Raw genomic sequence first — 72,089 nt, 5'->3', positions numbered from 1 at the left:
AATACAATATTTACAATACATATACTCAAAATAACATCCTAAAACCCTTCAGATTCTCTTATGCACTTGTATAATCATCTGATGGTGTACATAGTGTAGTCATTACAGTTCACAACATAACAAGAAAAGCAAAGGTAAGCTAGTGAAAATAAAATTTTATAATATATACAATTCAGTCAAAAGAGAAAACCAAATTACATTGATCAATTTCTCAATTATTCAATATTTTTCAAATCCCAACATAAATCAATCACGTAGATCCCACATGGATCTACACATCTAGGATATTCGACAAACAAAATAACAATTGACACCTTCCAGATGACATGTATCAAATAAGTTCTACTAGAAACTAACACATGATTCAATACCCAAGACTTAGATTACCAACGAATCCAAGAGAAAGGATTAGGGTAAGTTCAATACAACTCAGGTCGTGCATCTCATATGTCACGATGTGTATAAACTCTCCCACCAGTTTCTCACCACATAATATCTTAGTTTATGTGACTTAGATCATCAGTGAAGCTAGGTGATATTTGTTACCACATAGGCATCAATACTTAATACACAAACAAACATCAGTCCATACATTATCCTAAATGTATGACTTTAATCTCATACAATTTTTATCATATAGTATCATCCAAAATGCGATCCACAAAATTCAAAAGTCTATTTAACATAAAAAAACACTTAAATACTAAACCAGTGAAATCTAATGTTTCTATAAGTTTAAACAATATATAAATAAACAACACAATATATAAACAAACAACATCCTTGTAAGAGAAATTGAATATTGGGACCACGTCCCCTCCACATCCAGAACTTCTAGCCTAGGATACTATTGAAAGTTAAAGTTAGTTTCCCTTACCTTAATTGCTTACTTTCCAATCAAACTTTAGAATTTTAGCCTCTCAGTCTGATGGCAGAGCCCCCAACCACACACAACCACATGATAAGGAGGATGAAGACCTAAAGTCTGTTTATGGACTTATTTGCAAATATAGGTCTAATTGGGCTTTTGTTTATTTTTGTTGGTCCAATCAAGAGAACAAACCTAGAATGAAGGAATATACAAAGCATATCCAAGAAGACCTCCAACTCATCAAAACATAAACTAGAGCTTTGGTAAAAAGACACAAGAAGAATGAGTTTTCGACTAACTAGTCAACATTATTTTTTGGATCAAGTTTTAGCTTAAATAAATTGTATAAAGTTGTTTAGATTTCATGGGCCATGTATCGGGACTAGCAACATAAAATAATTGAACCAAATATTTGGACCAAGTAGTATAGGTTTTTAGGCTTGCATTTGGACCAATAGTAGAATAGGTCTAGTTAGGGTTAAAAGTGACTAGTTATAATAACAATTGGGCTTTTCTTTGAGTCCAATGTAACCCTATAACATTTAGGATATAAAATAGGATGAAAATTGTCTTGGGAAGGAACACTTGGACGTTCACATGGCAACATAGGAATGGAAATGATTTAGCATGGAAGGTGTGAGCAAACATGGAAAGCATGAATCCACATGACACCTCCTCATTGAAGAGTTTTATTTTTGAATTTTCAAATTTTGGCTCCAAATTTTTCAGCCATCTCTCCTATAAATTGAGGTGCCTTGGCTCATGAAAAGATAGATCAATATGAATGTTATGCTACCAAATTGCAAGCCTAAACATTCTCTTGTCTAAACCTCTCTAAGATAGACTTCTTTGATCTCTTCTTCCACCTCTCCAAGTGATATGACTGAACCAATCACTCTCCACACTTTCATGACAACTCCAAGGAATCCATAGCTCCAATGGAGCCATCCTTGACACATTTCTTCCATTAAGCTTTTGCTAACTCTCACTAAATTTCAAGAAAACCCCATTTGGATGAAGGAGATGCTATCAAAATTTGGATAAGCTTCAAAATACAAGAGCCTAATGCAAGTTATCCAAAAAATACAAAAATGTAGTATATAATGGAATAAGTTGAGAGGATTACTTTTGTCAACTGACCCCACCAAAGGAAAAAAAAAAGAGAATAAAGGATTTGTAGAGCAAATATGAACTTACTCTGTTTGAGAATCTATTTGGGTAGAAATGTTCTTTAACTCCTCAGTTACAATGTGGTGCAATCAGATTCTAAAATAGATGATGTATGGAGTGAGTGAGAAATGAAGAAAGAGAAAAAAAAGTTGTGAGGGGGGTTGTTCTCTATTTTTTTTATGTTGTTACATCAAGTCCATTTAGAAAACATCACTAGAATCAATCATCACATCTGAGGTATTGTTCTTTGTAGCTCAAAATTTTTATCTTTAAAAGATGTATAAGAGAATTAAGGAAGGAAGATGTATATAAAATGTCATTGTCTTCAACTTTTAATAAGTGGTGTGAGACTATATTGAACTTACCAGAACAAGTTATATTAAAATTTAAATAATGATATTTTAATTTATATAATTTAAATTATCATGAAATAAGATATATTTTTTAATAATTAATTTAATATTTAATATTTTGAATTAACGAGTATATAGTTAAATCATTTTAGACATGTGAAATCAAACTGTTCAAATTAACTTATTGTTCTTAATTTGAAGTATAATTATTGTATCAAATAACAATATTTATGTCTAACACATGCATGATTATTTTTAAACATGTGGATGCAAACATGTCTAGGCGAGCACAATACACTTTTTCTAAGCATATATTAAATTGTAATTTTTTTTAATTACTATGAGATTAAAAATCTACTTAGTGAATTTAGTAAGTTTGTTGAGTACATATCTATAGTCCAACACGAAAACAACCGAACACAATTTAAAATGAGAAGTATGGAGAGAATCAAAATTCTGAAGCAGTTGAACAAACAAAATTAAATTGATTACAAATAAAGTTAGATTATAAAGAATTAAAATATCACACTAAAGATAACATCGTATCATAATATAATTTCAAGTACAATATAATTTATATAATAAAATAATTTTTATGGTTAGTTAATAAAATTACGACTTTTCAGTGTATTTAATAGACTAAAACATTAGTTATCAATAGTAAAAAATAACCCTATATCACATTATAAAATATTTATTCCCGACCTAAAATAAATTTATTGGCAAAAACATTTATTTATTATAAATGTTAGCTTTGGAAAATAAATATTTTCCTATGAATTACAAGTATAAAATAATTAGTTACGTATATATTCCACTCACAATGCGTTACAAAAACATCTATTTTCATAACCTACACTACAAGAAAAAATAGTTTTAACGAGTTTATTTTTACATTATTTAGGGTTAAAACTCAAATTAAGTCATTTACTTAGGGTTGCAGTTTTCCCTGCTAAACCATATTTGGGGAACGTGTTTTTCCAAGATCTTTTTAAACCTCAGGAAAAGCCTTTCAGAACCTCTGTTAAATACCATGGGTTTAAAAACCTCCGTAAAATATCATGGGTTTCAAAACCTCTGTAAAATATCATGGTTTCAGAACCTTCATAAAATACCATGGGTTTCAAAAGCTCCGTAAAATACCATAGGTTTTAAAATCTCGGTAAAATATCATGAGTTTATGAACCTCCGTAAAATACCATGGGTTTCAAAACCTCCGTAAAATATCATAGGTTTCAAACACTCTGTAAAATATCATGGTTTCAAAACCTCCGTAAAATACCATAGGTTCCAGAACCTCTGTAAAAAATACTATAGGTTTAAAAAGTATGAAAATTTGGTTTTTATATTCATTTATCATTTAGGCATTCATGTGTTTTTTAAACCACAATTATTTACATCTATTGTATTTATTTATCTATGTTTGTTAAAATATTCTTTCAATAAATAAAACAAATAAATGGATATAACATTCATCAATTCACAAGATATATCAAAATATTTATAAAAATATACCAAAATATATCAAGTAAACACATTGAGATTCAAATTAAACACAAAATATGAGTTAAAAAATTACGAGGAAACAATATAAGACGAATAGTATTATGAAGTACTACAAATTAAAACATAACATATTGCTTACAAAGCACAAAATATATCAAAAATCATTTCCATTTTATACTAAATTCTTCAACAATCACATATGCTCCTCTTGATGTCCAGAATTTGTTGGCACACTTCCTTGATCAGAAACCTACAATATAAACATAAACATGTATCACAATTAAAAATGTAAATCTTAAATATAAAACAAGTTATTTAATTTTTTTAAACATTACCGATGAAGGATTGAACATAGTCAACTCAAGAGACAATTGGCCTTGATAATTTTGAAAGAAAAAAATTCATCATTTTCTCAAATCTTTTTTCAAGTTCTTCATATCTTTTATTTTGTTCATGCAATTGTGACTTTAATGCAATAACCTATATTAAAACACAATTTATCACGAAAAAGAGTGAGAAAACCATACACATTAAAAATAACCAATTTATCAACAAAAGCTATACTACATTTGCTACATTTTTTAATATTGTGCCAATAATATTCAACACAACATTTCCAATATTGGCATGATAATCTAAAGTAAACAACACCAAATTGCCAAATTGCTACATAAGAAAATGCATGTTCAATAACCTGATTCTCCAATTTACTATAAGAAGTAGATGAAGATATCCCAATGCGAGAATTCATAGTATATCCAAACACATGAGAATGGCAAGGTCTCAATCCCATCCCTCGAACACGATCACAATTTTCTTGACTTCCGAAGGCATGAGCTAGTGAATCTTCAATTGATGTATCTTGTGACAGAGAAGATGTATTTGACTCATATGCTTGAATTTTTTCCTACAAACAATGAAAAAAGTTATAAATAAAGCTCACATCCAATTTAGTTGAATTTTCATCTTTACAATTATTATGCTTACCCCAATCTCTCTTGTCCCATCATTCACAAATTCTCCGTTAGCATGTTTATGTGTTGCTACCCATACTTCTTCCCTACTAACTTTGCGACCAAGCTCTTGCTCCTATAAAATGCAACAAAAGTATACAAATCATGATATATGATATAACAAAAATGATTGAAGAATCAAGTTATCATCTCATCTTTCTTCCGTGCAATGCTCTTAGATCCACCAGTATGAGGAACTGTTTGCTTCTTTCTATTATTCTTGTTTTTGTTTTTTGGCAATTTCCTAAGCATACATGTAGTAAAACAACTAAATATAAATAAATCAACACTTTAAAGAATAAAGTAGTTTTTATTACCTTTGTCCTTGAATTTAAACGGTAGTAAACAAAAGAAGCCCAATGGTGTTTGTTCATTACTTCTGGACACATTGCAATAATTTCATCTCTATTGTGTGTTCCATCATCTCTTTGTTGCCATAATTGTTGCCTATACTCAGTCCATTTTGTGTTAAGTGATTTGAATATATATCTTACATGAGCATCAGATTCAACTTCAAACTTAGCCTTCAAAATTATTACACAAGTAAATTTAATAATTGCATTATAATAGCAATTAAAACATAGGAAAATCCAAAAATCATATTACTTGAATGATTTTCTTAAGTATATCTCCTTTTAATCTTTGGGAATCTTCCTCCAACATTGATAACTAATAGGAAATGAATTAACATTTATTGCAACACGACCTAAAAACCTATTCAACAATGCTCCTCTATCATCAATTGGTTGGTTCTCGTTATTCTAGTTCACAAGAATCCTCTCATCAGATAAAAACCAGACATCATTCTAATTGTTATCTTACTTTTTTTCCTTCACTATCTGTCAAAATTATTGTTAGTTTAAGAAGACGAACATAAAAAACAAATACAATGTGAGTTTGCAGTGCTTTTGATTTAAGCTTACCAATGACATCAACAAGCCATGATCTTTTACCTGATACATGCTTTGATTGTTCAATTTGCATCTCAATACCCACATTTTCTTCCCCTTCTTCATGAGATTGTAACCTTGGAGTAGGTTCAGATATAGATCATGGAAAATTCATTTGTATTATCAAATAGAAATTCAGGTGCATAATTGATCTTAGTAATAGAAATTAACTTATGAGGTGCACAAGGGGATGGGGCTTCTTATTATTATTCTCTATAGGATGAGAATTCACGTGAGGTGTTGCATAATAATTAAATGAATATATGTGAAAAATAATATATTTTTTAAAGAGAATGCCAAATTAAAATAGAAGTACAAACATCTTACTAAATTCATATGCAAATTGAGGTGTTATGCTAGATTATGGTGCAAATGGAAGTTGAGTATGAACTTGAGGTGGATTATTAAGCCTAAGAGGATGAGTATGTACTTGAGGTGCTTCTAATAATAAACATATGATATACATTAGTAATGTAAGTATCCTGTTCAACATTAGCAAGTGAGCTAAACATTTTTAATTCAACTTACTTGAGTTATTAAAGGCTAAAAGTTGGTCAAAAGTATTATTGAGAGTCTCATGTTCTATTTCTCTAGTCTTCTTGATGGATATTTTCTTCATCTTCAGGTATTATTGAAATAATAACATTAATACATGTCAAATTAGAAATTAAATAAACCATAATTACCTAATATAATGCATGTATATGTAATAAGGATGATAAATTTAAACAAAAATAATATACAAGTTTTCAATTAAAAATAGGACCTTGTTAACGATATACTCCCTTCTCCATTTACAAATAAAGTTTCCAAATTGTTTTGTACAAATGATTCACATTCATGAAAAGTGACATCATTATGTTCTCCCATGTCATACAATTCTTGTCGCTTTAAATGCACAGGAATGCTCCAATCTTTAGCTAATTCATCCACTACATAATAAACCATATGGAATAGTGATGTTCTTTAGTGTTTTTAGAAATGTATGCTTATTTTCTTTTGCCAATGTATATATAGTAGGAAGATATCTATTATTTTCATAAGGTCAGAGATCAGGTCTAACACCCCAATCTTTTAAGTCCTTTTGTGCCTTTAGGTTGTCCTTTGATTTTTTACCTTGGTTCAATAATGTATACAACACATGATCACATACATTTTTTTTTTCAATGTGCATAACATCTAGATTGTGGTGCAATAAACTGTTTACCCAATAAAGAAGTTTAAAAAATATACTCTTTTTTTCACCATTGTAGAGGGCCATCAATAAGTTGGTGATTTTCGTGTTGTCTTTTTCCCAATTCCTCAACTTCTGGTTCTTTCCCAAATATGATATTGTCATTCTCAACTTGTCTTAAGACATTTGTTCCTGATATTGTCAAAGGAGAATTTATATTTTCCACATTTCCATCAAAATGACTGCGGGCTAATCTAAATGTGTATCTTACATTTAACCAACAATGATTCTTGAAACAAAATCTATCCTGAATCTTCTTAGAAGTAGTGTCAAAATTACACCTAGGGCAAGCCAACCCAGTATGTGTATTCCACCCAGATAAGGTTCCAAGACCAGGAAAATCACTAATGGTCCACAATATGACTGCATGCATATTAAACACTTCATTGCAATATGAATCAAAAGTTTTAAGTCCATTGTTCCATAGCTCTTTTAATTCTTCAATTAATGGCCTTAAATATACATCCATATCATTTCCTGATGCTCTTTTACTGGGAATGATCATGAAAAGAATGAATCAACTCTGCTTCATACACATCCAAGGAGGAAGATTGTAGGGTATGAGTACAATAGGCCAAGTACTGTGACTGGTACTCAAATCACCAAATGGATTGAATCCATCAGCAGCCAAACCAAATCTGACATTTCGAGCATTTGAAGCAAATTGAGGATTCATTAAATCAAAGTTCTTCCATGCTTCAGAATCCCTCAGATGCCTTAATATGCCTTCATTTGTACTTCTTGATGCATGCCATTGCATGTGCTCGACTATTTTAGAAGACAAACATTCGTTGTAAGCGTGGCTTCAATGGAAAATATCTTAAAACTTTAGTAGGAACTTTCTTTTGCTTTTTTGTAGTACCATCAACAGTCTTGTTCTTCTTTCTTCTTTTCCATCTAGATTCATTGCATTTCTTACAAACTTCTTTGTCTTTGTCTTCTCCATAGTACAATATGCAATCATTTGGGCAAGCATCAATTTTGGTGTAATGAAGACCAAGCTTATTAATGATTTTCTTAGCTTCATAGAATGAACATGGAATTTTAGCATAATCAAAAGCATCTGCTAACAACTCCAATATCATTGACATTTCCTTGTCAGTCATTCTACAAAGACATTTGATGTGGTAAAATTTGAGCAAGAAAGAAAGTTTAGAATATGTGTCACATCCTTCATACAAACTTTGTTGTCCATTATGCATAAAATTCAGATACTCAACAATTTCATCAGGCATCATTTGACTTGATATAGGACGCATATCCTCATCATCCTCCACGTTATCATCATAGAAAAAAAAATCTTGAATGCGTCATTAACCACGACACGAATGGAATTATTACAAAAAACTTTATGCTCATTTTTTATTAGAAAATTGGAGGTGTTTCAGTCGTATTTTGTACAAAACTTGTCTCGCCATGTAGAAGTCAAAATGTATAACCTTTTGGAAAAGGATGAAGAATTAAGTGCTCATATGTTGTTTCTCGAGTTTGCCATTTTTTAAGATTGCATTTTGGACATGGGAAAATTATCTTACCCTCAATGGTTTTATTAGCAAATGCAAAGTCCAAAAATTTATTCAATCCATCCATGTACTGACATGTATTTCGAGGCATGTTAATCCAAGACTTATCCATATCTAAATGGAAATGTTTGATAAAAATAAAGCAAACCTAGCATGAAAGTTTTAAAAAAAAAACATGTGTCAACAAGAGTGGAAAAAATGTATTAATAAGTTGTGCAAAGTGTATGAAGAAGATATGAAAGTGGTAAAAGAAATAGCTCTCACTATTAGTAGTTGAAAGAGCAATAGTATATGAGGGTATATGGTATCAAGAACCTATCAAGTGTATATCATTAATAAACAACAAAAAGTTCATGTACCTTATGCCTCTAACAACCACTAGGATTTCCTTTGACTTAGCTCCTTGGAAGCAAGTGCCTTTGGTTCATCAAAAGAACTGAAAAAGAAGAGAGAATGACCCATTTGAATTCTCCCTACTCATAAACTTCTTTTATTATAATGATTTTACAATTATATATCCTATCATTGTAAGCAGTTTTGATGTTTCAAAGGCCATGCCTCCTCAATGAAAAATGATTGGGATTACTAACATTTAGCAGCTATTGATATTCACTACTTTTGGTTTAATGATACTATACAATGACACTTGTATGTTTAATTGGATGTCACACATGCATGTCACTTACAAATCCAGTATTTATTTCTATAAATAATTATCATTAACAATTTCTTTAATTTGATTTAAAATAGAAAACTATTAAAAAAATTAATTGAAAAAAATATTAAACAAAATAAATTATGATAATTTAATAGGTAATTTTATATTTCAAGGAAAGGTATACATAAAAGGTGCAGGTGTGGATGCGTCTTGGGCTATTAATACATTCTCTAGATGCAGGTTTTTCATGTGGTGGTGCAAGGGAGTTAGTCTGGGTGGTTAGCAATGTTGGGTTTAACACCTATTGCTATCGCACACAATAATCATGCCATAATCAAATGAAATTTTGAGAGAAAGAAAACTATTTGTTGGAACTTGCATAAAATAGAAAAAATGTCTTTCTTATACGATAAATAAGGTATATTTATACTACATCTCTATAATTACAGTTAAAAGCCTCATCATTTAAAAAAATAAAGTTAAAATAAGATAACACTAAATAGTTTTTCAACCACCCCAATTATAGATATGAGATAAACATGAATGATATTGAAAAAATGGGATTAATAGATAAATGGCAAAAAATAAAGGACATTTCCATAATTAATAGTATAAGAACACATGAATGAAATAGAATAAATAAAATTAATAGATAAAAACGGAATACACTAGATTTTTTGGGCGAGCACGTGACATACCTTGACATAACACATCAAAGAGACCAAAGTAGAGAGCAGTAAAGTTAAGAAAATACACAAATTTCATTAACAGTGAAATGAGAAAGGTAGCATAAAATTAAATAAAACAAAGACCAACAAGCAATGGATGCAAACATATGAAAAACTAATAGAAGTGTGTTGTGGTGTAAAGAACAAAGATCTATGCTAGAGAGGCAAAGAACACAAAAAGTCAAGGTAGTTTCAACAATGATGCAGGGAGCTAGGTTAGTAGTTAGAAACAAAATAGAAGTCACATGGTGTTTTTTGGATCCTACCATAAACCACTAATTGTTTGGAAAAACAAAACCACCCCAAATTACAAAAGTATTAAAAACTGAACAACAAACGAATGAATTATATAACTCAGAAAACAAGTGAGTAAAGAGGAAATTTTTCCCACCAAGGTAAGAGCGGCTATATTGATAACTTGCCAAGAAAACAACTTCTACCAACAAAGCTTAAAAACAGTACACCACAAAAGTCTCGTAGCATTGTAAGGTCACTCCACACTTATTTCACACTATTTATTAATAACTAAGAGTCTTTCTTATTATATACTATCATACCCCATAAATATATCTACATTTCATGTTTGCAAACATTAGACATGTTGATACACATTTGGAGTATCCTAAACAAGCATCCATAGTATTGAAGAAAACAAAGAGATTAGTCTTCAAATTTACAAATTATTATGCTTATAAATGAAGTTAATATGTTTAACCTTAAGCTAATAAAAACATGGCAGCCAACCAGCTATTTATGAAAACAACACTTGAAGTCCTTTCTACTTACTAATTGTGCTTCTTCCTGAGGTGTCAGTGCTCTATTTGGCTGTATGTGTTGTTTTGATGCTTTGCTCACAACCAAAAACATTGATACTGAGTGGGTATACCAAATTCTTTGACAACTTTTTCCTGATAAATTTGTTGTCAGAAAGATTCAAAGTAAATTCAAAATCATAATTAGTCTGTGCTATAACAGAAGCTAAATAGGACAATCATGAATTTCAAATAGATGAGAAAAAAAACACAATGAACATGATGCTACCTCACTAAAGCACTTATTCAACAAGGAACTATATGACACTAAAACAACGGAATTAACAGCCATAACATGTAAGCAACATCAACAATTTAAATCTAACCATGTGGCTAAATAAGCTGATCAAACAAACACACCAGTTCCTAATTTCGATAAACTTTAATCACAAATTAAATCTGTCGTCTATGCAATGTGTCAACATGATATTATCATTGTTATACTTTTGGCTCCACAATGAAAAATCTGAGAAAAGATTGTTTGCATAAAGGTATCCACTCACAAAACCTGTCTTTCAACCAGATGTGTTCTTCCTTGCAAAATATACCGTGTAAGTTGCCAGCCCAACTACGACCACTACAATTTTAAAATTGTGACTAGAACCAAACAACTCTTCACAGTTTTAAAATGAATTATTTCTCATTAATACATGAAGGCAGATGTTATATATTTAGGATATACCAAAACATATCAATTTCCAATTATTCAGTAGTATGTTTTCCTTTCCTCCTTCCCTACCTAAAAATCTCTACAATTTCAACAGAAGATTCTATTAGTGTCTCTAGAATATGAGAAAATGAGCTCTCATAATTAGGAGATAAGACAATACACTATTAATAATCTGGATTTGAAAAAAATAGGTACATAAAACAACAACCTGTACATGGTCAATAACAATAGCAATAGCAATTGTTCAAATCCGAACACGACACGAGCATATCAGAAATTCAACGCCCACAGTAGAAATAAAAAATGGAAACAGAGAAAGGATAATGAAAAAAGAGAGCAAAATAATGGTGATGACGGTGGTGTTGCGTTCGCCAGAGAGAACGATGGTGGTGGAGCGTATCTTGGAGCATGTGTGAGAGAGAGAATGTCAGCGTGTGTGTTTCCTCCCTGAATAATTAAAATATGTACTGAGAAGAGGAAGAAGAAACCGATTACCTTTGTAGAAAAGCGATTTCATGGTGGAGTAACAGAAGCAAGTCTGTGGTTGAGCAGTAGAAGCAGGTCCGTGGCAGAGCAGCAGAAGCAACTCTGTGGAGGAGGAGGAAAACCAGAAATTGATTTTGTGGAAGAGAAAACGGGAAAGTAACGAAAAAGACAAAGAAAAAACATCAAAAGACTTACAATTATGTTTTTTGTCACTCCAATTTGCAAAAGTGTAGAGTGTTTTCCTAAGGTTTCAAAATAAATATTTGAAAAAGTTAAAAAAAAAACAGTTTTTCTTATAGTGAATTTATAATGAAAATATTTTTATAAAAAAAATTAATTAATTATAATTTAATAAATATTTAAGATTAAGAATATTTAAAAAAATTACATGTTTAAACTTACACTTTCAAAAATTAAGAAATTAGTTATCAAATATATTAAAATTATATTTTTAATTATTTGTTTATAAAAAAATTAATTATATTTATTTATTGATATTTGAGAAAATTTAAAATATTTTATTGATGTTTTACAATAAACCTTTCAAACTTAACGAAAATTAAAAAAATCTTCATTATTTTGATGAAGTTTAAGAATAAACCTTTGGAACTTAACCAAGGTTAAAAAAACCTATGCTATTTTGCAGAGATTTTAAAATAAACCTTTGAAAATTAACTAAGGTAAAAAAAACCTCTGCTATTTTGTGGAAGTTTTAAAATAAACCCTTGAAAATTAACTAAAATTAAAAAAATCTCTTTTATTTTTCGAATGTTTAAAAATAAACCTTTGGAAATTAACAAAGATTAAAAGAACTTCAGTTATTTTGCAGATGTTTTAAAATAAACCTTTGAAAATTAATGAAGGTTAAAAAACCTCTGTTATACTGAGGTTTAGAATAAACCTTTGAAAATTAACGAAGGTTAGAAAGACCTTCATTATTTTGCTGAAATTTTAAAATGAACATTTGAAATTTACCTAAAGTTAAAAAATCTTCGTTATTTTATTGAGGTTTAAAAAAAAATCTTCACTAATTAAATCAATTTTAATAGTTATATTAACTTCCGCTAAATAATCCACATTAATTTTTTTTTTCTTGTAATGATAATACCAACAATGAAAAGAAACCTTGTATGCAAATAATGAATAATTTGGTAGTACAATTTTTCTGTTTGGATTGGTTTTATTTTAATGGTTTAATAGTTTTCCCAAACTTAATTTTTTTTAATTTCTTAAAGTTAAAAATATATATTATTTTAATCCATAAACACTAAATTTAAAGGGCTCAAAATAGTTTTAATCTTTAAATCTTAAATTTTAAACCTTAAATATTAAAATACTTATTTTAACTTTTCAAATTTAATTTTTAAAACTAAATTAATATTTTTCAATTTTTTTAATTTTTTTTTTGGAAACTAAGACTCGAATTACTCTGAAAATCATGAACTAGTTAAAATAATATACTATAGTATAATTTAGGAAAATTCCATACTACATAAGAAAGAAAAAGTAAAGAGACTGAGAAAGAATAATCAATATTGTATGTGATTTTAAATATTCTATCATTTATAACAATATATTTTGTGTGTATATATTTTATATTTCTATGTTATCTTTTATTGTATTTTAAAATTAAAAATTCTATAACGAGATATACATTTAATATTCCTTTTAATCTGAATTATATATTAAAATTAAAAAAATATTTAAATACTAAAAATGAATGTCATGTAATCTCCATTATTTGTTTTATATAATCACCATTATTAATACTATAGTATCCGCATTTTTTATTTTTGTTTTTAATGTATATCTATATTTTATTTTTATTATTATATATCTAATATTTTATTTTTATAATTATTGTGTTTTTTATTTTTTTATTTTTGCTATTAATGTTATTATTATTATGTATCAATATTTTTTATTTTTACTGATTTGACTATTCATCAAATCTATAGTAGTTTGATTTTAATTAGTATTTCAAACTAAAAGAAACTTAGGTCTTAATTAATACATTGTTTTAGTGATTATAGTAATATTTAACCTTTTAAATCAAATATATAGACAATCATATATATAGTCATTTTGTTTTAACATAGATAGATTGTGAAAATTATGTCATAAAAATATTTTTTTAAATACATATTGATTGAATATTATTAAAACTCATTAAATTTAGTAAAATTATGTTTATTATGGTTTACATAATAATTTTAAAAGACCTCTCATTAAATTATGTTCCACAATATAAAAAAAATCAGATCTTCATAAATAAAAATATAAACCAAAATAAGATAATGCATAAAATAAAAAATTGAAACATTTTACATACTAATTTTGCTGTTCAAATTTGAATTAGAGTAATGATGAAAAAACATTATTCTATGATTGCGGAGGTGAAATTAGAGTATGAGAAGTTATCACTTTCCAATTTTTTTTATAATTTAATATAAAGCAAAGCAAAAAAGTTAAAAAGGTTTGAATTATAATGTAGTGCAATATTGAGAAAATATAGGTTCTATGTTATCAAATTACAAAGACGGTCACAACACCACATAATTATGATAGGCAGAAGAAAATCACAACAGATATTAAATGATCATAAAAACAATAATTAATATGTATTTAACTTTAATGCTTTATAATTAAGATATAAAAATTTGAGGTATATGTATTAGATTTGTTGCACTTTTTTGATACCCATTGAAATAGGATTCTTTCGCAACCAACTTTCTCTCAAAATTGCACAGTATTCTTCTCCCCAGAAGAAATAAATGAAATGTATTGTACATCTACATACCGTAATATATATGCATATAATTCAAATTCATGGTGGATAATGAATTGCCCAAAGAAGAAGAAAAGGAAGAAAATAAAAAGGGAACAACGCAAAAGTAGGTTGTTAAGATCATATGTCATTGATTTGCAAACTCAATCTCATTATGTTGCTCAAGAAGGTCTTCGACAAATTCTTCTTCTAAAGAACTTACATCAATATCTTTTTCAGTCTTGAGTATAGGCTAGACCCTCATTAGACACAACAAAACCTTCATAATCATTAGACAACAAAACCTGCATAGTTTCTTGAAAACAAATAAACCTTGAAGAGATGCTCCTAGAACACCATAGTTTGTCGAGATTTTCTCAATCACCGATCCAAAGCCACTGCAAAAAAAAACCCCAAAAACTCACAAACAATCAATGAAAAGTGCAAGATTAATCAAAGAAATGAAAGTATGATTTTCCATGAAAGTGAAAAGGAAAGAGAAAAGAAAGTGAGAAGTATGGTAAAAAAAAAATGTGTTATGTGTAGTGGAGAGAGAAAGTGAGAAGTAGGTACCTATATAGGAAAGAGAAAGTGGGAAGTAGGATACGTGAGTTATGTGTAGTGGAGAATATCAATTTAAATCAGAAAAGTAACGTACCAAATCATCTTCACTCTCCATAGAGAAGAAGATCTTTAAAACAGAAAAGTAACTAATCAATTTCTCCACTCTCTCCACTCCCCACTCTTCACTCTCCAGTTAAATAATAACAAACAAAATAAATTAATACAATAAATTATTAAGTAAAGATAAAATGGAAAAACAAATTAAGAGCAGTTAAAAGGAGAATAAGAAATGACACAATGACCATAATACAATAATAAAATTAAATATTAATATAAGAATAAAATAGGAAAAAAAATTAAGAGCAGTTAAGAGGAGAATAAGAAATGACACAAAAACCATAATACAATAATAAAATTAAATATTAATATAAGGATAAAATAGGAAAAAAAAATTAAGAACAGTTAAGAGTGGAATCTCCTTTATATATAGGTATAGATTATATAGAGGTAAGTGTCTTTTTTTTCTACTAGTTAACAAGTAAATGTTATAATCTAAGTTAGACTCGTAATGCATTTTTGTGAAAGTTTTATTTACCGTAATACATATTTGCGAAATTCATTTACTTATTTTAAATATGTAGTTAATATTTTTTTAACTACAATGTTAATATAAATGATTCCTTTCTAATAAAATAATTAGAACAAATCTCCACAAATAAAATGGAGAATTCATAACTGTAGAATTATGCTTCACTAGTTTAATCTTACATTCGTTGATTCCTCACTTTTTCTTTTATTTTCTTTCATTTTCTTTCGAGAATGTTTCATCTAAGCTTGGTCATATTTCACACTTATGAGTAATCATTGCTTCTAAATTGATATTCTCAAGTGATAGAAATTTTCTTTTAAAAGAAAAGAAAATTGACTTTAACCAAAAGGCTCTCTAGGATATTATCTTTTTATTGAAGTTAATTTACTAAAATAGAAATTTATTTCTGCTTAAGAAAATAGGTGGTTTGAATAAGAGTATCTCATTTAATGAAAATTTCCCTGTTAAAGAAAGTATGATATGTTGATGGTGTATTAAGATTATTAAATTTGTTTTTGAGTAAATGTATGAATATGTAGTAAATAAACCTATGCTATGTTAGATTGGATAATTTGAGGTCTCATGGTTGAAATTTTATGTTGAATTATTTTATATAGTTTTTAATATTAAGTACGTTAATTTATTATTTTAAAAAAAAAATATTTAAAATGAGTCAAATGTTAATTTTTAGTAAAATATATTAAATAAAAGTTGTTTAAAAGACGTTTAAGATATTCTTCGCTATAGCAATGATAATTCTTTCTTCCTTTTTTTCTCCATCTCTCCAATCCTCTATCTTTTCTCTTCATTTCTCACTCCATTTATCATCTATTTTAGAATCTGTTTGGATCAAGAGAGGAGATAAGAAACATTTCTACATGATTATTCTTAGGATTTAGTCATCAATCTTGGTAGGATCAATTGAGAAAAATAATCTTCTCAACAACTTATTTTACTATATACTGAATTTTTGTTATGTCTGAATAACTTGCATTAGGCTCTTAAATCTTGAAACTTATCTAGACTGAGAGATAAAATTCTAGAAGTTGCTTGAAAAACAAACAATTAAAGTAAGAAAAGTTAACTTTAATTTTTAACAGTATCATAAGCTAGAAGATCTGAATGTGTAAAGAACGTGATTCCAATATTTAATTTCTCTTGCAGGTTTGTTTCCCTTACCTACACTACCAATACCAATTCAAATTCATAGTAATAACGTATTTCGAACGCATCTAAATATTTGAACAAATGTAAATTAAGTTCCCTTACATAAAGTAGCTAGCCTTGCAAGGAAAAACAACTCTCCTTATCTATAAAGCTTCCAATTCAAAAGAGAAATCTCCAAAATCTCCTTATTTAGATGACTAGAATATGTCTCGATTGACTTAGATAGAAAAGAAAAGAAAAGAAAATAGAATCAACTATTAAAATGAGGAACTTGCCTATATTAAAATTATAATAAATTCATCCTGATATTTTCTCCGCTGCATTCTTAACAATGTAATTTAATCGTAAACGTAATAAACATTCAGTACTTAAACTTAAAGAAACTTTAGAAAGTTTGAGACTTAAAAATGAAGAAAATGAGATTGATGAGAAGTGAAAAAAAAATGAATCGCTTTTAAACTTATGAATAAATTTTTTAATACCGCAAAAATACAAAAAAAAAAAAAATTTAATGGGACTAAGTGGATGTAAAGAATAAAAATTTAACATAACAAAATTATTGTGAAGTCTAATAGATGCTCTCCTACAGGCATGAAAACACTCCCTTTATACTTACGCATCCATACAGAAGATTTTTCTTCCCAAAGGTCACATGGCACATTTCAATATAAAGAAGAATTGCACAGACTAAATTGGAGGGGCTAAAGATACACCAGTAGCCATTGTCTTTACTGAGATAGTATACCATCAATGGACATATACGTAATACATGAAGAAAAGAAGCTGAAGTTTACTCTAATGAAAAATTATCACAAAAAGAGCAAGATACTAAGATAGAAAAACAATATATTCTACAAGATAGTATAGTGCATCCGTGAACTTTTACCCGTGAAAATCCTCATATTACAATACCACGTTCATAACTTTCCCACCAAAGCCAAAAGCAAGCATAGCGAAACAAAAACAATTTTGGTGAGTGAGAATAAACGATTTAACACAGTTTAACCAATGTATAAGGCCTTAAAAGTAACTAGGCCTGAATCAAATTAAACTGGACATATAATAACATAATTCTATTGAACATAACCAAATTAGTTGGGTTTCATGAATCTGTAATGACAGATTTTATAATCCAGTAAACCAGTTTTGAACTAAAGAACCAGATTTGTTCTGTTTCTACAAAAACTGGTTCAAATCTGATTTTGCCTGTTCAATTGAAACAAAATACAGTTATTTATACTGAACTACTTCATTCAACATAACCAGTTAAAAATAAGTTCAGAAAACTAGTTCTTTTTAATCAAACAAGTGTCTCAAGAACAAAGTTTCTCTCTGTTTCTTAACATAATTGACATATAGTTTTGATGTCCTAATCGACTTTGATACTTCAGAACCTAAAAAAAAAACTTTTGAATAAAGCAGCAAACATGACAGTAGAGGTGATTGAAACTTCATTTGATATTCCTAAGTCATCAAATTCAATAAAATAAAATATTTTAATGTCTAATTAACGTGAGATCTCCGATATATTTCTAAAAAAAATCTCCGAAAGGCATGATCCATAAAACAAATTGACACTGCCAAACCGAGGAGATTAAGATATGACAAAAGAGTTAAAACATATATTATAAGCCTTTAAGAAGTGCGCTGTCAATAACCATATCCATGCATATTCCACATGTTTCATCCTGTTAATTAAGAAATATCGAGTGATCCGGGGAAACAAATATCATAATTGATCAACCAGTTGCCATACATGACTCTATCTTAGGAAAACACGTGAATCATCCAAACAACATAAATGAAATTAAAATTTTAAGAAAATTTGAAATGATCAAAACTACAAAAATAAGCGTAAGCGAGGGTTTAAGAAACAATTTATATCCAGAGTGAAAACCTCCAATAACACAGTAATTACAAGTGAAGGCGAAAATCGACAAGCTTACATTGTCATTGGCATCAAAAGCATCGTGTGTGATTGTGAGAATATCATTGCTCACACTTCGCCGCCAACTTCTGATTCTCCTCAATGAACCTCTTCATCGGGGAAACAAGGAAGTTCTTCACGGTGGTAGAGCAAAGTCAAGAAATTTTATCAAAATGATGCACTTTTCTTTTAGAAATGCAAAAAAATTTACAGGAATGACATTTCTTAGTTAAAATTTTCAATGTGTAGGTAATATCAATTAAATTCATTAATTCATCCATTTTTTTAAATTAAAGTCCGTTTAAATAAAATTGAATACCGGATTGACAACTTCAGAGTATATTTTATCTCAATTAAAGTTGTCAATTCCATTTACAAATTCAGTTGATTTTTTTTTTATAAATAAATGATAATTAATATTTTTCAAAATAAAAATATATATTTTAAAAAATTATTTTATAAATAATATCAAAATTTAATTTTGTTTTATTTAAGAAAATGATATATAAAGTTGAAGAATTAAAATTAAAAATATACTTATAAAAAATATGAAATGATTTATGTATAAATTTTTAGATTATATAATATATGAAAGTATAAATTATATAATATGTAAAAAGTAATAATATGCATGTATTTATGTAAAATAAATGTATTAAAAAATAAATTAAATTATTGAATATAAGTCATTAAAAGAAGATGATATTAAAATATTTGATGAGAACAACATTACAAAGGATGATTCTACTGTCTAAATGGACAATTTCCTCTATTGTGACCTTCATTGAGACACTAACAACATTTTTTTGGCTTATTCTGAATTGGTTGATCCATTTCATTATGCAAACGAGTTGTAATTGGCCGTCCCAAGTTTTTACGTCGCATATGAGGTTAGGTATGAAATTTGGCCCGGTATAAGTAGATCAATTATCATCGTTTCGAACGAGATGGAATTCAACTTGATATGCCTTTCTAATCGTGTGAAATTTGTAAATTGGATCAATGAATGTTGTCATTTGTAAATGACTAGAGGAACAAACGAAAATAACGTGACAACAGGGAAGTCGAAGAGCTTGGAAGTGGTCACAATCACACCACCAATCATTTAATTTAACTGTGTATGACTGAGGTCGTTGACCATGTTAGGGGGTGGCTAATTCTTGGATATCAAGTTCAGAATTTTCTACATTAGACCTTTCCACAAAACACATAGCCGAATCTTGTTGATTTTTTCTAAGTAGGCTTGTGATATCTTTTGGATAATAATGACCTGTGCGTAACATGCTGTCTATTTTGAAGGCTCGTACAACAAACCATGTTTTTGTTTTTTCGAAAGTTGCCTTAACCAAAGAGGAAATCGGCGAGGAACGAGCTCCCTTAGGCACGAAGTTAATGCATTCCACTAGATTTGTGGTCATATGACCATACTTCTTTCCCCCATCGTATGCTTGAGTCCATTTCTTTAACGGTATGCGATCTATCCAGAAAAATGATTGCTTGAACTCAGATCGCATAACTGATAGCTTTGCCTGTACTGTGGGTTGTTTCATCCCATTGGCACCCTCCATCATGATGTATGCACCGAACCACATATTTGTTTGGCTTTGATTCCACGACAACTTTGTAACCATTGTCTATGTGGTATTGTTTTATGACATTCAATGTCGCCTCTTTTGACATGAAAGACATGTGTTTATTGAGGTTGCAGTTAATGTTATGTCAAGATTGACTGCCAGACGAAATATATTGTGAAGAAGATCTGTTGAACTGATCTTCATCATCCAAATCAAAGTCGTAGTTCTCTCCATCTTCATTTATGTCGTCCACGATGTCTCTAATTATTGGTTCTTCATGTTGACTTACTGACGTTCCATTAACATTTCACGTGCCCCTCTGCATTTAAAAAAAAAAAATTACCTTATAAAATATATATATATATATATATATATATATTATTGTGTGTTGCGTAAATAGGAGGAAATAATATAATATTTTCTAAATAGAAACATTAAGTAGGAATAATATAATTGAAATTTGTTTATATTTAAGTTTGTAGTTGGATCTAAATGGAGTATTAATATGAAATAATATAATGAGACTTAAGGAAACACACATATTTAATACTTATATTTTAAATGAATGAAATCATTTAATATGTTATATTTTTAATAATAAGTATATGTAAATTGCTAGTAAACTAAATCTTTTCTGTTTTACACTGCACAAATTCCACTTAATGAATAGTGAATAATAAAGTAAGTTACGCGCATGAAACAAAAAGTTTAAACCCTGAACTTAATTCAGCACAAATTTTTATATAATAAAAGAATCTAAAGTTATATAATAGATAACATTTGCAGAAGTAAAGAACTTAAATAACCTTTACAGAAACCAGATTTCTTTTAGTGTTAAAGTTTTAAGTTTACAAAAATAGATTATTTATTAATTATAATTCTTACCATACATATGGTGAAGAATTTTAATAATAATAATAATAATAATAACATTAGTATGTTTTCTTAATTTTGTTATAATGTATGGCTTTTAACTAGAGGGGGCGAATGGTTTAAAAAGAGTTTTCGCGTCTAGAATGAAATTCTTTTAAGAAAAAGGTTTATACTGGTTCACTCTTAAATCAAGAGCTACATCCAGTCTTTCCAGAAATCACTGAGGAATCCACTAAGCAATCAACCCTAGATTACTTACAACACCACCAAAGAAGTGACCTTGATCCCCTCAAGACACACACTTCCTTTGGTTCAGCACATACACCACTAAGAATGCTGATCTTGACAACCTCAAGAGCACACAACACTTCTCAGCTTCACACACAGAGTTTTCTCAAAGTACAAAAGGATTACACTTGTTACAGAAAGATCTAAAATCAATACAAGATGAAAATCCTATTCCACACTCTCTTGATCAAAGCAATGTCAAAGCAAACTTCAACTCTTCAAAAGCAAAATCAGTGAAAAACTCAAATATGTTTTTCTTTGATTAAATCTCAGTTCTTGTTTGTTACATAATCTGAACAAACTATTTATTGCTTTCAAAGACTGGTCAAAGCATTTAAAACTGGAGCGTATTCAGTTATAAAAACATTTAAAGCTCAGTCAAAGCACAAAACAGTTTTCTGTTATGGTCCCAAAACAAACAATCGGTTGAATGCTCGAATCAATCAGTTGTTTTGGTTTGACAGCAAGTCATCCATCAAAAACAGTTTTCAACCTTTCTAAAAACACGTAAGTATAAAACAATCGGTTGTTTCGACAAAACAAGAGGTTGTTTTTCACTTAGTTTGAAAAACACTTTCAATTAAAAGGTTTAAGAATGCTTAAGCTTTGGATTCAATCAAGAGTGGATTTACACAGATAATCTACCCCAGATCCTATTCTAAAACACCTCAGCAACAACAAGAACATCCATCCTTCCATCAAACTTCAAAGGGTTTGGATTCTTCAAAGCTTGAATACACTTGATTCAACAATCTCCCCCTATTTGATGAAGACAAATCTCTGGTTGTTTGTGTTGGATTTGATTGAAACTGAAGCAGTTCCTGCAAGACAAAGTTTAAGCAAAGCACAATATCTCTGATAGAAGGTTAGAGCAGAAACAGAAACAGTAGCATTAAAACCAGCAGAAATAAGACTTACTTAAACACTCATACACAATCATAGAGTTTGCAGAAATATTAAACAATAAAGAAAGACAACATAGCATAAAATCTCCCCCTATTTGTCTTCACTAATAGACAAAAAGAAGAGATAAAAAGATAATTGTTCCAAATTATACAAAAATAGAAGACAGAAGCACTTAAACTGATACAAGGCCAAAAACAAACGGTTGTTTCGTGAATTCAACCGGTTGTTTTTCCTTTAATCATCCTTGCCATACTGGAGTTCAAAAATCTAATTCTGAACAACTTCTATCTATTCATCCAAGGTCATAAACCGTGTATCCATGCTGTTGAATCTGTTGTCTATACTATGGAAGTTGCTTACACACAAATCATGAAGATTCCTTTGATTCTCGGCAAAACCATCAAACCTATTTACCATGTATCTTTCAAAAGAAGACATGGATGGAATTTTATCTCCTTGATTCCCTGCACTAGTTCCAACACCTAGATTGGTTTCAGGTTGTTCTTCATGGTGAAAATCCATGTCAGCAGCTTGATCTTCTTCATCAAAATCAGTAGCTGCAGCACTTGATGAAGCACCATGATCACCATCTTTGCTCACCCATTTCCCATTTATTTTGGTGAATCCCATCTTGCTAAGAGAGCCATTGTTCATCTCTTGTGTTGTCTTGACCAACTCAAATGACTCATCTTCAAGATTCACTTCAAAATAGAGCAAAAATTTAGAGATTAAAACAGCATAGGGATAGTGATAATCACTTAACCTCATGGCTTTTTGCATGTGTTCTTTAATGATGTGGATCCAGTTGATTTTGATCTTCTTCATGATGCAGTAGATGTATACAAGGTCTTCTTTTGTTAGGACAGAATGGTTGCTCCCCCTTGGAGTAAGAATCCAAGTTACAATAAGAGCAAGCACCCTTTCATCTAGCTTTAAGCCTCCAACCAAACAAGTTCTCACTTGGGCATTTTGATTCTTCAAACAACTCTGGTAGTATTGGACTTTGTTAAAATCCTCCACTACTCCAAGATTTCCCTTGTTGATTCTTAGACCAGCATATTTCAGACCAGCAACAGCAGTCCACACATCATGAGTGATCTCCATGTCAACTCCCTTCACATGAGAAACAAGATTGTTTCCCTCAAACTTGAGATTGGTGTAGAATACCCGGATCAAATCAGGGTATATGTTTCCCTTCATCTCCAAGAACCTTCTTAGCGATTGGTCCTTGAGCAGCTTCCTCATATTGTCTAGCTTTTGGCTTTTCAGCCAATCAAAGGAAACAACTTTGGGGTTGTTGATCACCTTTGTGCTAGTTTCAAATCGATATCTTTCAATGAGCATTGTCTCCAGAAAACCAGCCCTCTAGTCTCCCTCCAGACCTCACAACTCTGGTTTTGACCCTATTTGATGTAGGAGGAGTTGATTCCATGACAGCAGAAAAAGAGGCAAAGAAGACTCACACAAGGAGAGCAAGAGATGGCTCAATTGATTGTTCTTGTGAGAGAGAACAACTGCAACAGAATTTAAAGAAACATAGAACCAAACTGCATTCAATGATGTGAGTGGGTTTCAGTCTTCAGAGAGAAAAGACTTGACCAAGACCTGCACAAAAAACGTCAGAAAAAGCAGAAAATCACATGGTCATCACATGTGATATTTGACTAGTCATAAAGGCTCTTAATTTTTCAAGATTTTGGAATATATTCCTTTATGACATGTTGTAACTTCCTCCAGAACATGATCAACTTTCAACACTGCTTTATTGACTAAGGATTCTTTCATAATTGAGATCTACAACAGACATAATTCAAAAAAGAATTAAATCCATTCTTTCACAGTGCTGTCAGAGAGGAAACAATCGGTTGTTTTTTTGCAGCAGCAAAACAAATTTTGAATTTTTAAGAATTAGCAGATAGGATTCAATGTAGATGAAATTGAGCATTTAACCAGAGATATTAAGCATGAATATGAATTTAAAAAGAATTAAAGATAGAGATAAGGAAGGTCTTATCCTTTATGATGTTCCTTCAATGAGTCATATGTCTTTGATCAAGAAGCCTCTTTTGACTATTGAGAACCTTGGACTGATACATAACATTGATTCAGCTTTAATGTTAAACTTTTCCTTCCAAGAACCTGATCAGATGACTCAGTTCCTCATGTTCTTCTAGATTCCCTGCATGAACATGAATTCAAGCAACAAGGTTTGGTGCCCTTACAAATGTGGGTCCATTTGGTTTATCTATAAATAATACAAATAGAAGGCACTTCCAGGGTAAGTTCTAAAAAAATTCAAAAAGAAAAAATTTGAAATTTTAACTAAAAATAGCAAGCTGAAACTCATTCTAGGAGTGACAAGTGGCACTTTGTATGACTTACACGTGTGCAAAACCTCATTTGTTTAAATACTCCCTTTCTTTATATACACTTTCAGCGTTTCTCTCTCCTATTACTCAACTTCCACCGATTTCTCTTTCTTTTCCGTTGCCTTTTGGTTTCTTCTTCTTTAGGTTTCCTGTATGGTTCTTCATTTCTGGCTTTTTCATTTCATTTCTGCCTTCTCCTTCTCGAGGTGATTATTGCTTCCGTTATGTGGATTTTGTTCATCTCATTTATGATTTCTTTGTTCCACAACATAAAAATGAAAACTTTTTTGGTTTTTCTCATCAAAGTTTCGTTCTTTTCATGTTTATACCATTTCTTTGCTTCTTTGTTGTTCACATGGTTGATTTTGTGTTTTTTTGTTACTTTTGACAGCATAAAAATGATATCCATCTACATTTCAGTTTCTGCAGCAACCGGTAGTGGAAGTGGAATGGATTTTCGTTCATATCCATCGTATGTTCAAGCACCAAGGTGAGATATTTTCCTTCTTTTGTTCGTCTGTCCTCATGTTTTTTTTTTCATTTTTCACTTTTTTGTTGATTTAATCTTTTCTGGAGTTTTTCCATCTACATTTCAGTTTCTGCAGCAACCGGTAGTCGAAGTGAAATGGATTTTCGTTCATATCCATCTTATGTTCAAGCACCAAGATGAGATCTTTTCCTTCTTCTGTTCGTCTGTCCTCATGTTTTTTTTTCATTTTTCACTTTTTTGCTGATTTAATCTTTTCTGGAGTTTTTCCATGTACATTTCAGTTTCTGCAGCAACCGGTAGTGGAAGTGGAATGGATTTTCGTTCATATCCATCTTATGTTCAAGCACCAAGGTGAGATCTTTTCCTTCTTCTGTTCGTCTGTCCTCATGGTTGTTTTCATTGTTCATTTTTTTGGTGATTAATCGTTAATGGATTTTTTTGGGCTACTTAGGGTTTGGACTTCTACTCAAAGAGATCTCTTTTTTGTTGTTAAACTTTCTTTGGCAAATTTTGAACACCTTTTTTCCATCTACATTTCAGTTTCTGCAGCAACCTGTAGTCCAAGTGGAATGGGATTTTCGTTCATATCCATCTTTTGTTTCAGCATCGAGGTGAAATCTTTTCCTTTCTTTGTTCTCATTGTTGTTTTCATTGTTCATTTTTTTTGTTGATAAAATCGTTAATGGAGTTTTTTTTTTGTGCTACTTAGGGTTTGGACTTCCTCTCAAGGAACCGGTAGTGGAATGGCTACTTATTATGTCCCTTATTTGATAACTCTTTTAAGTTTAGTTAGTTTATTTGATAACTCTCATACATGTGTTTATTTTCTTTTAGGATCTTCCTTTTGCTTTTGCAAATTATTTTCGTTAAATTATAGATAAAACAGGTTAAAGTATGTTGTCTTTCATCGACATAATAGTGAAGTAAATTGCAAAATTCTGATAAGGCCACCAAAGCTTTTGTTAAATTTGGTTGTGGATGTAGGGAATTTTGTCATATCCATGCACTCTGTGAAGACCACAAATTGATCTTTGATAGTGGAGTAACCCCAATTCATATGATGGTGTTGTTAGTGCTTTGAAAATTCAAGATTGTATTCTGAATTTAATTTTCCAAGGACAATGTTCTGATTATAGAGATTCAGTTACTATTATAAATAGATGTAATTTGCAAATTGTTGTAAAGTCTGTATAGAAAATTAATTGTTTACTTTATTTTAGTTATCAAATTTTGTTTAAATACATGGTCAAATTTTGTAATCTAATATTAAATATTCTTATGGAATGTTATTTTGTATAGTTTACTTTGAAAAGAGACATGAATGTGTGTTATTTTTTTTTTCCTCATTAATGTATTTAATTTTATTATTCGCATTAATGTATTCTTCAGACAAACTTTAACGTTAAGATTCGCATTATATTATTCTTCAAAATTCAAATTCAATTTCAAAATCTTCAAAATGCATATTAATTAATATTAATATTAATATTCAAAATTTAGAATTCCAAGATCATTAATTACCTTTCTGATTCATATCTTCTTTTTTTGACTTCTCTGTTGCTGCACACTTATTTCCAATTCCCACATTATTATTATTATTATTATTATTATTATTATTATTATTATTATTATTATTAATCTTCAAATATTTAATTTTTCATATTTTCAAATTTGACAATTCCAAGATCATTAATTACCTTTTTTATTCATATCTTCTTTTTCTGACTTCTTCTGCACACTTATAATTCCAAGATTATTATTATTATTATTACTAATAATCTTCAAATATTTATTTTTTCAGATTTTCAAATTTTAAAATTTTAAAATTTCAACAACATTAATAACATTAATTACCTTTTGTGATTCATATCTTTTTTTTCTGACTTCTTCTACTACACACTATTTCCAATTCCAAGATTATTATTATTATTATTACAAATGTTCAAATATTTAATCTTTCAGAATTTCAAATTTTAAAATTTTAACAACATTAATTACCTTTTTGATTCATATAAAATGTCCAAGATTACTATTATTTAGCATTTCATTCAAATTCTTAAATAAATACAAAAATTAAATGATTTGATGTTTTACACAAATAAAAGTTGTTTTAGTTTATAAAAGTTAATTGAAAATTTATAAATATCAAATACCATTAAATAAATGAAGTTTTCAGTCATTTAGATTTTTCAACTCATGATTGTGGTTTCCTTGTACTCCTTTGATTGTTTTTTTCAGCTCCATGTGAAGTTCATTAATTCTAATTTTTATTTCCTCAAAACAGTAAATCCTAAACCCTAAGAGTACATTGAATGGAAGTGATTCTTTTTGTTGGATAAAGAACCTATTTTGATGTTCATCCTCTACACCATAAGACCTTTATTTTTGTTTTGGTTTGTTTTCTTAATAGTCAAGGTAGGATCACTAGTGTGTGGTTAACAATGAGGCTGAAAGGGGATAAAGATTTCATCTTTTGTTTTTTTCCAGAGAAAGTGTTAAGAAAGTTTGTATTATAGATAGATTTAAGTCAAACATTCATTTGTTTCTTCATTTTCATGTTTGCACAAGATGTGTTGATAAAGTTTTCATTTTTACACACATATCCCATTTGGTTCAAAACACTTTTCTAAAATTTTAAGATCTGACATTCCCATTTTCTACTTTCAGTAAATTTACGCGTGCGTTGCATTAATGTTGTTTTGTGCTCTTTGTATCCAACTTTTTCTCTTCTTTGATTTCTTTTCCTTTTTCATGAATCTGTCAACCCCACAGCTACTTTCAGAGGTTTGTATCTTCATTTTCCTGTTTTGCAAAGTAAGTATTAAAAAGTTTTCATTTTTTCAAATATCATTTTGTAGAGATCTGATTTTATACTTCTGCCGACTTTCTTTCATTTGGTTCTTTTGTTTTTATTACCTGATTATGTTAAGTCATTATCTCACTTTTTCTCTTCTTTGATTTCTTTACAGTTTTAGTAATCTGTGAACGATACCATTACTTTTATAGCTTTGTTTCTTGATTTTCATGTTTTCAAACTGATTCCCCAGTATATCAAGCACCAAGGAAAGATTTTTTCCTTCTTTCGTCCGCATGCAAAAGCAAGAGTCTATGGTTATATGAAATTGGTAAGACTTCTCTGTTAGGGTTTCCACCTTTCTGTCTATGTTTTGCATCTGTGTATTCTGGCAATCTGTGTATTATTTCAGAAATTTCAAAGCAAGGGTTTTTTTGGTGCTAAACAAGAATCCTCTTTTTCAAATGTCCTAAGCAAACCTACCGAAAGTTCCATTTATTTGAATAGTAGGGTTTTCCGATCATGCTAGGAATTTCAAAAATGGTGTACTTTCTTTTCAAATGTTTTCTTTATTATGCAACCTGAATTTTAAAAGTCAAACCACAAGTTCATTAATCGCAATGTTGGAAGTAGAATTGTTTGCACATTTTACAGTTTCGATTTTTAATAGGCTTAATCTCTTATGTATGAAACCTGACATGCTTAACTTCGTTTTTGTCATTCATTGAACATTTTTAAACTTAAGTTTTTTGTCATTACCTGTATATTTATTTAATGTTATTTATGATTATTTTTGTCTTATGACATATTTGAACTAAATCCATCTTTATTCTTAGCTAAAAAACTATATCCCATTTGAAAATTGGAATGTTTGTTTTTGTCTCACAATACTATTATACTTTATTATGTTTTCTTACTATTTCCAGCTATTTCACTTTGAAATTTTAAATTTGTTTTTTGATATTTTTGAAAATAATTCTGTACCACCTCCTCAGTATATATATACGTATATGGGTATGTTTTGTGTTTCACATTGACCATTGCATTCTACATTTTCCTTTTACTCAAAGGTCACCCTTACAATGTCTGTGTTAAGACAAAATACAAATTGTGTGAAAGATGTTAATCCACAAAGTGAAAATTGGATCTTGATAGCAAGGGTTATACGTCTGTGGTTTGTTTCTGATTTCAAGAAAACAAAGTTTCCATTCTCCATTGAAATGGTGATACAAGACAAAGATGTAAAATACTTTATCATTTTCTTTCATATTTTTTTGTACTACAGTTTAATGTAATTTTTATTAATCATGCTTAATGTTTGTTGCTATCTTTCAGGGTGATAGAATTCATGTTTCCGTTAGAAGAACTCTAATTTATAAATTTCAAAATGATATTTTTTAGGATAAAGTTTATTTCTTCAATTTCTTTAGTGTGTCTACTAATTCAGGATCTTATCGAACTACCTGTCACCAATACAAAATAAATTTTCAGTTTGGAACCAAAGTAACCTCTGTTGGTAATGATCTGGTCTCATGTCCAAAACCTCATTACACACCAATTTATGTGTTAAAGGCGCCTGGTTTTGATACGGACTACTTAGTCTGTTAGTAATATTCTTTTACTTGAACAGATTTCTTTCGACATGTTTTTAAATGAATATGTTTTTATAGATGTTATTGGAATATTAACTGGTGTGGGAACTGAAAGAGAGTTGAATAGATCAGGGTCAACAACTAAGTTAAATGTGATTTCTATTGAAGCTGATGGGTAAGCTAATATTTTGTACCATAACGAATCCAAAATATTTTTTCTTACAATTGTAATTTTAACTTACAACAGCTACCGCATTGAGTGTACTTTATTTGGTAACTATGTTGATGAGCTCAATGCATTTCTGTCATCTGGAGAGGTGGAAAATATTGTCATCAGTGTGCACTTTGCTAAAGTAAAATTTTTCCATGGTATGTGAAGTGATGAATTTCTAATTTATTTAAATTTTTTTATTTGATTATTTTATTTACATGATATTTGTTATAAAACAAAGCATTATATTTTAATGTAGACAAGGTTTTTCTACAAAATTGTTTGGATTGTACGTTAATAATATGTAATGATAAGTCCAAAGATGCAACCGAACTCAAGAAAAGGTTAATTTAATATATTATTTTTCGATAATTAAAATGTATGAATCTTTCTAACCACAACTTTTACATGTGTAGGATGATTGAAAGTACAGATTCTCCTACACAGGGACTCAGTCAATTGTGTGATTCTGGAAAACAGAATGTTGAGGATGAATTCATCAGCTTCATTCATAGAAATACTATTCAAGGCCTGAAAGATTGCAAAGAGGTATTACTAATGTTTTTTAACAGTTTATTGAAATGGATTATTAATATTTTAAGATCAATTTTTTTCTTTTTACAGGAAAACACTTTTGTTATCTTAGCTACAATAAAACATATTGTAGCTGATGACAATTGGTGGTACACAGCTTGCTTATGCGGTAAAGTTGTTTACCCTGATTCCAAAATGTTTTTTTGTGAGAAATGTAACAAATATGTTATCAAAGTCCAACAGAGGTAGTGTTTGTACTTGCCTGAATTTATTTTTAATTACATATTACATATTTCTTAATACTTATTACTTATTATATTATTATATTAATTATTTTTTACTAATTTTAATTATTAATTTGTTAATAGTTAACTATTAATTGTATTCGTTAAATTATAGATAAAATTTGTAAACCTTTATGTATTTTATATTTCAGGTATAAGCTGAAGCTGCGAGTGATTGATGAAACGGATTCCACGACTTTCGTTCTATTTGACAGGGATGCCACTACACTGATCAATAAATCTTGCGTCGAATTATTTGAAAGTCATGATAAGGTAAATTATCGAACCATGCATATGTTTATTTATGCATATAAGAAAAGGTTATTATATTAATTGATATTTTTTTTTAATATTTAGAACGGTGATTCTGGTGTACTACCAAAAGACTTTGATATTTTGACTGACAAAGCTATGTTGTTTAAAGTTGGTTGTGTTAAAGATCAATCTTTTAGGTTTGATCAATCATTCCGTGTCAAAAAAAGTTTGTATTGATGATAGTACTATACAAAGGTTTTGTGAAGGTCGTGTTGAAAATGTGGTATGTTTCCTAATTTCAGTGTATTCTTACTTACATTTTACCCTTAAATTCGTTATTTATACTGTTTTTACTTAATTTAATTTAGTTATCATTTTGTGAAGGAACTTCATTCTCAGAAGAAAAGACTGTATACTATTAAAGATGTCCAACAGGATGAGTCTTCTGTACCACTTTCTCAGGTAATTATCATTTAGAGTATTAACTTAAAAAAGTGAATAATTTACTCTTACTAATATGTTTTGTTATCATCGCAGGATTTATTTAATAAATTTTCCACTGAAGCTGCTGATTTGCAATCTAAAACTATTGATTTAGGCAGTGATAGTGTCTTAGGTACTGCTACTGAATTAGTTGCTCCATGGGTTACAAGAGATTTTGCTTCACCTGCTCACACACCCGATGATGATATCCCACTAAGGATATTAAGGAAAAATATCAAGATCGAAAAGGGAGTAGTATAATTTCATACTGTTTCTCTAATGTTTTGTAACTTGAATGATCTATTTTCATGTATTGTAGACTTTCTTTAATTTATATGTAGAACATATTATGATGTATTAGTACAATTATATTTTTAAATTTCTTTATGTAATATTGCTGGTTTCATATGTTGACATTATGTTTGAGGTACGTACTGACTTTATAGTTCATTTTGAAGTTGTTATATTTTGTTTTTTTTTTCAATTTTATGTCTACATTTTAATTTATTTAATGAGTTTGTTTTTGTGTAATTCATATTATTGCATTCTTTTTGTAACTTTATTTTGTAACAATGGTTCTTTCATGAAATTTCAGAATCGTAATGGTAAGTGCCTCAACTTTTACTTTTTCTTTAATTCATAAATTTATATAGAATTATATAATATTTTATTAATTATAATTTGTGTTTTTTTTAAGGTTATTGAAATATTGTTTTCCTTTTCCAGGTATTGTTTTCCTTTAGTACAGGTATTGTTTTTTCGTCAATTCATTTTTTATAGATAATACCATAGTATGTGATAAAAAAAATATCTTTGTGTAATGATATGTTTGTCCTTACGAGAAATATTTTTTTTTTTAAAAAATTCCCCTTACACTCAATCTCTAAGGATTCAAACGGATATAGAGGATAAAATTAATTACATGTCAGAGCAATTAATGCATCAGTTCATTTTTTATTTTTTATTTTTGCATAAACTGTCTCTTTTGTATCCTTTACACTTTTTTCAAAGTATTCATTTCATCTTCCAAGCCTAATTAATTAAAAATTACGGATAAAAGTAATAATTATAGAAGTTAAATGTATTATATTTTAAATTCAATATGAAATTATATTTTGAATTTTAAATTTTAATTATAGGTAGGTTATTTAATGTTTGAGCTTAGGTTTAAGTATTTAATTTAAATATATGTATATATGTATATATAATATAATATTTAATATATTTAATGTTTAATATATTTTATATTATATATTTATTTTATACTTATGTATATATTTATTTATTTATTTATATATATATATATATTTATTGGACAAATTATAATACAGTTTTATGTATTAGATTAATTATACGTGTCATTAATATTCATTTTATTTATTTATGGAAATAGTTGTATTTTTTATTAATTATTATTTGTTAATTTGTTAATAACTTATTTAAACAGAAAAAACCATGTTGTATAAGGCAATGGAAAATGGAAACGTCAAAGAATAATTACAGGTAAAAACTCACCTACTATGCTTTTTATAGTTTTGTCTTTTCGTATTTATTTTTCTTTACTTTAATATTATTTATTTATTAATTATTATTATTTTTTCTTAATTTATTTTACTAACATTATTGGATTTTAATTATGTTTTTTATTATTTAATATAGGAACTGAAAAGACATGTTGCTTCAGAGAGAACTTAGCGTGGATTTGTGACTGAAAAGGTATGATTGCTATATATAACTAACGTAGGGCTTTTTATTACTCACAAACCTATTGCTATCTTCTCTGTAACTTCTTAAATTACTCTTCTCTACATCTTCCTTACTTCCATCATCTTCATCTTTCTTTTTCTCATTGTCATGGCTGTCATTCCTGAAGAGATCGTAAAACTTTCTGCTAGATGTTTGTTTACAACAGTTAACATTCATGGGGAGGTATTTTTTTTTTTTTTTTTCTGAAATTCCTTACTTTTCATACTTTTTTCAGTTCTTTGAGTATTTTTATGGTTTTAAAATGGATAGAATGGACACGTGGATCGTGCATTCACCATCAAGTTTGAAAATGAACTGGATGAGGAATGGACCCTCAGCGACAGTCAAGGCAATATTCATATAGTATATTATAACAAAGATATACTTTGTCCCCAAATTTTGTATGGATGGTCCAACCTGAGTCATTTTTATAGGTTTAAAGGTCACCACAGTATATTGTTTCATTACGTGGGTAATAACTCCTTCAAAATAACTGTTTTTATGGGGGAGTTATGTGAAATGGTTATAAGAAATTTTCTGAAGGATGTTCAAGGGAGGGGGCCGCTCAACAATGGCCCCTTTATACATTTTGGCTTAAAGTTGAGTTCAAAACAGGTCTTTGGAGATATGTGGTCAGTTTAGCATCCTTTCTTTTTAAATGGTTATTCATATATTCTATTTCTTTTATTAACTAATAATTTTGTTATTGTTTAAGGATCTGCCTTCTCTTTTTGCTGAATATGTTCGTAGAGGGAAGTTCAAGAAGGTTACTCTACATGGATGGCTACAAGATGTGGAATGCAACGTTTTCAAGTCCAGGTTTCCTTCCAGAAGCGTTACACTCTGTAGCGGGTGGAAACAATTTTGTCGTCTTCATTCTATTCGTGAAGATGACAAAATTATATTTGAATGTTATAACAAGAAGCCCTCTTCTGATATCAGGGTTCTACTACTGATGACGAGTCACTACAAAAGACTTAGTGCTTAGGATAATCAATTATTATTTTGAACTATATTAGTTTGTTTAAGTTAATTTATTTTGCAAGTATTGCTTCGTTTTGTTGGGAAGCATCTAGTTTCCACTTTGAGGAAACAAGAACAATTTATTTTGTTTACTCTTTATTTTTATTTTATTGTGGTTATGTTTAATTAGCTCATTTTATTTCTTTGTATTTATTGTTTAGGGTTCCAATATTTTCAATATGTATACATACTGCTTTTAATTTTTCATTTCTTATCTGGCATATTAATAATGCGTTGGCATTTCTAAATATACTTAACGCTATAAGAATTGTCAGTATATTAAAATAATCATAAACTTGTTTTAGATTGTGGAATGCATGCATATTAATTTGATTTTCTATACATTGTTTATGTTTATGTTTATATTGGTTATTATTAATTAATTAGTTATTGATGTATTAACTATTTTATTTATCTCGAAACCTTTTGATGTACATGTGTTTGTTTTTCTGTATCATTTTTCTAATTTTTAGAAATTTTTATAAGTACTATTTCATTTTAAAAATATTTCTTATATATTTATGTAGGTGATTTCATAGTTCAATATGAATTTGCCTACAATCTGTTTCTACTGGAAGAAACACACATTTTTTTATTTACAAGGACTTGATTTGGTATAATGTAATGAATTATACTTTTACTTGCAGTAATTATTTTGGAGTATTTTTTGCAGGTTGAACTTAAAGAAGGAAGTTGGTCTTTAATACTTCATTTTTCATGTATATATCTTATGGGAACATAGTATAAGAAATCGTTTTATTTATTTTAAATTAGTTTAAATTATTGTAATGTATTGTAATTTACTAGTTATGAATAAAAATTATTCTTTCACTTTTACATATAATTTGTGCGTCGTTAACATTGTAAAATTGTGTAATTTTAATGTTACTTTTTTTTGTATTATATTTAATTTAATTTAATTAAATTTAAACTTCTGAATTTCACTATTTCTATATTCCTCACTTTCACAATTTTTATATTTAGCCAGACTTATTATAATGTTAAAGTGCAATAAAAAATAAGTTAAAATGTTGAATAGCATAAAAACATTGTTAAGAAAAGCTAAAATAGCCCAAGAAAGGAAATTTATACTATTTTCAAATAAAAAAAGTTGTATAAAATAATATTTAAGACTTCGAGAACTTTCAAGTAATCATTAGTTCCACACTGAGTACAAATTTCGAAGTTAAATTAAAAATTAAAAATAAAAACAAATTAAAAAAAACTAATATTAGTGCAGATTCAAAATAACTTAATAACACAATTTTCACTGTAAATCATTAACAAATGACCGAAGAAGTTTCTGGAAAAGCACATAAAGTTGGTTCTGCTAATATTAGTTCAAACTCATTTTCCCCTTATCATCTTCATCTTCTTCGACATTCATAAGCCAACTGATATCTATTTGTTACATTTTAGAAACAGCCTTTGTCTCAGCATCAGATAACAGACACCCGATCTGCTCTACATGGCCTACTATGTTTCTGCTTGATTCTGGGAGATACAACTGAAACGCTGTAGAACGGAAAAGGTAATTAAAACATGGATCTTTTTTCATTCCGACCATAAATATTAATTAAAGGCGCATGCATTTCTTAAAAAACAGGTTGTTATATATAATATTTCTCTATTCTTAAGCTTTAAGACATAAAAACTGTTTCTCTTCTACTTTGATTTCCCAATATAGAACTTGGTAACCATAGGCACTGTAGAGGTATCCATGGAATGGAAAAGGTAATTAAAGTTTAGATCTTTTTTCATCCTGAGCCTAAATATTGATTAAAGTTTCCATTTTTAAATGTTTTTAGTTCATAGATTTAAGGTATATACATTTCATAAAAAAAAATGGGCTTATAATAATAATTTTATTTACCATTTTTTTCATTTACATTTTTTTTCTTTGATTTCTGTTTTAGTGAAATTAGTAAATACAGAATGAGCATATTTGTTTTAGTCACTTTTTTTTTGCGGTATACATATATTACGTGTTCTTGCATGCTGTGTATTATTTCAGATATATCCAATGCAAGGATTCCTTTTTTTTTGTTAAACAGAAAAGTTGTTCTACAATGGTGCAAAAGAAAGTTAGCCAAAGTTCCTTTTGTTTTGCTTATTAGGGTTGTCAGATCATGGTATATTTTTTTAAATTGACATACTTTATGTTTCTGTTTTTGGAGGTTGCTTCGTTCTTTTGTGGTTTAAGAGATGACTGTTCCTAGATAAATGTCGGTCTAAATATATTACTATATTTAATATTTACTATATATATTATTATATATACAATCTGATAAGTTTATTCCCTGCAGGTTTCCTCTTTTAAAAGTCAACCAACAATTCATTAATGAGAATGCTTAAAGTAGAATAGGAATTTGTTTTCATATCTTAAAAGTTAAGTTCCCCTTTTTCACAACAACTTCTAGACATGCATTGCATGAGCTTTCTTCATTGAACATTGATACTACCTAAATTTGTAAATGTTTTTATGGTTGTTAGTATTTGAATTTTTTAATTATGTTACATTTCTAAGTTTGATTGTTTATTATGCAACATAGAGAAAAATGGTGCAAGTGTTATCCCTTTTCAAAGGTAAATTTTTGGTTGAACATTTTTAAGTATTAAATATCATTATTATATAATTATATATAATTAGATATGATTATTATATAAAAATATTACACATTTTTATTTGTTCAATATTTTAATATTTAATTAATAATTGTATTATGTCAAAGTAATAGCATATAAGGAAGTCTCGTTCCTGACCATATACAGTCAAAATTGGCGCCAAAACAAACAGCCAAAACAAAGCTACCGGGAACAATATATTTTACACACTTACTCATGAAAACAGTACATACTTTTATGGCTGAAAATATTTGTTCTTACTACAATACTCCCTGAAGTTCAGTCATTCAGCTTTCAATAGTTATGGAGCAACTGAAGCAAAATATTAATAGAAGAAATAGGATTGTTAGCCTTTCTCAAACAAATTCTAATGTATCAGGTTTAGCAACTACAATGTATATTTAGATTTTTAAGTGTCATATATACATACATATAGATATAGATATATATTTAAAAATTAGTTTCAGAAAACAATTTCATAGTCTATTATGATGTATATATAATGAACCCTCATGCCAATTTATGGTAAAAATATATTGAAAAAATAAATGGTATGTTATAGTTCTTAATAGATTTATTGTTTGTTTATGATTTGACCTATTTTTTTACATGGGTTTTATTTTCCAGAGAATCAAAATCCAAACACAACATGCATATCTGAATCCAGCAATGGTAAGCATAACTTTAAGTATATTGTTTACTTCAAAGTACTCTGTTATTTATTTATGATTTTCTTTGTGATTTCCTTTTTTTAGTTATCGCAGATGATAATGGAAAATATGGCAGAAGAAAAAGAAAAAATATATTGTATCAACTGCGAAGCGGAAAAGTCAAAACAACAGGTAGTGAACATAATTACCTTTTTTTATCATTAATAATACTACATGTCAAAATTTATCCATGTATTTTTATTTTGAAACAAGTTAATCCAAATGGAATACACTTAACTCATATAATTTTATGAACTTAATTTTAATGGTATGTAATTTTTTTATTATATATATTTAAAAATTAGGTTCATAAAAGAAGTTAATAATCAATTATGACGTAAGAGTGAATGAACTCTCAACACAATTTATGGTAAAAATATATAAAAAAATAGATGGTATGTTATAGTTTTTAACAACTTATTATTTGACATGGGTTTTATTTTCCAGAGAATCAAAATTCAAACACAACATGCATATCTAATTCCAGTAATGGTAAATATAACTTTAAGAATATTCTTTACTTCAAAAGTACTTTATCCTATTTATATATGATTTTCTTTGTAATTTTTTTTAGTTCTCGATGCTGATAATGGAAAATATGCCAGAACAAAAAGAAGAAATATATTATATGAACTGCGCAACAAAGAAGTTAAAACAACAGGTAGTGAAACCTAAATACCTTCTTTTTATATATATTTAGATTTAAATTTATATTTAAAATATAATTAACATTATTTTTCATTTCATATAGAATGTGTAAAACCAATTCAAATTAATTTTCAATTGATATCAAATGTGTAAAAGAAATACATAGTAATTTGTCATCCCTTTACCTTATTTATCACTCATTCTGACTTTTTGTTGTAGGTGGAAGTACTCCTAACTCATGTCAAGATCTTGGTTCTCCAGCATCACGAATTATGATAGCAAATATCCATGTTTATGAGAAGGTTACTCCCAACAATCAATTAATGCTTTCAACAACCAAAGTATTGTCATCAATTAGTACTGTTAGTAATGTAGAACTGCTTCAAGGTTAGTGAAAACGTATTATAAATTATATTCATTACAATTTAGACTAATACTACATTAAAAAACATTTTAATTTTTATATATACTGTTTTTGTGGAATCATTTTTTTTTATATTAATCAGATGTTGCCAAATCTGCAAGGGTAGAGGGGGAAAACTTCATTTATGATCAGCGAGAAAAGGTTGATCAAAGAAGAGGTAATAACAATGACATTTTATTTCATTTAACTCTCGCAATATGTCATTCAATGAAATTTGTAATTATAGTACTAAAGTCAACTCTTATGCCTCATTTATTTTTGTGTAGGTCAAACTATTGTGAACTCAAGTAAGCAATTTTTGTGTCAAACTTCTCAAAATACAAGCATAAATGATTCTGTCTGTGCAAACCTGACTCCTGACCATGAATTCAACACCATGCATTCAATTACAAAAGTATTGTCATTAATGAGTGCAGTTAGTAATGAAGAATTTGGGCTTACAGTGCAACTTCATGGTTAGTTCTTAATGGATCATTCGCCTGTTTTGATTACAATTATAGTATTATTACAAATATACAGATAGTTTAGATTTATTAAGTATAGTACTAATTTATGTTTTACTATATTTTTTCTAAATCAGCTTAAATCATTAAGTAGTAATAATTATCATATATATATATGGTTCAAACACACTGAAATGTTAAAGTTCTTCAAATCATTGTTGAAAGATTAACTTTAATGTAAAAGAATTTATAAGTTCTTATATACTGATGTTAATGGATTTATCTTATTCTATCACTCATTGAAAGTTTTTGTTGTAGGTCAAAGTACTCTTAAATCAAGTCAGAATTTTGCTTCTCAGACATCTAGAATTACAGGCTCAAATTTCCTTTTTTTCTCACAACCTTACTCCTAAAAATGACTTAAACATGATGAATTCTACTACCAAAGCAATGTCATCAATGCAAACAATTACTCATGGAGACATTAGCCTCACTCAACATCCTCATGGTTAGTTTTCGATCCATTATTCGTTATATTTGATTACAATATATAGCAATAGCACATTAGAATTTTATTTCTTTATTTTTTTTAAACTATTTTTTTCTTTGTATTTGTGCACGTTTTGGTAAAGCTGCAAAAGGGTGATCAAGCTAGAGGTAGTAGAAATATAAACTAAATGAAAAATCATTTAATGAAAGACACACTTTTTTAACCTAAATCATTGTGTTTCTGAATCAGTGACCCCTAAGAATCATTTGAACGTGATGGATGCAACTTCTCAATCATTGTCATGTTTACAAACAATCTGTACTACCCCTAAATTTCAAGGTTAGTTCAGGAAACCAATGTAAATTATTTTTCGTTATTCTTTTTTGATAATTAAATTTCAAAATCATACTTATTTTTTAGTACTAATTAATTGTTGCTTTAGAACATATTTTGTCCAGGTAATTCAGTTGCAGGGAGTGTAAGGTATGTAGTTAGTAACACACTAAACTTACATAACAAGTCTGGTACACACAGTGTTCAAATCCTTGAATCAGTGACTCAGAGATTGAATTTTGACGAAAATGTCCAAAATGAAGAAAATAATGGTACTAAAAATTGTTAATTTATAATTTATTTATTTTTTAAATTTTGTAACAACCACTTTCTTTTATTATTTTTTGTTTCAGATGACACAAGACAAGTTTATAGTTCTGAATTATATTCAAAAGCTGAAAATGAAGGTGCATATCTTTAACTCTAACTTCTTCACTTCTTCATGCCAACTAAATCAATTTATCTCAGAAAAGTAATAGATCACCTTTCTTAATTTTCTGAAAATAGCTACTGTTGAATTTGGACAACCTACTATTCAATGTGAATACTGCTTGGGCGAGGTCTGGTATAAGAAAGATCTCAGAAATCAAAGACTTATGTTAACGTTGATTTTTCTATTTGTTGTCAAAAGGGAAAAGTACAACTCCCTTTCTTACAAGAACCTCCTAAATTGTTGTTAGAGTTATTAAATGGGCAAGATAGTCGAAGTCAACACTATTTACAAAATATTAGAAGTTACAATAGTATGTTTTCATTTACTTCAATTGGAGGGAATATTCAGTCTTCGATAAATGATGGATATGGACCTCCTCAATTTATTCTGCATGGACAAAACTATCATAGGATTGGAAGCTTGCTCCTCGATAGTGGATTATCTCCTAAGTTTGCACAACTTTACATATATGACACTCAAAATGAAATAGATTATCTCATTTTGGGTATGTGTTATATTCAGTTACTTTAATGATTTACTTTCTATTTACTGGATTAATTCAAAGATAATTTTTAATGATATATTTTTAAAAATTGCATGTCGAAAGTGAAAAAGGTGAAGTTTGACAAATCCTAGATTGAAGATCATACCAAGATGATTGATGACAACAATGTTTTGGCAAAAAGTTTTAGAAGAGTAAGAGATTTTGTGCATGATGATGTAAATTCAGATTTTGCATTGAGGTTATTTAGACACCGATGCAAAGATCCAAGAGTGTACAATACCCCTACAACAGATGAGATAGCTGCATTAATTGTGGGTGATATGAGCAACATGGATGTAGGGCGAGATATCATAGTGAAAAAAAAATCAGGACAAATGTTTAGACTCCATGAAACACATGCAACCTTTATTCCATTACAATATCCATTAATATTCCCCTTTGGAGAGGATGGGTATCAAGAACAGATTCCAATACGGAATTCTGGAAGTAATAGCAGAGAACGTAAGAGAAGTCGTATTTCATCAAGGGAATTTATTGCATTTAGAATTCAAGAAAGAAATGTGGAGTTTGGGAATATAGTCAATTCACGTCGATTGTTTCAACAATTTTTGGTTGATGCATATACAATGGTTGAAGCTCAAAGATTGTCGTTTATAAGGCTAAACCAAAAAACAATCCATTGTGATATTTTACAAGGTGTACAAGAAGCAATGAATCGAGGAGAAACAAATTCTTCTGCAATTGGAAAGCGTATAGTTTTACCTTCATCTTTTACAGGAGGAATGAGGTATATGTTCAACAATTGCCAAGATGCTATGGCCATTTGCAAAACATTTGGATATCCAGATTTATTTATCATTATTACCTGCAACGTAAATTGGTCAGAAATACGTGACTTTGTTACTTCAAAAGGATTAAATGATGTTGATAGGCCAGACATTGTTTGTAGAGTTTTCAAGATGAAATTAGATCAAATGATGATTGACTTCAAAAAACATGACTATTTTGGCAAAGTTAATGCAGGTAATCCACATTAACCCATATTTAACAATTTCTTTGCTATATTATTATGTATTACATTTTGAAGATTTTTTTTCATATTCTTATAGGTATGTACACTGTGGAATTTCAAAAAAGGGGTTTACCTCATGCCCACATATTACTGTGGTTGGATGGAGAGAAAAAGTTAAGAAATCCAACAGATATTGATGGAGTCATTTCTGCAGAATTACCCAATGCAATTTTATATCCTAAATTGTCAAAGGCAGTGGCAACCTACATGATACATGGCCCTTGCGGGGTAAGTCGAATAAGTTCACCTTGCATGATTAACGGTAGATGTTCGAAATTTTACCCCAAGAAATTTAAATTGTTGACTACTATTGATGAGGATGGTTATGCATGTTATAAACGTCAAGATAATGGAACATTCATTCTTAAAAATGGAATTAAGTTGGACAATAGAAATGTTGTGCCATATAGCCCTTTGCTACTACTGAGGTATCAAGCCTATGTTAACACATAATATTGCAACAAATCAAATTCAATCAAGTATTTGTTTAAATATGTGAACAAGGGTCCAGATAGAGCCAATTTGAAAATTACTACTGCTGATAAAGACTCTAAAGAGACCCCAATTATTGATGAAATTAAACAGTATTATTATTGTATATACATATCCCCATATGAAGCTGTGTGGAGAATATTTGCCTTTGATATTCATCATAGATGGCCTCTAGTTTAACGATTGACTTTTCATCTATTGTACGAGCAACCAATTATCTTTAAAGACAATTGAAGAAATATTGAACTTCAATGAACATAAAAGAACAATGTTTTTAGCTTGGTTTGAAGCTAATAAAATTTATCCACTGGGAAAAAATTTGACTTATTGTGAATACCCTAGATATTTTGTTTGGATGGCAGACAGAAGAGAGTGGAAGCCAAGGAAAATTGGTGTTAGTATTGGAAGGTTAACATATATTCCTGCAGGGTCAGGGGAATTATATTATCTGAGGTTATTGTTGAATTATCAAAAGGGTTGTTGTAAGTATGATAATATCAAAACTGTTAATGGTTTCATTCACAAAACATATAAAGAGGCATGCTATGCAATGGGGCTATTGGTAGATGATAAAGAGTTTATTGATGCCATTATAGAGTGCAATGACCTTGCTTCAGGAAATCAGTTGAGAAGACTCTTTGTTACCCTTTTACTGATGAATACTATCTCTAGACCAGATGAAGTGTGGAACAAAACATGGAAGTTGTTATCAGATGATATTTTATACCAAAAAAGAAAGGAGTTTGTCCTACCAAGTATAATTTTTTTTATTTGAAATTTATAATTTATAATTACTGTATGACATATAATTTCTTTCCTAGGTCTTAGAATTAAAGATGCTCAAATACAAAACCTTTGTCTTCTACAAGTAGAAGAGTTATTAATTTCAAATGGTAAGTGTTTGAAAGATTTTCCAAGTCTGCCAGAACCTATTCATTCAGATTCGTTTATTTATCAAAATAGATTCATTATTGATGAATTGAATTATGACAAAATAGAAATGTCTGAAATGCATTGTTCTCTTTTTCAAACTCTTACTCCAGAGCAAGTGGAAGTCTATGAGAATATAATGACAACAGTCCTGTTAGAACTTGGTGGTTTTTTTTTTCTTATATGGTTATGGGGGAACTAGAAAAACTTTCACGTGGAAAACTTTGTCCACTTCTATTAGATCAAAAGGGTTGATTTTGTTAAATGTAGCTTCTAGCGTTATAGATTCTTTGTTACTTCCAGGAGGAAAAACAACTCATTCTACCTTTTCCATTCCTTTGGTAATAAATGAAGAGTCAACCTCTAATATTCCTCAAGGAAGTCTTAGGGCCAAATTGTTGATCAAAACGAAATTAATTATATGGGATGAAGCCCCAATGATTAATAGGTTATGTTTTGAAGCCCTGGATAGAACTTTAAGGGATGTCATGAGAGCTGAAAGTGAAGAAAATGCTCTTAAACCTTTTGGTGGTAAAGTAATTGTATTGGGAGGAGACTTTCATCAGATATTACCTGTTGTAAAAAATGGATCAAAATATGACATTGTGAAGGCAACATTAAATTAATCGAACTTATGGAAACATTGCAAAATCTTAAAACTTACAGAGAATATGAGATTAAACAGTCATACATCAATGCAAAGTCAAACAGAAATAAAAGAGTTTGCTGATTGGATACTTCACATTGGAGATGTAGATATGGAGTTAAATGAGTTGGGACAAGGAATGATTGAAATACCAGAAGTGAATTTAATTTTAGATGTTGAACAACCTTTACTGCAGTTGATTGAGTTTGTTTATCCCTCCTACATAAACAATGTGACATCTGATGGTTCTTTTGATGATGGTGCAATATTATGTCCAACAACAGAATGTGTGGATCAAGTGAATGAATTCATTTTATCATTAATACTAGGATCTGAAGTTACTTATTTAAGTTCAGACAGTCCTTGCGAATGTGAAGAACAAGAAAATACTCAAGCTGAGTGGTTTACAACTGAATTTTTGAATGATATCAAATGCTATGGAATTCCTAATCATTGTGTTAAATTAAAAGTCGAAGTTCCAATAATGCTTCTAAGAAATATTGATCAAGCCAATGGACTTTGCAATGGAACAAGATTACAGGTAACTCACTTGGGGAAAAATGTTATTGGTGCCAAAGTTATTACTGGGAAAAATATAGGTGATCAGATATTTATTCCGAGAATGAACTTGACTCCTTCGGAAACAGGTTTGCCATTTAAGTTTCAAAGAACGCAATTTCCAATATCGCTGTGTTTTGCCATGACAATAAATAAAAGTCAAGGTCAAACTCTCAATAAAGTTGGTCTATATCTATCGCGTCCAGTCTTTACACACGGACAGTTATATATTGCTTTTTCCAGAGTAAAATCTAAGAAAGGGTTGAAGATATTGATTTTGGATGATAATGGTATTACCACTAATTTCACTACTAACGTGGTTTACAAAGAAATATTCGAAAATGTTTGAAGTATTAACTTACAGCCTTACATATGAGGTATGAAAATTCTTTAATTAATTGAAATATATTTTTATTTCTCATATCTTTTTTTGTAATATATGAACAACAATTTAAGAACTGATATACACTGTCTCTAATAGGTTTTGATCAATGCTTTTGTGTGACACAAATATTAATGGTCATCTTGAAAGTATGGTACGCATTCTTTATCAATTGTAGAATGTGTTAGATCCTATTCTAACATACCTTTGTCAAAGTTTGTTAATTTCATTAATGTTTTACAGGAATTACTTATAAGAAGAAACAATTTTGTAACATTAAAGTTCATAAATGATGAATCTCTAAAGCACTTCATGAGGATGCTTCTATGAAGCACTTCATAAGGATTATTCTCTTAAGCACTTGATGATGTATGCTTACTTAAATTATTAATTTACATAATTTATTATTTCTATTACAAATTTCGTGTATATATTTGTGTACTTAATCTATTATTCAGGCTCTTGAAAGGCAATGTGAAATTGTTGATTTATGGAGTCAAATGCTATTCAGGGCTACGAACTGGATGATCATATCTCATTCAACATTGATTGAAAAGGAAGTAATTTTAATGATGAAATTTTATGTATTATTAGCATTGCTTGGACAGTTTTAGAGTCTATTCGTTACTCTCTACATATTATTTAATTTCTATTCAAAATATAATTTGATGATTTGTAGAATTACTCTTTAAAATTTCTTTGTATAATGTTTTGGTTTCATCACAGGACACAATGTTTCAGGTATGCTTAATAATAGAGTTAAAACAATTTCTTAGACTTCAATACATTTATATATTATATATATAAATTTTTATTATTATCTTATTTTAATCAGGTTTTTTTTATTTATAACTGATATAATAATTTTTTTTCTTGAATATTTCAGGTGAGTTATTTGTTTCAAGAAACTTTACAGGTATGTACAATATCTTATACTTATTCTTCAAATCATATGTACTAATTTGTAGAACTATTTTTCAACAATTGTTACAGGAATGTAAAATTATTTTGTTTCCTAAAAATCTATTATTCATGATTTTTTCATAACTTTTATAAAATTATTTTCTCTTATTCTCATCATTTTTGTGTACATTTTAACAGTTTGTTTTATTATTAATAGCAATGTGTTTTATTAATTATTAGCGGTTTTACTATTTGGACAATTTTAGTTTCTATTTGTTACTCAGTACATATTATTTAATTTCTATTGAGAACATATTTTGATTTATTAATAGAATTATTCTTTAATATTTCTTTGTGTAATGTGTTGGTTTCATCATTGGACAAAATGTTTTAGGTATGCTTAATATTGGAGTTAAAACAATTTGTAACACTAATTACATTACTTTAATTAGTTTTTTTATTTATAACTAATATAATAATATAATAAATTATTTTTCTGAAAATTTTCTGTAACATTGTTTATCTTTAGAAACTTTACAGGTATGTCAATTACGTTATACTTATTCTTCAAATACATGTACTAAATTGAATAACGAATTATTATTTAAATGGTTGATAAATTGAATATAATATTTTTACGACAAATTGCATGCTATGTCTAACCATGATTTGTTATTTAATCATGCTCTGTTTTTATTACTTATAACTTATACCTTAAATGCATTATATAAGTTATTGTGGTCATTATATATCAACATTATGCTCAACAAGATACAAGGTAGATCATTTCTTATTTTCAAGGCTTTTGTTTATTGATACATGGTTGCATTAAATAGGTGTCAGAATAATTAACTCAATAATTTATTTTATTCTTTTTGAGATAGAGTGTGCCCTTTGTATTTTCCTGATACACTTTTTTGGAAATTTACTTGATTCTTCCTATGCAGAGTTAATGAAGCAGGTAATCATTCATCCCAATTTCCAAATTTTAGGATTTCCAAATTTATTTTTTTACACAATAATTTTTTTTTTAAACATTATTTTAATTTTAACCTTTAGATTTACATGCTTATTATTATTATTATTATTATTATTATTATTATTTATGTCAAATAATTATATGTTGTCTGTAATGATTTTTTTTTCTGGGGCGACTTCTTTTTATGTTATATTTCTCATCATCAAACTTCTTAAAAATGAACAAATTTATTATTCCAAAACATTTATTAAATAAAACAATTTTTTTAAATAAAAAAAATATTTAAAGGCTTTATTTATTGATACATGCGTGCTTTCCATATATCTTATAGCAATCAACTCACAAATTTACAGATATTGTCACCTACTTGATTTGTATTTTTTTAGATTGAGTCTGACTTACTTGATTTTGTATTTTTTCAGATACACGTGGCTAATGTAATCTCTCTTACAGAGTTTTCAAAATATTCATTCCTCTTTCCTATCAGATTTGGTAGATATAGATAATCATTTTAACATTAAACATTAATAGTTTAAATTTAAATTTCGCTTCCCTACAATCATTTTTTTATATAATTAAAATTTAATTCATTTTCAATATTATTTAAATTTAACTTTATTTTTATTATAATTAAATATTAAAAAATTTATATACATAATATATAATATTATATATTATATAATTATGTATTCTGTATTATTATATTGAAGTATGCCTGTTATAATTCAGTTTAATTGTTATTTTTTAATATTATTAAAAGATTATTAATTAATTAATATTAATTAATGTTGTACTTGAAATGAAAGAGACCCTGGACAAACAAAAGGTCATAACATTGTGGTGTTTTTTATTATTCACAACCGTACTCTTTTCTACTTAAATCTTCTATAAAATATCCTCATCTACTACTTTCTTTTTGGTGCTTTCTCTATTATTCATTTTCTCTCCTACTTACTTCTTGGCGTTTTCTCCATTACTCATTTAATGACGCCCGGTGCTGAAGAAATCATTAGACTTCAAACAAGAGGAGTCTTTTGGTGCATGAACAGCCGTGGTGAAGTATGTATATTTATATTTCTTTCAAAAATTTCTTCTTTTAAACATTTTCTTCATTTGCTGACATTTTTTTTCTTTATTTGAAAAACAATAGCTTGGTTATGTAGATCGGGCTTTCGCCATCGAGTTTCAAAAAGAACTTGGAAAGGAGTGGACCCTGGCTGATTCAGAAGGAAACGTCCATATAGTGGAATATAACGAAAATTTATTGTCGCCGGAAATATTGAGTGGATGGTTTAATTTGTTTGATTTTTATGGTTTCATATATGATAACTACATTTTATTCCGTTATGTGGGTCACAACGCTTTCCATATAACTGTTTATATGGATGACGTCCCTCAGAGTGGAGTAAATCGTTATTTGGACGAAATTGAAGGGAAGGAACCCTTAAGCATTGGCCCCTTCGACCATTTTTCCATAAAGATGTCTCGATTAAGTATCAAACTCAGTTATCTGGTTAGTATAAAATTGATTTATTTAAAAATGCTCTGTATTATATTCTACTTCATTTCTATTTACTTATTATTTCGATATTGTTGTAGGATCTTCCTGCTAAATTTTCACAATATATTCGACAAGGGAGATTCAATAAGGTTACTCTGCATGGTCTACTAATGGATGTGGAATGCAAGGTCTTGAAAGGGAAGTCTCCTTCTAGACGGATTAAACTTGGCAAAGGGTGGAAGAATTTTTGTAGTCTTCATTCTTTTCGTGAAGGAGACAAGATTATCTTTGAATGTGATGCGAGAAATCCTTCTTCTCATATCAGGGTTCTGTTACATACTTCTATTCACAGTTTAAGCTATCCTGCATAATTTCTTTTATTATTCTCATAGCATAATAGTTACCAGTGATTAAGAAAGCTCAGACATATTTATTTTTCTGCTTGGACTTTTTTGGAAACCTAAACAGTTAGGTACTCTTTATGTTTATATTATATTCACTATATGTTTCTGTTTAGTAGTATTCATATTCTATTTGTTCATGCATTTCTTGCAATGTGAATACATAAATTATTACAATTTTGTTTCATTATCTGATATATTTATAATAGGTTGGCATTATTACATATGTTTAACGCTATAACAATTGCCAGTATATTAAAGTCATAAAAATCTTTGGTCATATTTTTTATTTTATACATTTTGTGTTAATATTAGAGAATGCTTATATTCATTTTATTCTTTGTATATTGTTTATTATTAATTAGTCATTGAAGTATTAATTGTTGCTTTTTTTATCTAGAAACCTGATGATGTATATATGTTTATTATTGTTGTATGTTTTTTAAGATCTTTAGTTATTTATATAATAGTATTTCATTGTATTTATATTTCATTATGTTTTATTTGTATTATATTACATTACATTTTAATTTAATTTATATCATAAAAGGTGACTTCTTAATTTAATATGATTTTGTCTACAATATGTTTCTGAAAGAAACACACATTTACTGATGGTTTTTTTTAATAATTGTACTTGGTATAATCTAATGAATTCTATTTTTTAATTGCACAAATTTTTTGGAGAGTTTTTTTTTTTTTGCAGATTAAATTACAGCATGAAGATAGCATGAGGTTGGTGAAGAGGACTTCATTTTCACCATAAATACGTAATGGATACATAGTATTAGATAATTGTTTATATAATGTATTTGTTCAAATTATTGTATTGTTATTGTATTGTAATTTATTTATTATGGCAAAAATATATTCATGAATTTTTAATTATTTATGTTATGTTATATTAAATTCATTAATAGACTAAAAGTACGTAAACTTGCAATATATTTAATTTCATTTCATCAACTTAATAATTTATATATATCTAAATAAAATTATTATTTCTAATATTAATATTTACATATAAAATATTAGAAAAATTCCCGTGCGTTGCACGGGTCAACGTACTAGTTTTTATCATTTGAAACCTCACAACCTTTGGGAATCCATTTCATAAAGCCTCTGGGAACAGAAAATTTCCTTATTTTGCAGAATCTAACAGAATGACCTTTCTTCATGCAATAAAAGCATGTAACAACCGGTTGTTACGACTTAACAATCGGTTGTTTTACTGGCTGTTTTGAAAAATTCTTCGAAAACTTATCTTGCTTGTTTTGTGGATTAAACCCTAATCCAGCTCTTCCAAAAACACAGTTTTGAGATGCCAAGACATTCTCAAAGTTAGATTTTCCTTTTGAAAGCTTATCCACAGTACTAACAAGGTAGTGCACTTCCTTTTCAAGATTTTCACAATTTTCACAAATGAGAGTGTCACACTTGCAAGAAGAGTTTTTGCAATGAGTTTCTAGATTTTCAAAATCACTTTTTGATTTTTTCAGCTCTTCTTCAAGTGCCTTAACTCTCTTTTCAAGCCAGTTGTTAAGCTCTTTCAATCGATTGTTTGAAAGAACCAATCTATTAGCTTCATCATGTGTTTCTTGAAAAGCTTCAAGCAATTCACTATAATTTCAACATTTAGAGAAGCACATGAACTTACATCACTTTAGCTGCATGACTCAGGATCTCCTTCTGCAATCAAGCATATGTTTGCCTTTTCTTTTTCACTTGATGATGAGTTTGATGAGGAGACTTCATTCTCATCCCAAGCTATGTAGGCCCTTTTTTACTTTCCCTTCTTTTCTTTGTAGCTTGACTTCTTCTCCTTGCTTTCTTTATTTGGGCAATCTGCCTTTATGTGCTCTTGCTCACCACAACCAAAACAAGTATAGTTATTGGAATTAAAATCATTGGATTTTTTGTTTCCATACCTTTCTTTGTTGGTGTCTTTGTTGCGGTTCCTTTTCAAGAATTTTCTAAACTTTCTAGATAGCAAACTAAGGTTCTCTTCATCACTTTCATCACTGGATTCTTGCTTGCTTTTGTGCTTGACAGCTTTTAAGGCAATACTCCTTACATACTTGTCTTCACTTTCTTGAACATTGAGTCTATTCATCTCCAACTCATGTTCCCTAAGCTTGCCAAACAAAGAAGTCATACTCAATGATGTTAGATCTTTTGATTCAGATATAGCAGTTACCTTAGGTTTCCAAGATCTATCAAGACATTTGAGGATCTTGATGTTTAGCTCTTCTTTTTCAAAGGTTTTCTCAAGGCTCATGAGGTGATTGATGATGTGAGTGAACCTCTTCTGAACTTCAGCAATAGTCTCACCCTTGAGCATTTTGAACATTTCATACTCTTGGATTAGAGTATGCTTTCTGCCTCTTTTCACCTCATTAGTATCTTCATGAGTTACCTCCAAGGTGTCCCACATTTCCTTTGTTGATTTGCATTGAGAGACCTTGAAAAATTCATCTGAAAAATTCAAGGCAGAAGTTATTATGTTTTTAGCAATGCAATCAAATTTGGTCTTCTTGCTTTCAGGTGGAGAACAAAAACTCATACCTTTCACTTCCTCTCAGTGAAACAACTATTACTTTGGAATATGTGGAATTGGTATTGGGTTTACCTATTGACAGAGAGGTTGTCACCGAGATTACAAGTGGTGATTTAATATCTTTGTGTGAGCAGTTTGCTTAGATTTATACCACCCTCTACAACGGTAAAATGAAATTAATTTGACTTGGCTTAACAACACTTTTCAAGAACTGCCACATCATGCAACTGATGATGTTATTGCTCAACATGCTCGAGCCCACATATTAACACTTATTGGGAGCCAATTGATGTCAGATTCTTCAGGTAGTAAGGTACATTTAATGTATCTATTATTGTTGGCTGACTTGAACAACATCAGGAATTATAGTTGGGGGTCAGCTGTATTGGCTACTCTGTATCGTGCGCTCGATCACGGAATAGACTTTAATCAAGATAATATTAGAGGTTGCACGTTGCTTTTACAATGTTGGGCATGACAACGCCTAACATGCATTTCTCCACAACTTCAACCATTGACCGATGAAGAAGTTCAACAAGGGGTTGGTTTCCCACTCGGGAAAAGATATGTTATTTTTGTATTAATTTTTGAGACAAGAAAACAAAGTTTTTAATATTCCTTTACTTACGTTAGGTGGACTCGAAGGATGCATAGGACGCACACAGGAGGAACCACTGCTCCACAAATACGAGCAACGCTTGAAGGCATTAAAGCTAAAGAGGTTGTGACCAATATATAAACTAACATATCATTTTAACTGGAAATTTCATATTACTGATGTTTCAAACATTTATTTACATTTTCTTTGGACTCCATATTGAGTGGATTATGTTAGGCGTTTGATCACTATTGAGGTTTCCCTAATTGCACGAGTTCCTCTCATATGTTTCACAACAGTTGAATTTCATTAGGTTGATAGGGTTATGCGCAATTTGGATTTCGATAGAGTATTCCAAGTGACTTATTCAACCTTAATCAACTTCACAAAGAGGATATGAGAGGACAAACTAGTCGATAATAGCCACAATATCATGTCGCATGGATAGCTATGTTGAATGACCGTCATAATCATCTAATTCTCGAAAATCAGTTTAACAGAAATGGCCATTTGCATGACAAGTCAACATACATGCAATGGTACATCAACCATACTATCCACTACATCTCACCTATACAGTCATCGTCCGTTGACAATGTAAGTTCAATTACAAAATTATTTATTATTCTTCATTCACTCATCCAAAATTAACACATATTTTCAACATCATGTCGGGTCTTCTTCTCAAGTTGAATCGTTTCAACAACATTCTTTTCGTCCGTCGGGTGTTCAACCGACCCAATTGTTCGGATATAGAGATCAATCTAACATGTCATTCCAATCATCATTCCATCAACCACCTTTCAACTATTCAACATTTCCATCTCAACAACAATTTTTAGCTAGTCCATCAAATCCCTTTGCAACCTCTACCATGACCCCTCATCTGCCTACAATACAATGTCATTCATGCAGTATTATTGACCAACAATGTCTTCACAAGTATTTGAAATCAGAGTGATGACAATGAAGTCGAAGGCACTGACGATCATATTCCACCTTTGCCCCTCCTACCCTTCCATCCGAACAACAGCCACAAGAAAGACCACAAAAGCAACAAAGAAGACCACCATGTGGCACAGGTTATCATAGATGACAACATTTCCTACATTTATATTTTCTAATCATGTATAAATTGTACTTATTTATCATTTTATCAACTACAAATACTACTTCACGAACATAATTTCAATGTTTTAAAAACAACAAAAATATTTTTAGTTTTAACAATATTTAAAAAGGACTAAATATTTTACATTTATCACACAACCTATTTTAATCCAACTTAATTTTAGGTAACTTTGTTTTTTGTGAAAACAAAATTTAGTTTTAATTTTTTTAATATTATTTATCTATAAAATACAATTTTTCACAATATTCTTATTTTTATTCACTTCATGTAATTTTAAACAATTTTTAAAATATTATTATATACATTTTTTAATTTTAAAAAATATTAATTATTTTAAAAAAAATCAACTGAATTTTTCAACCGAATTAACAACTTTAATTGAGATAAAATATACTAAAGTTGTCAATCAAGTGTCCAATTTTATTTAAACTGAAGTTGTTAATCCGGTTGGTAACTTTAATTAAAAAAAATGGACAGATTAATGAATTTAATTGATGTTGCCTACACCATTGACAACTTTGACTAAAAAATGCCAATTCCTGTAATTTTTTTCTCATTGAACCATTTACGTAAATCTAAAACCATTTTGGTAAAATTTTCGCAAAGACAAAACCAGCTTCCAACATTTGGTGAGGTTTATGTGCGATGGTGCGGTGATGCTGTGCGGTGGTGCTGTGATGCGGTGGGTGAGATGGAAGTTAGGATTTAGGATTTTTGAAGAAGAGAAAGAGAAAAATGAGATATGAGATTTCTGCAACAGAAAGCGTGAAACTAAGAAAAAAATTTGTTAAAATTACATATTTTTAATTATTTATTTACAAAATATTTTTAAAATATTTATTTACTGGAATTGAAAAAATATTATTTTTTAGAGTGGAATAATAATTTAAAAAATAAAGTCAATTTATTCTTTTTCTAATTTATATTATTAAAGAATTTTAACATTTAAAGAAAATAGATATGAAAACATTACTTAAGGAAATGGTGTATGAAGGAAGGGAGAGATGAAAAGAGTGAAAAAATTATTATATTTTTTATGTCAGATAAATATTTTAACTGATATAATAAATTTTTAGTCTAATATATTATGACTGGTATATTATAACCATCATAGTAAATTGGTATAAATATTTTTTATGATAGTTTTCATTTCATTTTAACTGACATAGTAAATATCATATTATTTATAATTGTACCACTGCTTAATTTATTATGACGGGTGAATTACAACCGTCATAATAAGTTATCATAAAATCATATTTTTGCACTAGTAAAATCCTCCCATTTAATCCATGCAATTTTGTTTTCTTCCTTCCTCCATCCCCATAGAATTTTCCTCTATATTCTAATAATGTTGTTGCTTACAAATATTAGAATCTTAAATAAAGATAGATAAAACAAGGGTACAACAGATAATACTAATTTTATGAGACACACCCTATCAGTAAATGATAAGTTCTACCCTTCCACTTTGAAAGCTTGTTTTTAATTTTAGGTACAACCTCATCCCAAAACTTAGTATTTCTAGAGTTACCACCAACAATTATGCCTATATATTTAAAGGGAATTGGAATTTTCCTTACCGTTTAAAATAAAAGTGAAAGTAAAGAGCTCATCTCTCTTAATCCCAACATTTACTAGAACAAATATAGTTGTTGATTCCAAACATACTTTTATCAAACTTATCCACTTACTAATAAACCCAAGCCTTCCCATCATATAATACAAAAGATCACAACTTACAGAGAGAATGTTTGTTTGACCTAGCCTTGAATAGTCATTTGGGTTCGTGGATAACTTCTTGTGAAGTTGGGTCATATCAGGCCCTCTAGGTTGGAAAGAATTTGTCATCGAATTTAGAGCTCCTGTAGATAACATAGTTAGTTTGTTCACATAAAAGATAAGAAGGTTTTGAAAGGTGAGAAGTGAATCAAGCTTATGTGCATCTTTTGAAGTTTTTGTGTATTAGTCCTATATACATGTTTTGTTTGTAGAGAATATATCGGGAGAAAGTGAATTTTATGTGTAATGCCTCTTATAAGGTGAAAACCTTTGGGAGGATTTTGAAAATCATCCCTAAATTTCTCTAACAAATATTTCAAGTATTTAGAATTGTTAGTGGATGAAAAAGATAAGGAAAGAGAATACATAGGATAGGTAGTTTTTATTTTCTTCCTGACCCTTTTCATTTTCTCTTTTTATTTTCATTTTTATTTGATCCTCATTAACTTCTTTTGAAAATAAAGGTTTTAAGATAATCTTGTGTCCTTGGAAGTTGCAAGAAATTTTGTTGGTATTTTTTTCTATCATATTGCCAAGGCCTTCCCAAAAGCACATTTTGGCTTCCATTGGCACAACATCACACAAAACTTCATCTTTATATTTTCCAATGGAAAATGTTATGAGGACTTATTTATTAACCATTATTTCACCCTTTTCACTAAGAAATTGTAATTTATAAGGTTTTGTATGAGAGATCATGGGTAATCCAAGCTTCTCCACTACTTTTGTACTTGCCACATTAGCACAACTACTCCCCATCTATGATCATGGAACATAACTTGTTGTTGATAAGGCAGCGAGTGTGAAAAATATTTTCTCTTTGGATTTCATCAAAAGGCTTTTGAATTGTTCCCAACATTCACCTTGCCACCAATAATTCACCTACACAAGGAATTTCGTATTCATCTTCACTAGGGGTTTTAGAAAGGGTAGTGTTTAGATCTAGAAGATGGAGCACTATTATCACTTACTATTATCCCTACTTTTACCATCATGGTTCTTTTATTAGGGCAATTTGCAGCTATATGTCCAAAACCTAAACATTTAAAACATTTTTTATTTGAGGTTTTGGTTGGCGATTTAGGACTAGAAGGAGAAGGGTTGTCTTTAGAAAGTTGTTTTTGTGAGGTGGATTCTCTAGAGAAAGTGGAAGGGAAATCTCGATTTTGAAATTTATTTTTGTCCGTCCAAGATGATTTGTAAAAGTCATCATTATGAGTATTTTGAAAAGAGTTTTTCTTTAAAACTTGTGATTCGACCTTGATGACTAGGTGAACCAATTTTTCCAAAGAGGTATACTCATATCGTTCTACAACATTTTAAATTTCTCTTCTTAATCCACTCACAGATCTAGCTATCTTTGACTCTTCACTTTCATGCATATTAATTTTAGTCAAAATAACTTCTAAATCCTTAAAGTATTCATCTACCGTCCTAGATCCTTGATGAAGTCCCTGGAGCTTCAACTAGAGTTCCTTCCCAGAATGAGGAGGAATAAACCGCGCGTCCATGCAAACCTTTAAATCATTCCAAGAGATCATGACTAGCCTCTTGTTTAGCCTAATGTCCATTACAAGTTGATGTCATCATTGGATGGCATAATTCTCAAACTCTAGGGAAGCTAACTTAAGACTTTGGTCCTCATCTACATCGTATACATTAAAGATTTTTTCTTCCTTAGCTTCCCATCCTAGATACAAATTTGGATCACTATCCCCATTAAAACTAGGTAACTTTACAAAAGAAATTGTCTTCTTGTGTTGTTGATGATGGTGGTGCCTATCTTCATAATTGTGCCCTCTCCATTCTTCATCATCTTGCTCTTGACTTCCATAATGCCTTTGATACCTTGTGGCTCTCCTAGGCTTCCCATCTTCTTTGTTGGGTTTGCCTCTCTTGTGATTCTTCTAGCATTTGAAGTCTTTTCATCATTTGTCGTATATCCTTCTCTATTTGAACCAAACTCCTCTTGGTCTCTTTAAGCTCCACCATTTTCTTTTCCCTTTTGGGAAAAAGTGGCTTGGAAGATTCCCATTATGACAAAGGAGCCATAATTGTGTATAAACAAAATCAAACAATTAGTTTAAAGCAACAATTAATTCACTCACTCATGTGTATCACTCGACTTTTGAGAAAAGGATGAAAAAAGGTTTAAGTTCACTCAAGAAAAGGGTTCCCAAATTTCAAGAGTCCACACTTGTGAGAAAAACTTCAAGTGAAAGAGGTCAAAACTCTTATCACTCACTCAAAAAGGACTCCACAAGAGAATTTAAAAACAGGTAAGAAAAGTTTAAAGAAAGAAAGTTAAACCAAAGTTGAATCAAGATGAAGACAAAACTATAAACAAGATAAACAATAAAAACATGTTTGAAGACTCAAAGAAACTTACTTAGACTTTAATTATGAAGTTTATGTTTAGAAATTGTCAAAGCATGAAGGATAAAATTCCACAATTATGAAAGTAATTTGTCACACAAATAGAATCTTTTTTTTTAGCAATTTGAATTTTGAAAGGTGAATGCAGTTAACTTTTCTTTGTTTTTATGGATTCAAAATTTCCATATTCTTTTTTATGCATATTTTTAATTCACTTTTCAATTTTTGAAAATGATATTGGATTGAGATTCAATTCATATGAACACTTGCATTCTATGTTCGGAATTAAATCAACCACTACTCAAACAACTTATATTTTTTTTTTTAGTTCTTCACAATTAAAATCAAAATAAGCATAATGGAATTAAGATGCCTAGAACAATAAGAACAAAATGAGTCAAACAAAAAGCAATGACAAATTTAAATGATAAAGATAACTCTTAAATCCGTGAATCTATTCACTGTTCTCCATCTAAAAATATGTACCTCCATTTTGTCCATTTTGTCCTAAAAAACAGATCTCACCCACGACTATTTTAAAAGATGATGGTCTAAGTAAACCAAGCTTAGTAGGAATAGAGGACAGGGGCTGCAACAACCTGTCATCCCTCCATTGTTGGGAGAGGGAGGTTTTCGTTACTTTGTGAAAAAAGTACCCTCCACTTTAGGACTCAAGAAACTCGGGCCTTCACTCAGATACCTCAGATAAACTCTCAACTTGGAGTGAGCAAACCTGCATTTTGCAATCAAAGCCCAACCCAAGGAAGCTACAATTTTATCCCACCACCATAGTTTGTTCATCTGCACAATTGATTTCCTTCTTCATATAAATCAATTTAGTTGTTATTCGGTATGCTCATCTTCTTTATGTGTACCAAAAATTCCTTCCTTTCTTTGATACACACCATCTTTTCCTTCGTGTCTGCTTTACAAAGGACAATTTACATGCAACTTCATATTGTTGACTCTTATAGCATCTAGTTCCTTTTCAAGCTTCCCACATCCAAAACTCTCACAAAACCATATCGTCTTCCCCACCTATTAAGTTTCTGACAAGAAACACCTCCCTTATTCTTCTTCATTCTTCTCCAGTGTTGGAATATCTTTGCCATATCTTTCTCACCAAAATTATTTAGAAAATAGGAGAAAAAAGGTTGTGAGGTTCCACCCGTCGCTAAGAACCATTGAGGTTTTTCACAAAGAGAATGAAAATCATATAAGAAATAAGATGATTTTAGTTAAAAAGAAACGGCATAAAACTAATTTTTGTTTCTCTTTCGGGATAATCTAATGTTTTAATACTCATTTGTTATTTCATAAAATTAACTTAAAACATTTAAACAATCAGCACTTGAGCTAATCCTTGAAAAAAATAGTTAATTGTAAACATTGCTACATTTTATTATTGAGTGTAAGAGAGTGTTCCACTTATACTCTCCCCTTTTGCTCCTAACGAAAAGAACCATAACATGAAGAGACCCAAAAATGAAGAGATTAGCATTGAATAACACACACTTATGTCCTCTAACTTTAACTTATAGTTTTAGCGTTTATAAATGAAGACATATTCCTCAATCCCCACCTCACGTAAATGACGACCACTTCACCTCCACACAGTTCAATACCTACTGTGGTGAAAAGAAAAAGTGCAAATTCAGATTTCATATATTTGTTTCCCATTTGATTCTTAAATTTGACCAAGTCTCTACATTCTAATTCATTCAAAAATTCGAATAAGATTAGGTTTATTATATAAGATGAAATTGCGCTAAATCAAAGAGTCAAAGGAAAACAAAAAAATCATTTAGGTTTCAAAGTTAAAACTAAATATTTGTTTGTATTATACGTTTTTCCATCCTTGTCGTTAGTTGCATCCGGTTGTGGTCCTGGAATTTAATTCCATCTGCCAAATAAAATTATTAGATATTTTGGGCGTGCTCTATTTCAGATATTTTTAAATTCTTTTATAAGAAATAATAAAAAAAAACGAAGTAATTAATATTTTAAAATTTAATAAGAAGTCGAAATATAATAAAAAAAACGGAGTAGAAGTAACTGGGAAATAAAGTTCGTTGGAAGAAAAGAAGAAAAAGAGAAGAAGAATGAAAGAAGGGTCCCAACAACTTCTTGGAAACAGCCAATTGTGATATGTGTACTAAGAAGATAATAAAAATATATATAGTAAAATAATAATATTAAGGATTCTAACGTGGTTATATAAAAATTATGGATTATGAATATATAATGCTAAAAAGAAAAAAGGATATTCTAAGTTTTATCTTTCTTGAACTAGCAAAACACGCTGAAAATGACAATAGGGAAAAGTCGTTATGCAGACGCATAGAACTCACACATGACTTGGTCAATTGCAGTGTCAATTTGGAAGTTTCCAAAGAAATTGTTTCATTAAGCCATTTTTCCTTTTCTTTTTTACTTTAATTTTCTGTCATTTTAAAATTATAAAACAATACTAACTATAACAAACTGAAAAAAGAAAAATACATAAAATAATATAAGTGATTTATTTGATTGGGCAAATATGTGATAACAACCTCAAAGCCGCCTTTATTGAGAAAAAAAGTAACAATATTAAAACGCGTGAATACGAAAGAGTGTCACTTTAAGTTCAAGATGGTTGACCTTTAATTTGTGAACAAAGAAGTTAAAACCGACTCATATCTCTCATCTGCAAATTCACTGAAACTCTCGTCACCGTCACCATGGAACACCGAACGCTACTACTCAGCCTCGGATCGGCCAAGGATCTAAAAAAAGTAAATTTCTTCTCCAAGATGGACGTGTACGCCGTCGTTTCGCTCTCCGGCGTTCAAAAGATTAAGACTCCCGTCGACAGAAACGGCGGCGCCAACCCCACGTGGAACGTAACCGAGAACATAACTATCAACGAATCGCTCGCACGCCAGAACCGCTTGACCCTCGAAATCAAGCTCCGCTGCGAGCGCAACCTCTCCACCGACAAGGAAATCGGCCAGGTCCTCGTCCCCGTCAAGGAGCTTCTCGACCAACCCGGTGACGGAAAATCCTTCCAGCATGTTAGTTACCAGGTCAGAAAACCCTCCGGCAAGCCCAAAGGAGCGCTCAGTTTTTCATACAAATTTAGCGAAAAAATCACAGCGCCCGGGAAAGAGTCAGCGCCGTCAGCGCCGGTGCTCTCGGTTGCTCACATGACAGAGCCGGTCACGGCTTATCCTGCTCCTTCTGTGGGGTCCACTTCTGCCTATCCAAGCGTGTATCCTCCTCCACCGCCGCTACAACATGCGGCCGGATATGCGTACCCTCCGCCGCCACAAGCGGGATATGCGTACGGTCCACAAGCGGCTTACGGATACGCGCCACAACCCGGGCACGGTTACCCTTCTGCTCCTGCTCAAAAAGCTGGGAAGAACAAATTTGGAATGGGATTGGGAGCGGGTTTGCTTGGAGGAGCATTGGGTGGGCTTCTAATCGGAGACATGATATCTGATGTTGGTTCTTGCGATGCTGGTGGATTTGATTTTTAATTTTTTTTTTACTACCTTTCTTTGTTTGCAGTATATATATAGTTTTTTTAGTATGTGAACTTTGAATATGGTTTTTGCAACAGTATACACTATTTTGTTACTTCTAGTTTGGTGTACAGGTGGTGTTTTCCTTGGCTAATTTTCCAAGTTTGGTTATGAATGTATGAGAGATCTTGTATAAGTGTTGTTATTTTTGTTTTTCGTTTAGGTTTTTGTTATCCTTGTACTTTTGGTAGTTCTCTCACATGTTAGTATGAACATGGGTAGGTACTTAAGTTGTGTTTCCATATTAGCATTATTATCTGTAGGTACTTCAAATTGTGTTTCATATTAATATTAGTATATATACTTAATTTATGTTTGCAAATTAACATTATTTTGTTTGTCATCATCCATTTCACTTTTGGGTAAATTCTTTGCAAAAAGATAATGTGAATTCATAAATGATATTAGAAATGGCAAATATATTAAGGAAAATGTAATAATTTATAGAGTTATAAACTTTGATGTAAGAAAAAATGACACCCATATATTAAATTTGGTAGAAGAATAATTTGAATGAGATGAAAAAATAGCATAGGTGTAAAATCAAACATTGTATTGGTAGTTGTTAGAGCGAGGATAATAATGCGTAATAATTAATTTATAGATTTATATTGCGTAATAATTTATTTATAGATTTATATTCATAGATAGGTTATAATTTGTAAATAATACTGAACTTATGACGAATAGTAATTTGTAATGTTGAATTATATATATATATATATATATATATAATAAGTTATGGATAAATTTGAAATTTTTTTATAGTGATAATAAATGTAAATAATAGTGACAATCAATTTCCTTAAATATATAATTTTGTTTTGAAGTAGCACGAGTATTGCTCATTTATGATGTTCTTAAGATCATCTTTGAAGGAGTTAAATCATGATACTAATATTTTGAAGAGATAACAAAGAAAATAAATGAAAATCAAGCATGTATCATAATTGAAACTTCAAAGTTTAATGTATTGGAGCTAGTGACTCCCCCAAGTGGGCAATGCAATGTCATGAAAGTGATATATATATTTTGGTCATATTTGTTCAAGATAACACTTAACATTGAATTTTTAAAATTTTCTATTGAAAATTGTAAAAAGAAAGCACGATAATTTTTTTTGAAAATTTTATATAGTATCGGTATTCTATATTTATATAGATGATAAAATATTCTGTTAGAAAATATTTGTGTAACAATTCAAATTTATACTCTAGGATTTACATATATTACAGTTGCTGTTATATAATTAAAATTAACAAAAAGTTTTTAAGAAAAAAACAATATTAAATAGTTATATATCAATTTTTAGTTTTTATCTCATAAAAAAAATCATTTTATATTTATATATTTAAGAATAATTCATAAATTCATAGTTAATGGTTCTGATTTATCTCAAGACTGTTTTTCATTATCTATATTGTTAAATTAAATATTGTACCGATTAGTCATCGGACGTCGTTGATCACTAGTAATGATGGGGCCACGTAAGATGGGTCCCACGAGCAGCGTGGGCCAGTGCCTTGTAAGGCACGTGGGCCAAAGTGTCGAGGAGTGGTCAGGCGTCGATCACCAGGATGTACTGATGTGTTCTCGACAGTATTGTGAGGACAATGAGAGATCGGACATTGGTGACTCAAACAGTAGAGCTGGGCCATAAAGGTGGACCACAAACCACACACCAGTTATCAGCTAGGGAGAAGCCTAGGTCACGAGGGTCCATGCGTGTGGTGTGGATGACGCGTTCAGGCGTAACACAAGTAAAGAGCCACTGGAAAAGATACGACCTGTGAGGGTCACGTTCCAGGGGTGAGCTGCATGCATGCATGGCACGTGAACAGCTAGGGTGCTCCCAAGACAGGTGACCCCAGAGATCAGGTGCACGAGGAGGCATCCAGGTGGTCACCCTGTCAGAGGTTGCACTCTAGTTAGGGAACCCCACGCGCTAGGTTGCCCTAAGAGTGGGTAACAGTAGCGTTGGGGCCCATCCCCTCAGAAAGTCTATTTTGGGTAGCGAAAACAGTGGAAACCCTAGGCTATATAAAGAGAAGTAACAAACTTAGTAAGGAACGATATTCATTTGCGCCGCTTAACACACATAGTGACACAGAGCTTTTACGCTTAACAGTTTGGTGTTTCCTAGTCCTAAGATTGACTTGAGCGTCAGAGTGCAAACGACCTTTAGGGTGCCCTTTGTCTTTGTGATTTCTGGTGCTTGATTGAGAGAGAGACACGAACGAAGGCACAGAGAATCAGGCGTAGGAGTATCGTGAGACGTGCAAAGACAACTGAGTCAACCGGTAGGAACAAATATCTAGTGCGATTTTAGAGAATTTTAAGCTTTCTATCTTGTTCTTTGTTCATCTTTGTAATGAATAAACAACAACATAATAACCAAACGTATAATAACCAAACATAACAAAGTCTCATAGTGAAACGAAAATAAATCTTTCTAACTTAGAAGAATTTACAAGAAAACAATAACAAATAAACAACAATAACACATTACCAAAATTACAAATAAAGACACCAAATAACATATCACCAAAATTTTGTGTAAAACTCCTCAAAACAAAAGTAAAAACCATAGATCATTAAGACCTGAGAAATAACTCCTATATGATCAATAAATAGTAAGTTAAATACAAAAATATTGTTAACATCTAGTCAAACAACAAAACAACTAATCTTACAAATAGATAACATGAAAGATGAAAATATACCAACAGAATATTAATTTTGTTTTATTAATTATTTTACTATTTTTATTTTTATTTTTCATTTTATTATAGTAATAAGATATATTTATAAATATTTAATTGTTATATCTTACATATCGATTTAAAATATAATTAATTATTTTTTGTAAAATTAATTATTAATTATTAAATTATTTTATTTTATAAAATATTAAATTATTTTATTTATTATTATAATATTATTTATTTAATTATTTATCGTATTATAATTTTAAATTAAATATTTTATTATATTTATTTAAATATAAAATCTATTAATCTACCAACACTACAAGAAAATCATGCAATAGAAACCAATTTTTAGAGACCAAAATAATTAGTTGCAATAGTAACTAAACTAGAGACCATTTTAGAAACTAAAAAAACAAATTGGTTTCTAAATTAGTTTCTATTATTGTTAAATAGTTTCTAAATTGGTATCTAATTAGCAACCAATGTTTTAACTACCAATTATTTAGTTTCTAAATTTGGTAGCAAAAACATTGGTTGCTAATTAGATACCAATTTAGAAACTATTTAATAATAATAGAAACTAATTTAGAAACCAATTTGTTTTTTTAGTTTCTAAACTGGTCTCTAATTTAGTTACTATTGCAACTAATTATTTTGGTCTCTAAAAATTGGTTTCTATTTCATGATTTTCTTATAGTGAAATGATCAATTATGTATTTAATGATAATTAATTATATAGTGATAAAAAATTTATTCACACAGTACGAGTGAAATTTGTACCGACCAATCCTCGGGCTTCATTGACCGCTAGTAATGATGGGGCCAAGTAAGCTGGGTACCACGAGCGGTGTGGGACCAGTGTCCTACAAGGCACGTGGGCCAGGGTGCCGAAGAGCGGTCGGGTGCCAATCACCAGCATGTACTGACGTGTCCTCGACAGTATAGTGAGGGCGATGAGAGATCGGACATCGGTGACAGACTACGCACCAATTATCAGTGAGGAAGAAGCCTAGATCACGAGGCGCCCATGCGTGTGGTGTGGATGACGCATTCAGGCGTGACACAAGTAAAGAGCCAATGGGAAAGATACGACCTGAGAAGGTCACGTTCCAGGGCGATCTACGCGCATGGCACGTGAGCAACTAGAGCACTCCTAGGACGGGTGACCCTAGAGATCAGTTGCACGAGGTGGCATCCAGGCGGTCATCCCGTCAGAGGTTGCACTCCAGTAAGGGAGCCTCACATGCTAGATTACCCCAAGAGTGGGCGATAGTGGCGCTAAGGCATACCCTCAGTAAACCTAATTATGGTTAGCGGAAACAGTGGAAACCCAAGAGTATATAAAGGGGAGTAATAGACATAACAAGGTACGCTATTCATTTGCGTTGCTTAACACACACAGTGACACAGAGTTTTAGAGTTATCATTTTTGGTGTTTCCTAACCCTAAGATTGACTTGAGTGTCGGAGTGCAAACGGCCTCTAGGGCGCCCTTTGTCTTTGTGTTTTCAGGTGTTCAATCGGAAGGAAATTACGAGTGAATGCAGGGATTCTTGGGCGTAAGATTGTCGTAGGCGCACGAGGACGTTTCCGGTCAACCGGCAGGAACATTTGGCGCCCACCTTGGGAAACGATCTAAAACACTATCCCACCAGCAAGAACCAAAAAGATTAAGAAGATGAAAAATACTAGACAAGGACCCGTTGCACCGAACGGGGGCGAAACCCTCACTTGCAACAGATTATGGATACGATGCAAACCCTCCAAGAATAGGTGGTTGCGTCGAGAGCGAATCAAGAGCGCATCCAGGCAGATTTGGAGGCGTTGCGAGCAACAAATGAAGAACTGCACTGATCCAATGAGGAGTTGCGCCAGGATCTACAGAACCAGGCAGGGGAACGTGAGGTGGAAGAACAGGAAGCCACAACGCCACCCACGGAGTTCCCAATGCCGTTTTCGCAGGCGATAATGGACGTTGTAATACCAGCTACGTTCGTGGGTCCTAAAGCCACCTTCACGGGTGTAGAGGACCCTGAGGCTCACCTCACGGCCTTCCATACCCAAATGATGTTGATTGGGGGCTTTGACGCGGTGTGATGCAAGTTGTTCATGAGCACCCTGGTAGGAACGACGATGGAGTGGTTCATCAGTCTCCCAAATGGCCACATAACATCATTCGCGCAGCTGACCAAGTTGTTCAGGGAACAATGCATCACGAATCGCGTTCCCCCACCGGTCTCTTATGATCTTTTTTACGTAAGACAGTATCAGGGAGAGTCCTTAAAAGAATTCCTCAATCGCTTTGGAGCCCAGGTGGTGAGGTTGAACATCAAGCACGAAACAATGATGGTGCACGCGTTCAGAAAGGGCATAGTACTGGGGCCTTTCAACGAATCGCTCATCAGAAACCACCCTAAAATGTTTGGAGAAATAAGGCGTCGGGCGGTGGCTCACATCGCTGCAGAGGGTGAAGTCAATGAGAAGCGAACGTGCGTGGTTCCCACATGCCCATGTGCACCAGGTCGACCTCAACCCCTAAGGGTACATGAGGCAACGACAGAGAAGAAGACCCACACAAAGCAGCAGCCCTACCAACCAAGGAAGCCCCAAACCAAGGGGTTGCAAGGGAGAATGTGCCGCCAAGGCACAACTTCGTGGTAGAGTTAAAAGACCTCATCGCTATCCCTAATATAGCGGAGAGGCTGAAGGTGCCCCCCAAGACTGACAAGAAGCTCGGGCTCAACAAGAACGTCTGGTGTGAATTCCACCAAGCGTTTGGCCACCCCATACGTAACTGTTTGGCACTGGGACACCAGCTAGACGAGTTGGTGAAGAACAGTTTCCTGAGAGATTACTTGCAGGAAACTCAGGGTGCCGAGGATGTGGCAGCAACGGGGGGTGACCAGGGGCATGAAATTCTCGTGCATGGTTAAATCCATACCATTGCAGGAGGTTTCTCAGGAGAAGGTTGTACCGCTTCTCAGCGGAAGAAGTACGCACGGGCGGTGATGTCGGTGAAAGCACCAAGGGCAGACGATGCCTTTGATGTCGACCTTACCTTCACTAAGGCCGACCTCCAAGATGTCGTTCCCCATGATAACGATTCGGTGGTGATTTCAATAGTGACTACTGGGAGGAAGGTGCACTGAGTACTGGTGGATCGGGGGAGTTCAGCAGACGTAATATTCTGGACGACTTTCAACAAGCTGCAGTTGTCCCCTGATACATTAAGGACTTACATGGGTTGTCTGTACGGTTTCGCGGGAGACCAGGTAAAGGTGCGTGGATACATAGAGTTGAGGACCACCTTCACAAGCGGTACCGCATCCCGCACGGAAAAACATTAGGTACCTTGTCATTAATGCCCCTTCCGCTTATAACGTGCTGCTAGGTAGACCATCGTTGAACAGGTTGGGAGCAGTACCGTCGACAAGGCACATGAAGATGAAGCAACCTGACTTGGCGGGAAAGGTGATCACCATCAAGTTAGATCAGGAGCCAAGAGGTGTTATGAGAATAACCTCAAGACAAAGAGAGAGGGGGGGGGGTATTCATGGTCACTACGCCGCCCTCGCACTCAGAAGAGGTCGCCCAGACGGGGACCAATCGCGCTGAGATCGCCCGGGGGGGGGGGGGGGTGGCCGAGTGCAGAGATTAATACCCACTGTCACCACTCGGGAACAAAGTAAAGAATGGGCGACCAAAGCAGAGATCACCCGGGCGGAGATTGCCTGGGAAAAGCAACCTGAGCCAGCAGGGGAGGGTAGGGGAAAAAGAGATTGGAGGAAGAGTCTTCAAGCTCGACAAAGCTCTCGACCAAGCGACACATAATTAGATTGTCGAGGTAATAGCACGGCACTCGGATGCCTTTGCATGGTCCGCCTCGGACATGCCTGGCATAGACCCAGACTTCCTGTGCCACCGCCTCACCATGGACCCCAAGGTCAGGTCTGTCCGCCAGAGAAGAAAGAAGTTCAACGAAGAGAAGCGACCGATCATTAAGGAAGAGACGAAAAAGTTGTTGAGCGCCGACCACATAAGGGAGATCCAGTACCCTGAGTGGTTGGCCAACGCGGTCTTGGTGAAGAAGGCCAACGGGAAGTGGAGAATGTGTGTTGACTTTACCGACCTCAACAAAGCGTGCCCGAAGGACTCCTATCCTCTACCAAGCATCGACGCCTTGGTAGACAGTGCCTCGGGCTGCAAGATGCTCAGCTTCTTGGATGCTTTTTCTGGGTACAACCAGATCAAGATGCACCCCAGGGACGAGTGCAAGAGAACGTTCACGACAGATCTATCTTGTTACTGCTACACAGTGATGCCCTTTGGGCTAAAGAACGCGAGCGCCACCTACCAGAGGCTTATGGACAAAGTGTTAGCGCCCATGTTAGGGCGAAATATGCAATCCTACATGGACGACATGGTGGTAACCTCACATTCGAAAGAATAACACGTTGTTGACTTGGAAGAGCTATTTACGACAATAGCCAAGTACCGGCTTAAGTTGAACCCTGAGAAATACGTGTTTTGAGTCGAGGCAGGGAAGTTTTCTGGGTTTCTTGCTCACGGAACGCGGGATAGAAGCAAACCCAGAAAAGTGTGCTGCGATATTGGGGATGAGGAGCCCAACTTCCGTGAAGGAGGTGCAACAGCTGATAGGGCGCATGGCCGCCTTGTCCAAATTCGTATCAGCTGGAGGGGACAAGGGCCATCCCTACTTCCAGTGCCTAAGGAGGAACAGCAGGTTCATGTGGACCCAAGAGTGTGAAGAGGCGTTTTGCAAGTTGAAGGAGTACCTAGCCAGCCCTTCAGTCCTGTGCAAGCCACAACCAACCACACCTCTTCGTCTGTATTTTGCGGTAACTAACAGAGCGATCAGTTCAGTTCTTGTCCAGGAACAGGACCAGGTTCAGAAACCAATATACTTCGTGAGCAAGGTATTGCAAGGACCTGAGGTAAGGTACCAGGAACTAGAGAAGGCGGCCCTGGAGGTGGTATTCTCGGCGAGAAGGCTTCGTCACTACTTCCAGAGTTTTACTGTGGTGGTGATGACAAATCTACCCATTCACAAGGTCCTACAGAAGCCGGATGTGGCGAGAAGAATGGTGCGCTAGGCGGTGGAACTATCAGAGTTCGACATCCAGTATGAGCCCATAGGCCCTACCAAAGGCCAAGTTTACGCAGACTTTGTGGTAGAACTCTCCTCTCAGTATGAACACCAAGAGGAGTCCAATTTCCGGTGGGTTCTCTCTATAGATGGGTCCTCTAACCAACAAGGTAGTGGAGCCGGCGTCATTTTGGAGGGACTAAATGGGTTGTTGATTGAGCAAACCCTACGGTTTGCCTTCAAAGCAAGCAACAATCAAGCGGAGTACGAGGCCCTGATCGCAGGCATGTTGTTGGCCAAGGAGATGGGCGTGCGAAGTCTTTTGGCGAAAAGTGACTCATTGTTGGTCGCAGGTCAAGTGACTGGAGAATATCAAGCCAAGAACCCTCAAATGGCAGCGTACCTAAGGTACGCCCAAACTTTGAGGGGGTCCTTCGTGATGTTTGAGCTATTACACATTCCCAGGGACCAGAATGCCAAAGCTGACTTGCTAGCCAAGCTCTTCAGCTCAGGCAAGGGGAGCAGACAGAGGATCGTCATACAGGAGACCCTTAAGACACCGCGAACCTTCATAGCAGATAACATGGTAGGGGTTCATCAGGTCAGCACTTCGAGAGGAAGAGCAAGGAGTCATCAGTCACTGACTCAAGAGACACTAAGAGCGCCCCGAATAGGCGCATACCCGGTGTTGGGGGAGGAGATCGCAAGGCAAGTGTGCCAGGTTGAACGAGGAGAAACTTGGATGACGCCTTACAAACGCTACCTGGCTGATGGGATACTTCCTCTAGAACCCGCAGAAGCCAGAAAAATAAAGAAAAATGTTGCCAAGTACACTTTCGTTGACAAGGAGTTGTTCAGACACGGATTCACGCACCCGATCTTAGTATGTGTAAGCACAGACCAATGCACACGTATAATGGAAAAACTCCATGAAGGGATATGTGGGAGTCACATCGGTGGACGATCTCTAGCGTCAAAGGCTATTTGTGCGGGATACTATAGGCCCACGATAAGAGAAGACTGCACAAGGTACGCTCAGCAGTGCAAACAGTGTCAGCAACATGCTGATTGGCACAAGGCGCCACCAGAGGAGCTCAGGTCGATTTATAGCCCTTGGCCATTCCATACGTGGGGAATCCTGGGGCCTTTCCCTTTGGCGGTAAAGCAGATGAAATACCTCATGGTCGCCATAGAGTACTTCACGAAGTGGATCGAGGCTGAGCCCGCGGCCCAGATCACGGCTCACAAGGTTACTCACTTCGTATGGAAAAACATAGTGTGCCGTTTTGGGGTGCCGAAGCGCTTGTTGTCTGATAATGGCACGCATTTTGCGAGCCAACAACTGGGAAAGCTATGCTCGGAGGTTGGAATAAAGCAGGTTTTTGCGTCAGTCAAGCACCCCCAGACAAATGGGAAAGTCGAGTCTGCCAACAGATTCTTGGTCAGAGGCTTGAAGAGAAGGCTGAAGAAGGCCAAAGGAGCCTGGGCAGAGGAGGCTCCTAGGATTGTGTGGGCTTACCACACCAGTTCACCACCAGAGAGACACCTTTCAGCTTGGTGTACGAGTTGGACGCAATGATTCTGGTAAAGATCCAGGAGAGCTCGCGACGCTTCCAGAACTTCGTGGATGAAGAATCCAACGAAGAAAGAAGGGTGAACCTGGACCTCCTGGACGAGGCCAGGGAGGAAGCGAGAATTAAAGCCGAAGCCTTAAAGAGAAGGGTGGAGTATAAGTACAGTTCCAAGTTGAAGCCACGTCAATTCCAAGTCGCTGACTTGGTGATGCGGAAGGCCCACCCGTACCAGTTAGAGAACAAGTTATCCCCCAAGTGGATTGGTCCTTTCATAGTGACTGAGGCCCTTGGGAATGGAGCATACATGCTTGAGACATTGGAAGGGGCCCGATTCCTCGTACATGGAACGCGACCAACCTCAAGTTTTATTACAGTTAAATTTTTGAACATTGTACACGATTCTAAGGGGACACTCTTTTTCACTTCAAGGGGTTTTTTAATGAGGTCACCCAATAAAGTTCGATCGAAACATGTATGTTCTCGAATGTTTTTGTGAAATGCAGTTAGAAACCCTTCACCTTGGTGTTAGAGGTATCGAGAGGGAGTAGTAGTTTTATGCAATCAACTTGAGTTGGAAAGGGAATAGACACTTTTCTAGAATTGGATAAATGTTCTTGATTCAAGAACTCACCAAAACTAGAGCCACCACACCAAAACTCATATGGAAGTCCATTTCTTGTCAATTGAACCGATTAAAATGCATAAGAATTCAAATGAACCGATTAAAATGCCTAACAATTGAAATGCACCGAACAAAAGCAAGAAAGAAGGAAGATGAACCAATTATATTCAGCAAAGAATAAGATGAACCGACCAAAACATGAAATAAAGCTAAAGCACCGAATACAATTGCAAGAAAGAACCTAAGACATGTTTTAAGAGTTCATATGGACATAGAGATGAAAGAAATAGACGGAAAAGAGAGAAGACTTATGTGGTTGAAGAACTTGGTTGATGAACATGCCACTTGAAGTGTGAATGCTCCAAGATAAGTGTGAATTGCCGCCACTTGAGGAACCAAGGCACTCAAGATGAGACTAGGAAGAGGAGAAGGCAAATTCTCACTCACTCAACTCACCAATTTGGGAGAGTTTCATTACTTCAAAAATCAATTCTATTATTTGAAGGACCTAAGCCCTCCTTTTATAGGAGCAAGGACCGGTCATGAGGCTTACAAAGCTTGCACCACAAGGTAACCAAAAGTCCCTTTCATGCTACTCACTTCTAACGCCTATAGTGAGACATGAAAAGTCACCTTCTAGAAAATTCTAAAATAATGCCTAAAGATGCTTTACAAAATAGGTATCTAATGTTTCCCTCTAAGCACCTTCCTAAAAACTATATATTTAAACATTCTACTTTTTATACAAAAGACACTATAAAAAGAGAAAACATTCTACCACTACTTCCTAATTCTTTAAACTTGCTCCTTGTAAGCCTTTGAGGTAAGCTAATGTCTTCTTGAGCTTCTTCAACTTCGGCCTCTACCTCCTCTTGATCTTGATCTTCGGCCTCTACCTCTTCTTGATCTTGATCTCCATCAGAGGGGCACCGTGGAGATGGGGGCAGACGGAGCAGGAGGAAGGGCAACAGTGGCAGAGACGGGGGTGGAAGAAGCAGAGGCACTTGCGGCCCCAAGCACCCCTGGACGACGAGCAAGAGCATTGGCAAGCCTCGCCCGTTTTTCCTTGTTCAGCACCATACCTGCACCAAGATCAGAATCTAAAGGGTCAGTGAAACAATTCAGAGTAAGCATATGAACATGGAGGGGCAGGGTATGCAAGTAAAGCAGAGAAGTTCAT

General features: G+C 31.7%; 1 protein-coding gene and 2 pseudogenes across 1 annotated transcript; 2 read left to right on the top strand and 1 right to left on the bottom strand.

Annotated features, from left to right (window-relative positions):
* Positions 1–4,093: 4,093 nt before the first annotated feature.
* Positions 4,094–8,732, bottom strand: LOC150028753 (uncharacterized; annotated as a pseudogene).
* A 24,763-nt stretch (positions 8,733–33,495) lies between these two features.
* Positions 33,496–45,068, top strand: LOC137805833 (uncharacterized; annotated as a pseudogene).
* A 14,834-nt stretch (positions 45,069–59,902) lies between these two features.
* On the top strand, positions 59,903–61,032 carry LOC137806894 (protein SRC2). The gene has a single exon (XM_068607260.1). It carries the CDS (start codon positions 60,051–60,053, stop codon positions 60,849–60,851), a length of 801 nt encoding a protein of 266 aa, XP_068463361.1. The 5' UTR covers positions 59,903–60,050; the 3' UTR covers positions 60,852–61,032.
* Positions 61,033–72,089: the final 11,057 nt, after the last annotated feature.

Source organism: Phaseolus vulgaris, chromosome 3 (assembly GCF_051622355.1).
Source record: "Phaseolus vulgaris cultivar YP4 chromosome 3, ASM5162235v1, whole genome shotgun sequence".
NCBI classification, from domain to species: Eukaryota; Viridiplantae; Streptophyta; class Magnoliopsida; order Fabales; family Fabaceae; genus Phaseolus; species Phaseolus vulgaris.
Note: the sequence above shows the minus strand (reverse complement) of the source record. Positions and strands in the feature narration are given on the sequence as shown.

Coding starts and splice junctions, on each gene's coding strand:
- LOC137806894 (XM_068607260.1), top strand. CDS start 60,051: ATGGAACACCGAACGCTACTACTCAGCCTCGGATCGGCCAAGGATCTA.